This window comes from Cryptomeria japonica, chromosome 9 (assembly GCF_030272615.1).
Source record: "Cryptomeria japonica chromosome 9, Sugi_1.0, whole genome shotgun sequence".
NCBI classification, from domain to species: Eukaryota; Viridiplantae; Streptophyta; class Pinopsida; order Cupressales; family Cupressaceae; genus Cryptomeria; species Cryptomeria japonica.
In genome coordinates, this window is record NC_081413.1 from 66,780,421 (window position 1) to 66,852,509 (window position 72,089).

Below are 72,089 nucleotides of genomic sequence, written 5' to 3' on the forward strand. Positions count from 1 at the left end.
GTCCTAAAAGGAATTCAAGATTTGAAGAAAGAGTTAGAAGATCATTTAAGCCTAACCCTAGATATCAGAACAAGTATACGTACAAGAAAAAAAGAGACAAATCGTGCTACATAGCGGATGAGGAAGGCATTACTGATTCTGATGATGAACCAACAGAAGACTCTACTAGTGGTTTTGGCAATGGGAAGGAATGGGTGTTCTCGGCTATCAAGGAAGATGTTTTGGCACTGGAAGAGAATGTACCTGAAGAGAAGGCACTTGATGCTAAAATTGAAAACATGGATGAATGGGTAATAGACAATGGTTGTTCACATCATATGACTGGAGATAAAGGGAAGTTTCTATCTTTGCAAGAATTTGATGGTGGTCTGGTTAGATTTGAAGATGACAAAGCATGTATGATCAAAGGAAAAGGAACTATATCATTAGATGGTAATAACAATACTAATAATGTGTATTATGTTGAAGGTTTAAGGCATGATATTTTGAGTGTAGGACAATTGGTGGGGAAGACATTTCAATTACAGTTCAAGGATGGAAAATGAAAAATCATTAATAGATCTGGTTTAGAGATTGCAACCGATACGCAGACAAAAGGTAATATATTTCACTTGAATTCTAATGAGAAGACATATTTGATTACAAAGCTTGATGAGGGTTGGCTATGGTATAAAAGGTTGTTTCATGTTAATTTTGATTACATTTTGAAGATCAGTTCAACTAAGGTAGTTAGAGATATACCTAAGATTATGAAGCCCTATAATCTGGTATGTAAGGAATGTCAAATGGGTAAATAGGTGAGAACCTCTTTTAGGAGTATACAAGATAAATCTAATGATGTTCTTGATCTTATTCATGCTGATTTGTTTGGCCCTGCTAGAGTTAAAAGTTTTTAAGGTGATAGATATTTCATGCTAATCATTGATGATTATTCTAGAATGATGTGGGTTACTTTTCTAAAAGAAAAATATGAAGCATTTGAAAAGTTTAAAATCTTTAAGGCTAAAGTGGAAAATAAGACATGATTGAAGATTAAATGTTTGAGGTCAGATCATGGTGGAGAATTCACATCCAGTGAGTTTAATAACTTTTGTGAGAGGCATTGTATAAGAAGACAATTTTCTACTTCTCAGACACCTCAATAGAATGGAGTTGTGGAAAGGAAGAACAAAACTATCTTGGATGTTGCTAGAATAATGATGATGGAAGCTAGTCTACTTTATATCTATTAGAGAGAAGCAGTGAGTACAATAGTTTATACATTCAACAGAGTACATATGAAAGGAGAAACCGGTAAGACACCTTATGAATTATGGTTTGGCAATACACATATAGTTAAGTATTTCAGAATATTTGGTAGTAAATGCTATATTAGAAGAGATGATATCATTGAAAAATTTGATCCTAGATGTGATGAGTGCATATTTCTTGGTTATTCTAATGAAAGCAAGACATATAGATCTTATAACAAGAGATTGTAGAGAATTATGGAGAGTGCTAATGTCAAGGTGGATGAGTTGAATAGAGGTCAAAATAGAGTTTATAAGAAGGAACTCATGATAGAAATAATTATATCTAAACCGGAAGCACCTTTACCAAAACAGAGTGTTGAACTAGTTACTCCAGCAGTATCAAAAAATTCTACAGTAACTACAGAACCATGAAGAGGAACAAAGAGTCAGAAGACTCCTAGGTATGTGAGATTGAATCATTTAGAAGATCAAATCATTGGGGATAAGAACAATGGAGTAATGACAAGAAGAAGATTAGCAACTAATGAGGTATGTTTAATTTCACAAGTTGAATCAGTATCAAGAATTGAGGCATGTAAAGATGAATATTGGTTTAAAGCTACAGAAGAAAAATTAGATCAGATTAAGAAAAATAACACGTGGACTTTGGTTCCCCGGCCTAAAAATAACAATGTTATTGCAACTAAATGGGTTTTTAGGAATAAATTGAATGAGGATTCTCAAGTTATAGGAATAAGGCTAGATTGGTTTGTAAAGCATATTCTCATAAGGAAGCAATTAATTATGGTGAGACTTTTGCACCTATAGCTAGGATTGAAGCTGTGATATTATTTCTTGCCTATGCTACCCATAAGAACTACAAGGTTTATCAGATGGATGTTAAGTGTGCATTTTTTAATAGGGATCTTCATGAGGATGTCTATATTGAGAAACCTAATGGTTTTTCACTATCAGATGATACAAACATGGTTTGCAAGTTAAGGAAAGCTTTATATGGATTGAAACAAGCACCTAAAGCTTGGTGTGCTAGGTTGGATAACTATCTTTTGAAGCTTGGTTTTACTAAGGATAATGGTGACATTAATTTATATTATAAGATCACTAATGATGATATACTGATTATTGAAGTATTTGTTGATGACATGATTTTTGGAGGTGAAGATAAGTTATGCATCAAATTTTCTAAGAATATGGAGAAAGAATTTGAGATGTCTATGATTGGGGAAATGAAATTTTTCTTAGGTTTATAGATTACTCAGATTGATAAAGGTATTTTCATCTATCAAACTAAGTATGTTAGGGAATTATTCAAGAAATTTGGTTGGGGATATTTTAAACCAGTAAGTACTCTTATGGTTACAAGTGAGAAATTGAAAAGAAAATATGTTTCTGCATCGGTAAATCCTACAAGATACAAATCTATGATTAGAGGTCTTCTTTATTTGACTCAGACTAGGCCTGACACAATGAATTTTGTTTGTATTGTATCAAGATTTCAGAGTGATCATAGAGAAAATCATGAGAGTGTGGTGAAAAGGATTTTTAGATACTTACAAGGTACATACGAATATGGTTTGTAGTACCCTAAATATGATGACTTTACTTTATGTGCATATACAGATGTTGATTGGGTTGGAGATGTTGATGACTAGAAAATTACTTATGATGGAGGTTTCTTTCTTGGAAACAAGTTGGTTTCATGGATCAGCAAGAAACAATCATGTACTTATTTATCTACTACTGAAGTTGAGTATGTTGTTGCTACTACTAACTATACACAGGTTCCATGGATGAAGAAAATGTTGAAGGATATCAAAGTGCATTGCAATGGATTGATAGTTATTCGCTATGATAATTTTGTTGTTATTGACATATCGAATAATCTGGTATTTCATTCTAAGACAAAGCACATATCTATTAAGTACAACTTTTCGAAGGAAAAAGTGGAAGAAAATGAAGTTAGATTTGTTTATGTGAACACTAAAGAGCAGATTGCAAATATTTTCACTAAATCTTTGCCTAAAGAATCATTTGAGTACTTGAGAGACAGGTTAGTGGTTTTTTCCCCTCTAGCAAAAAATGGATTGATGAGGTTTGGCATCAGTCTTGTATGCATTATCAGAGATATTTTTCATTCTGGCACTGATGTGGGGTAGATACTACTCAGGGGGAGTAGTTAGCTTTGTATTTCAGGGGTTTATGTTTTTGCTTTCATATTTATGTCTAATTTTTGGCATTGATGTCAAAGGGGGAGAGATATTCATGTGAGAAAGAAAAACTTAAGTAGTTGTATACATTAGAGGGAGAGATACATGTTTAATTCAAAGCTTTACAAAGATATTATTCATAGGGGGAGTTTGGTCTTTGTTTCAGAACTTCATTGCTATATCTTTGAGTGGGAGATTGTTGGCTCTCTTCCATTGGGGGAAACTTGTTTGCCATTTCTTGGTACTTACATGTTTTTCACATCTAGTGTTGCCATCAATTCCAAAGGGGGAGACTATTCACCATTTAGATGAATTGATTATGTGTTGCATTGATGTTGTGTCATTGATGTCAACACTAGTCATTTGGATGCTTTACCGACACCCTTCTGGTCTTGGTAGGTTAAGTAGTTTCTGGTTGGTTTGGATCTAGAATGATCCGGTAGGCTCTGATATAGTTTGGTTATGGAATTGGCTTATTCATGATACTCATGTTCATATTAAGTCAATTGGTTTTGGTCTAGTGATTGGATGCTATCCTGTTAGCTTGGAAGCTTGGCTTGTGGTTCCAGAGAGGGTTTCATTGGTAGAGATTTTGATGAAGATCTTTGATTATATGCATAAGTGGTGTTGGTGTAGCTTCTAGTGGAGTTTCAATAGTTGTTAGTGATCATGTTCAAGACTTGGCAGATGGAGATCATTTATTTAGCGTATGGACCTATATTGGGTCCCGGTTTAATGAAACGTGTGGATTCGACCTCTCGATATGTTTACGGGATGTCTTATGTGTTGGATATTATTTATTTGTTCTAAGGAAGACATTTTTTGTAATTATGTATTTGGTTTATTGTTTGGTGGCCAACCTGATTGTTTATGGTTGAGGGTTTTTATATATATGATGTAAGATCCCATTGTAGATCATGTGTGGGAATGCGTGTGTTGTGCGAATAATGTAATATCATTCAAGAAAAGGATTTGGTTGATCATTAGATATCAAATTAGGTTTATGTAAGAGGATTTAGTCCTTCGGTATTGAGGTTAACCGGAAATGTACTCAGGAATAGGAGATGCTATCTTTGTAGTTCAACACTTCTCCAGATTGTAGTCTGGATTTATCTGTAGTCAGTGAGACTTTTTTTCTGATGAGAAATGCATTGTAGGCTATTAGGCTTCCTGCAAGTGCAAGCCCCTCAATTGTAATTAACATACTTACTACATAAGTATTATCTGACTATGGCTGGGCTCCCCATCGTATTTTTTACCTTTACTTGGTTTTCCATGTATAAATCTTGGTGTTATGTGGATGGTATTTATTCTCTTATTATTATTTATGCTTAATTGGTTTAACTACTATTCTAGTATTTGGTTTAAGCATTCTGGTATTAATATTTTGGGTTCCAGTATAAAAGTTTTAATTTCCTAAGGTTCCAGTAATCTGTGACAACTGATTCACCCCCCCTCTCAATTGTCTTCTAGTTATTTGAACTATCTAATATCTTTTGCATGTATACTGGTATGATACCATGCACATCGGTGACACCAAAATTCATCTACATTCCAATGAAATCCTTTGTCTGCAACTACACAACCTTTCCTTCTTCATCAATAGACTATTTTACCTATCAATTGGTTTGTCAAAGTGACAAACATATCTTTCCTTCTTTGTACCGACAACTCATCATGTCTACCCAGATGATCTGGTGCATATCTCTGATCTCATGAACCAAAGGAAACATAGAGTTTCACGAGTTCCTCTAGTGTGAGCCTTCAATCACCTACCTTCAATTCTTTTGTCTTAAATCCAAGAACTATGATGCATTCCATGCACAATAGGAGATAATCTCCACTTACTGGTGGGAGTGGATCGTTGTCATCTACATCTTGCAATTCACCAATGTGGCTTCTTTGTTTGAGCAGCATATCTTCAAACATGAACATAGGATCCAATTGAGGCACATTCACTGTCAGTCATCTCTTCAAATATTGACTACATCTTTATTTGGTGGAACTACCATTGTTTCACATCCACACAACATGTTGGTGGCCTACAAAAACTTATCCTTTGGTGTTGATGTGATTTAGGTAACTTTCTCCCTCTTCATCACAATCAACCACCCAACACCTTTATCTCTTGTTAGTGACAACTATGCACTACTAACATGTCACTTACAAATCTGCAGTCCACATCTTCAACACAAGTCAAACACTAACTTGTGTACTGGTGACTGCAATGGCCAATATGCTAGCTGACCTTCTCTCCCTTACCAGTGACCTTCTATGCTAGAGGACATTAATGACACCATTTCTAGTATTCATGAATGACAAATTTTCTTATCAATCTCCCATACCGATTGACATTAATGACAACATAATGCCAATATAAAAAACCTAGTCAATGGAAAAACCACGGTGGGGATGAACCAATAAAATAAGTATACTCCATTGGAAGTATTACAATAGGGAATGCACATGCATTTCGGCACACTTCCTAGAGCTCATTGCTCAAAATAAAAAGAAGAAGGCTTGCTACCTATACAAACAATCTTAGATCACATCTAAAAATTGTGAAGTAAGAAATAACATCTCCTTAATCCCCGATTTAGTCCCATTAAAGCACAAAATGACTTTCTTGTTCACACTTCTTCTCTTCCTTCAAAATATTTATACATTCAGTGCACATACATAATCATCCACACACTAACAACCACTACCATGGAAAAATACAAAGATATTACAATGCGGAGAAATGCAGATCAAAATACTAATACTTTGTTACTACTGAACAACTTAAAAATCAATCACAACATAGATATCCATAACTCAACCAATTCTTCATGCGGACCTCTGAAACTTGAATTGAATCAACTAAAGACAACCCTCTACAAACCCTTTAATCTATAAACTCTAACCTTCATCATGTTGAACAAACTAACTCACTAAACTTCACCATATCACTCTCATAGACAGAGAAATATGTTGACATCAATGACAACACATCTCTCAAATATCTCTCAGGATGATATTTGCAGCATACTTCCAGTAATAATATGAGAGAGGATTGTTGTAAGGTGTGCACCCTTGGTCTCCTTGTGTTGTGCAACATAGTGCTTGGGTTTGTGACATGGCTTAACAACCACTTGTGGATTCTATAAGTTCAGTGGTCAAGTATCAGGCACTAATAGGTTGATCTTTTGCTGTGACAAATCCCTCGCTTGCACTGGGAGGATTTTGTTGGAATGCATTGATACTTGCAGTAAACTGAGAGGGGGGGTGAATCAGTTTACTAACAATAAAATCAATTAATTGAATTATAAACCTTATACCAAAGGACAAAACAATGAAAGATATATCATGAAATAACAACACACATAACACCAATATTTTTATTTGGAAAACTCAAAAAGGGAAAACTACAGTGGGAAAACCTACCCACAATTAGATGAATACTCTGCAGTAGTATTATGAATAATTACAATTGGGTCTGCACTTCCAGAAAGCCGAATATCCTAGAGCATACTGTTCATCACAAAGGGAAGTCTCATTGACTTAAAAAATCATCAGACTACAATCTGGAAAGCAATGAACTGTGAAAGTAGCATCTACTAATGCCTGATACAATTCTAGTTAAACACTAATGTCTGTTTTGCAATACAAAACCTTTCCAACCTTTACTAGAATAATATGACTTTATTCACACATAATCCTTTCTCTGATAATGTAGACATAACCAACAGTAACCATCACGTACCAAATTACATGAATAAGTCACCTATAAATACAGATCGTCAACCTTATTGACAAGGTTGGCTAAATCCTAAACCCATTATTACAAAAATTACATCATAGGATGCCAGCAAACCAATATTATGATTTAAATTGCATATCATGGACCTAAATCATGTAACCAAATAATTATATCCACCGGGGATTCCGCTAAGACTAAAATCTAACATGCTTCACTTGTCGATAGAAACCCTCAGTGAAAGTTTAACTAGATCTAAATAGGACCACCATAATAGCACGCCATCCAATAGAAAGTCACCAAATGCTCAGGATATGATCAAGAAGCACCAATAACATGATAGAAACTAATACTATAAGATAGACCCAAAATCCACTAACCAATTCACCAAAACAACATACCAACAAAGCTTACCGGGAATGCTAGAAGCCAGTAAAGCCAAAAGCTAGCCAGGAAAGCCAAGAACAAGTTGGTAAAGGTAAATACCAAAAGAAATAAAAACATTATGAAACCACCAGAATATAGAAAGCATATAGCCATCATAATAAGAATCCAAAATGGATTCCAGAGATCTGATCATACCAGATAAGAATCACAGCCAAAACTTAGATGATCACCAAGACTAGCCAGGATAGATCCAACTGGGATAGTCTCCAATTGGGATACCATGTTGACATCAATGACTACACTTAACCAAATCTAGCATATTGCCAACAATATCCCCCTTTGGCATTGAAGGCAACACTGAATGTGAAAAACATCCAAGTGCCAAGGAATGCCAACAATCTCCAAAACATCATCAAAAGATCTAGCAGTTTTTCACATGAATACCTTCTCCCCCTTTGACATTGATGCCAACAGATGGATACCAAACAAAAAATACTGAACCAAACAACTAACTACTCCCTTGGAGTAGTAACACCATCTTCAAATTATGTTTGATAAGCTCATCAAATTGATGCACCTCTGCATCTCTAAATCTCTTCCAGAGGGCTGGTAACCACAAACGGATCTCTCAGATATTCAAAAGTTTCTTTAGGAAATGGTTTCATTAGAATATCTGCAATATTTTCCTTAGTAGGCACATAAACCAATAAGACTTCCTTTGCTTCAACCCTTTCCTTCAAGAAATGTGTTTTAATTTGGAATGAAATACTATATTCTTTGACATATCAATAGCAACAACATTATCATAGTGAATAACAATAGGCTCATCATAACTTACCCTTATATCCTTTAACATCGGTTTCATCCATAAAATATAAGTATAGTTGGTAGCAGCTACAACATATTCTACTTCAGCAATATGTAGAAAGAATGCACCACCAGTAGTGCTCTTCCAGTCATCCACATCTCTTGTCCAATCAGAATCTATATATGCACATAATGTGAAGTCATCATTCTTTGGATACCATAACTCAAAGTTCATTGTACCTGCCAATTATCTGAATATCCTCTTGACAATAGTATCATGAGTTTCTCTAGGATCTACCTAAAATCTAGAAGCAATACAAATAACATTCATTATATCAGATCTTGTTTGATTTGTATCTACTCAGATTCACTTTAGGTGATTCATCATCCTTTGACAATTTGCAACTAGTTATCATAGGAGTACTTTTTGGCATTTGACTGAACCAGTAAAGATTGTTGTTGATATGCAACCAATATATGATTGGTTAGTATATGTGATGAAGAGATTGAGATTCATGCTTGATGGCTAAGTTTTGTGTTGTCATTGATGGCATCAATGTTTTTGTATTCATCTAAGTCTTGGAAACCAACCGGTAAGGTATAACCGATACAGATGACAGTTTTACAAAGAACCAGTAATTAGGATCTCAATCAGTAAACTGAGACAGAGTTGCATTATGATAACTGGTACAAGAAATTCATGAAGAGGTGGATAATATGGTTTTACAGTGATGATGGTGATAGGTATTTGGTTCTATGTTCTCAACTACATTGGCAGATTCAACTGGATGAGTGAGATTTGATGTACAAAATAGACAAACTAGTAGAACACTTAACCGGTAGTGATAAACTCACTTAAATTGATAACATAACACAAGTTTTAATTTGTTATGTCGATGGCCGACATATATAAAGTGTGCAATGTAAGTTTGTCTAGATTCATTGAACCTAGGAAATTGTTCCATGATTTTAGTTGACAAAATGTAAATTTTTATAAAAAGTGTGATGAGTTATAAAGTCGGTATGTGTGTGAAGAGAGTATTCATGAGTGAATACTGTGAATGTGATCATGCGGTGTTTAGGGAAGTTCTATAATGAAGTATTATTGATGTTTTAAGGATTGGAAGTGGATCTTATCAGACATAGAAGGTGTTAATTGAATGTATTTTCACTCTTTTTTCCTAACAGTTTGTAACAGCAAAATCCCCTAACCGGGTAGGTCCTAATAGGCCTTAATTTGTAAATCCCCTAATAGGGTAGCTCTAAATCAGAGTTTCAAATCCTCTTGCAAGGTTGATCCTAATAGGTCATTGCTTTCAATAGGACTTATCATTCAAATCCCTTTGTTGGCTTGATGATGATTATCATGTATTCATCACTTGTTGTCATTGATGAAATACTCACACACACACACACACACACACACATATGATTACATTGACTACCGGTGTAACTTCATTGATTTACACTGTTAATCGATATGTTTAAGGTCTATCTCTAACCGGTACTCTGTGTCAACTAGTATGTGCCTAAGAGATAACATGTGGTTACATTAAGTCAACATAAAAATGAAGGTAAAGTTGAAGATGACGATCAAGTGGAAGATTCCAAAACAATGATTTATATATTTTGTTCCAACTAGTATTGACTATTTTAACCGGTATCCATTTTAGTGATGAGTTACCAACACCGTTTGTTTGGCAGTCATTTTTGTGATGAGTTATGTTTTATGTCTAGATACACTACACCTAGGAAATTGTGTTCCTATGGTCGACATAAGATTTGTATGTCTATTTAAAGAAATCTTATTGAATCATTGAAAAATATAGAGAACTAATATAGAAGAGGAGTTTTTTATGAGAATACTGATATGCATAAAGAGTGAAATCTTTTGTTGAAGAGTGATAAGTGTTTAGATGAAGAGAAATGTTGAATGTACTTAGAATGATTTGATCAAGCAAGTATTGTGCTACTCAAAATAGATCAAATCTTTCTTGTTGTTTTCTAATCATTACAACATAATCAAATCCCCTAACCATGTAAGCTCTAACAAGCTTCATTGTACAAATCCTCTAACAAGGTGATCCATTAGTTTGGATTCTAAAATCCTTCAACAAGGTTACTCTTAACAAGGTATAAGCTTCTAATTCAAGACTTGGCAAGGTTACTCTTAGCAAGGTTACTCTTTACAGGGTAGTACTCTTAATAGGGTATAAGCTTCTAATCAAGCTTGGGATCTCTAACAAGATTCCCTCCTAGTAGAGCACTTTGTAGACCTTAACCGGTTAGTTTTCTATTACTATGGATAGTTAGCTTGTGAGTTCTATCTCACCGTGGTTTTTACCTATTTGGGTTTTCCACATATAAACACTTATGCTATGGTGGATGTTCTACTTTATGTGGATGTTGTTATTTCATTTTGGATAGCATGTATTTCATTCAAATTATTAGTTAAGTTCATCTACAGGTTAGTGTTTAAAGTTGTGCTTGTTTTGGTGTCATTGATTCACCCCCCCCTCTCAGTACTTTTCAAGACCATCAATTGGTATTAGAGCCTAACTTATTTGAAGCCTAACCACTTAAATGGGAATCTTGAAACTACCATGGGGGACATAAGTTACTTTGGGATGGTTAGAGAGCTAGAAGCTAGCATAATAGAAATTGAATCCCTTAGGGGCAAACTGAAAGTCTCTGAAGCCAAAAGGAGAGAGTTGTCTAAAAACTACTAGAAATATATGATAATAGTTCTTCAGATGAAGCCAATATTGAAGCTTTAGTTGATGAAGTTGTAAAGGTGAATAGTGAAAAACTGATTCTAAGAAGAGAACTAGAAGGTCTCACTATCTGCATGTGTCTGGAACTGGAAGCCAGAAGAGTTGTTGAAGATCTTATCAAGGTAAGAGATCAGGAGATCATAAAGATCAAAGGGAAAAAGATACTATACATGAGGACTTGATTGTTGAAACAGAAGAAAGGGAAAACCTAAAGTTGGATCTTGAGTTGGCATCTTCTCTGAAAGAGAACCTGTCTAAACATAATGAAGATCTTGTCAAAAATCTTACTGAAGCCAATGAGAAATTGGAGAAGTTTGTCAAAAGTTCTACCATGATGGAAGAACAAATTCAATCACAGAGAATGAAGGGTGATATCTCTAGACTTGGTTTTCATACAACCGAAAAAGGTGAATCCTTCAATACAAAGAAAAAAAATGCTTCTAAAGTCAATAATACTACTAGTAAGAAGGTTTTTAAAATTGTTTTCTTTGTTTGTCACAAGCTTGGTCATACTGTAAATGTTTGTAGGAACAAATCTAACATAAATGCATGTTATAATACTAATGCTAGGTATGTGTCTAGAAAGTTTTAAGGTCATTGCTACACATGTGGAATATATGGGCATAGACATATTGAGTGTAGATATGGATCAAACAATCCTATACCACACATGCATCCTAGACCAAATGGTGATCGGATAAGGAATTTTGATAACCGGGTAAACTAGAACTGCCAAAGATCCTACGGCAACTGGTTTAGTCCATTTGAAATGGAAAAGGCAAAAAATGTTGTTTGCACCTTTTGTAATAACTTTGGTCATGTGGCTATGAACTCCAGAAAAAGAACAGGAAGAGGAAATGCAGGACCCTAGAGATCATCTGGTATAGTCTGTTACCTTGCAACAAACCAGGGCACTTGGCAAAGTTTTGCAGATCAAGGAATAGTAAACCAATCAACTCTTTCAACGATAAGAAAGGCAAGCAGAAAGTTGATGTTGAGGAAACTAGAGAGGATATGAATTGGACTTGGAAGAAGAAAAGCCAAGATTTTCCTATAGAGGAAACAATTCCTTCACCCAGTGAAGAGAATCTAGCACTGGTGACTTAAGCCTATCTAACATGGCTAAGGGGAGCATAATAGTAAAACATTTCCGGACCCCTTTGAGAAATAAGTGGGAAAGATTTTTTTTAATTTTTAATTTTGATGAATTTTTGCTGGCATGTTATCAACCGGTATTTCACTTAAGCAATACATAAAAATTAGGTTTTGTAACCTAAAAGTGTGAGCATTTATTGTGATTGGTAAAGTGTATAAAAATGAGTTTTACTCTATCATTTTTACCCTAACTCTTTTGAAAAAGAAATTTGAAGTGATTGTAGAGCATAATGAGATTGTCTTGGTGTAAATTGGTGAATTGCTTTGTGATTACAGAAATCAAGATGAATCTGATAACTCAATGATGAACCACTAGTACCAAACTGGTACTAAGAGGTAAGGGGTGAATCAATACAGACACAAATATAGTCCAAAACTAGTTTGACAACAAATACTCACAATGACTGATAAACAGAGATACCAGTAAAATAGAGTGCAACTGGTAGCATCCAGTATAGCTCAATCAGTCATGAACTGGTCACTCACTAAGCTTTTCTCTTAGCTCAATACCACATTATCATAATATTCACATGCATGAAGTAGTAGACTTTACCATCAAATATTCACAACAATGAGTTCAATATTTTTTATAGATAGGCATAAAACATAGAAACATTCATGTGCATAATAGATAAAACAAAGCATCACAAGACAAACGCATTTCACATGACACACATATTTTTCACATGGAAACCCAATTGGGAAAAACCACAGTGGGGATGAATACCCACAAGCTACTTTTTGAACTCTTTAGAAATCAGCTTTGTTAGGAGCCTTGTTCGAATAAGAACATTACAATAGGTTCTGGTAGGAACCGATCCTATTAGAGATAACCCAGTTAAGGGATACCCGGTTAAGGGTTAAACCTGATAGGGTCACCTTGTTAGAGGATTTTAAGAACTCAATAGCTGAAAGGATCTCCTAAGCTTTTCTAGCTTCTCAGAACTCATTAGCTTCGAGTTACCCAGTTAAGGGATTTTCAGCAAGCCAGTTAAGACCACCCGATTTAAGGGATTTTGAATCAAGCTAGTTAAGGCTACCCTGTTAGGGGATTTTACAACTGTTGAAGTGGTTAGAGATCAATAGGTATTACAATGATATGTTAACAACACTTAATACTAATACAGATCCATTTAGGCTCATCTTTTCCTTCTACACATACACTTTGCAGGTATCTCTTCTCTCCTATGGTCTGGCAAGAATATTGTATCAGTTTCATTAGATACACACTCACAACTTTTGCCAGCAACTTCAGATAGAAACCTAACATCGACCTTATAGGGAAAATATACGTCGGTAGCAAAAACCTTAAACCCTAAACCTATTAGGCTGAGCAATTCAAACAGTTTGATCCTGACCATTGAAACATACTGCATTAAATGCACTAGTCTTGGGTCGATCTCAAGACATTCTCCATCATCCATTATCCACCATTTTCATGGCAGCTGATAACCCATCACACGTTATCACCATTTGATAGACTTTGCAAATTCCTGAGGTAGATAGGAATAGTTTTCTTTATGCAAGATCCTTCACGTGCACAGAGCTTACGTGGCAACACAATCTATCCTCCCTCATACTGCTAACTCATCACACAAAGATCACCGATTGAGTCACATAGACTTGAGATACTCCAGCCAGAAACCCTGAAGTGGAAACTACCTTACCAATCGGTAGTCATATAGTGCTTCCATGTGCCGGTTCCCATAACTGCATGCCGATTCACTTTGAACAAATGTGCTGCTTCACTTTGGCATATACCAGTTCACACATATGCCGGTACCTCTTTCTTCACTTATCTCATGTGCTGGTTCACACTATGTCTCATATTGACATTGATGACAACATACAATATCATTATGTCTTCATGCTAGTTTACATAAGGCTCATGCCGATTCACATAATGCTCATGCTGGTTCACATAATGCCAACAATCTCCCCCTTTGGCATTGATGGCAACATACAAAAGATATCTTCTCTGCTTCACATCTTCTCCCCATTTGCTGCAGATATCTTTTCACTTCACTTGTTCTCCCCGTTTGACAATAATGCCAAAGTGGAGGTACAATCATCACTGTTTCCTCATGCTGCTCCTCCTGAGGAGTAGCATCCTTAAACACACCAATCAACCAAAGATTTGTCTATCCAGTACCTGATTGATGTGGAACAACCACTTTTAGTTCACCTCTTGAAGGGGCAATACCCCTAATTCACCTCTCAAAATGCACAAATGTTGTCTTTGGGAGAGGCTTGGTGAATATGTCTACTAACTACTCCTTACTGGACACATGCTCTAGTGCAATCTCTTTATTCTGAAGCTTCTCCCTCAAGAAATGATACTTAAGCTCAAAATGCTTGGTTCTAGAATGTAAAACCGGATTCTTTGATATATTGATAGCACTTGTGTTATCATAGAATATACTTACCAGTTCAGATATAGGGATCTTGAAGCCTTCCAGTACATGCTTCATCCAGATTGTCTAAGTGCGGTTCATGAAAGCTGCAACATACTCCGATTTTGTTGTAGACTGAGAGATGCAATTCTAATTTTTACTCATCCATGAGACCAGTCTACCACTAAGAAAGAATGCACCACCGGTTGTGCTCTTTTGATCATCCACATTACCGGCCCAATCAACATCTGTGAATACTTTCAGATTGAAATTATTGTTGTATGGGTACCACAATCCATAGTCAATTGTTCCCTTCAGATACCTAAGAATCTGCTTGACTGCACTCAAGTGAGATTCTCTTGGACTCTTTTCGAACCTTTCAGTGATGCCAACTGCATGTGCAATATCCAGTCTGCTATGCACTACATAATGCAACTTACCAATCATTGATCGATATTCCTTCTCATCAACTAGTGCAGAATCATCTTCCTTTGTCAATTTGCAACTGGTCACCATCGATGTACCAACCAGTTTGCTATTTTCCATACCAAAAGTCTTCAACACCTCTTTGACATATTTGGACTAAGTGATGAAGATTCCATCTTTCATCTGCTGGATCTGCAGTCCAATGAAGAACTTGATCTCCCCTATGAATGACATTTCAAACTCTTTCTTCATCTCATTAGCAAACTCATGACTCATCTTGTCATCTCCACCAAAGATGATGTCATCAACAAAAACTTCACAGATCAGGATTTGATCTTCTTCAGACTTCAAGTAGATATTGCTATCTTCACTTGTTCTCTCAAATCCAATCTTCACAAGATGGGAATGTAGGTGTTCATACCATGCCCTAGGTGCTTGCTTTAGACCATATAATGCTTTGTGTAGCCTACATACCATGTCACTATCTTTAGATAGGGTAAACCCATCTGGTTGCTCAATATATACCTCCTCTTCAAGTACACCATTTAGGAATGCAGATTTTACATCCATTTGATATACCTTGAATCTCTTAAAAGCTGCATATGTAAGGAGCATATGAATTCCTTCCAATTTGGCTATAGGAGCAAAGGTTTCCCCATAGTCTTCACCTTCTTCTTGAGCATATCCTTTGCATACCAGTCTGGCTTTATTCCTAATCATTGTGCCATCCTCATTCAACTTATTTCTGAACACCCATTTGGTGCCAATGACATTTTTATGCTCTGGTTTGGGTACCAAGGACCATGTACCATTTTTCTCTATTTGTTCAAGTTCTTAGACCATTGCCTTGATCCAATCTTCATCATTATGAGCCTCTTTGAATGATTTAGGCTCAAATTCACAAATCATACATAAGTTTTCTCTGATCTTTCTTCTGGTAAGGATTCTTGCATCCTTATCACCTATGATCTGCTTGGGATCATGATTTAGCTTGATATACCGAGGAATGGTCTTAATTGGTTCTTCTTGCTTTTCTTCTTCATCCTTATCTTCATTAGTATCAACATTCACCAGTTCAGGAACACTGTTACTGGTGCTCGGTTGACTGACAATTGGTTCCCAGAAGGTTGCAATAGGTTCATTTACAACTTGCTCACTGTCGATTTTCTCAGTCTTCTTAGAGGATTAGTCAACTCTTACATTGATGCTTTCCATAATTCTCTAAGTCCTATTGTTGTAGCACTTGAAAGCTTTACTCTTGGTGGAATATCCTAGAAATATTCTTTGATCACATTTAGCCTCAAATTTGCCCTGATGTTCACTCCTCTTGATGTAACATTTGCTACCAAAGACCTTAAAATAGTTTACCACAGGGGTCTTACTGGTCCAATACTCATAAGGAGTTTTGTCCTTCCCTTTTTTGATGAGTACCTGGTTCATAGTGTAAACTGCAGTGCTCACCGCTTCTCTCCAAAAGGTGTGAGCAACCTTTCTTTGGATCAACATAGTTCTAGCTACTTCAACCACAGTCCGGTTATTCCTTTCTGCTAGGCCATTCTCCTATGGAGTCCGGCGGGCAGATAGCTATCTCTTGATGCCAAATTCTTCACAGTACTTGTTGAATTCACTGGAAGTGAATTCCCCTCCTTGATCAGTTTTGAGACACTTGATCCTTTTACTGCTTTCCTTTTCCACTAATGCTCTGAAAGCTTTGAATTTACCAAAAGGTTCAGACTTGTCCTTCAAGAATGTGAACCACATCATTCTTGAGCAGTCATCAGTGAGAATCATGAAGTACCTATCACCCTGCACACTTCTAGTTTTCATAGGACCACATAAATCAGTATGCACAAGATCAAGCAAGTTGTCAGCAGTGAAATATTTACCTTTAAAAGTTGAGGAAGACATTTTCCCCAATTGACATTCTCTACACAAGGTATTATCCTGTTTGCTTAGCACCGGCAACCCTCTAACTACCTTGATCTTACTAGCCTTCACAATGTTGTCAAAGTTCACATGGCAGAATCTCCTATGCCATATCCAGCTATCATCAAGCTTAGCCATAAGACATGTACTTATATTAGCATTTAGATGAAATAGGTTACCTTTAGTCTGCATGCCGGTGGCTACCAATTTACCATCTTTACCTTTGAATCTGCAAAATCCATTCTTGAATTGCAGAGTGAGTCCACTGTCATTTAACTGGGCAACACTTAAAAGGTTGTGTCTGAGACCATCAACCCAATACACATTGTCAGCACTACTCTTTCCATTCAAGGAGATGGACCCTCTGCCTTTGACCATGCATGGTGCATCATTGCCATAGCGAACCACACCACCATCATACTCTTCTAATGATAGAAACTTGCTCTGGTCACTAGTCATATGGTGAGAGTAGCCACTATCAATGATCCACTCATTGGAATCATCAAACTGGGAGACAAGAGCCTTCTTGTCTGTCACATCTTCCTTTACAACAATGAACACAATGTCTTCATTCTCTTTATCTTCTGATTCTTCATCTATGACACCTTCATCAACTACCACAAAACAATTTCTCTGGTTTCCTCCTTTGAATTTCTTGAACCTTTCTGGTTTGTCCTTGTTGTCACTATTAGGACAGTTCATAGAAATATGTCCTATCTAGTTGCAGGAGAAACATTTTAAAGGTAGATTACCTTTGTATTTACCAATTCCTTTTGGGAATCTCCTAGCTAGAAGAGCTTCAAATTCCATCAAAAACTCTTCATCCTTCATTTCTCTATTCTGACTAGGTTCCCCAGTAGTGCAAGCCTCTTTTCCTTTTCTGGATGGTATAGTAGAAGCTTTAAAAGCTAATTCTGACTTTTGAACACTACAATCGAAGCTATTCAGCTCATAGGCTGTAAACTTGGCTATGATGGAGTTGAAGGATCCCTTAGACTTGTCTATTGATCTCAGCTCCTGAATAGCAGCAACCCTTATTACATAGACCGACAATAGGGATCTCAAGACTTTACTTACCACAGTGGAATCTTCTATTTTGCCACCTGCACTCTTTATTTCTCCAACAACTATTTTGATTCTTATTCCATACTGCTGAATGGTATCTCCTTCAACCATCCTCATGTCTTCAAACTTTCTTGTCAAGCTCTCTTCCTTGGCCTATTTTACATGCTCATCACCACCATAGATATTTTCAAGAGCATCCAATACTTCTTTGGGATTTGCCTTGTCCTGAACATCAATAAACTCAATGTCAGATAAACTACTGATGAGGGCTTCCATGACCTGCCCACTTTATTGTATCTCTCTCTTTTGGTCATCGGTGAGAGTACCTGTAGGAACAACATATACATTTTCAACATAACTCTAGTGTTGACCACCCATGTTTTTGATGAATATCTTCATCATGTCTTTCCATATACCAAAGTTTTCCCTATTGAACTTTGGACCTTCCCTCTTCATCATTTGGCTAGGATCTTTTCCTCAAGTGGTTAAGCTTACAACACAGAGGACCTAGAGTGCTCTGATACCAATTGATAACTCAATGATGAACCACTAGTACCAAACCGATACTGAGAGGGGGGGCTGAATCAATACAGACACAAAAACAGTCCAAAACTAGTTTGACAACAAACACTCACAATGACTGATAAATAGAGATACCAGTAAAACAGAGTGCAACCAGTAGCATCCAGTATAGCTCAATCAGTCATGAACCGGTCACTCTCTAAGATTTTCTCTTAGCTCAATACCACATTATCATAATATTTACATGCATGAACTAGTAGACTTTACCATCAAATCTTCACAACAGTGAGTTCAATATGTTTTATAGATAGGCATAAAACATAGAAACTTTCATGTGCATAATAGATAAAACAAAGTATCACAAGACAAAAGCATTTCACATGACACACATATTTTTCACGTGGAAACCCAATTGGGAAAAACCACAGTGGGGATGAATACCCACAAGCTACTTTTTGAACTCTTTAGAAGTCCACTCTATTAGGAGCCTTGTCCAGTTAAGAACATTACAATAGGTTCTGGTAGGAACCGATCCTGTTAGAGATCACCCAATTAAGGGTTAAACTCGGTAGGGTCACCTTGTTAGAGGATTTTAAGAGCTCAATAGCTGAAAGGATCTCCTAAGCTTTTCTAGCTTCTCAGAACTCATTAGCTTCGAGATACTCAGTTAAGGGATTTTCAGCAAGCCGGTTAAGACCACCTGATTTAAGGGATTTTGAATCAAGCTAGTTAAGGCTACCCTGTTAGGGGATTTTACAACTGTTGAAGTGGTTAGAGATCAATTGGTATTACAATGATCTCTTAACAGCACTTAATACTAATACAGATCCGTTTAGGCTCATCTTTTCCTTCTGCACATACACTTTGCAGGCATCTCTTCTCTCCTATGGTCTGGCAAGAATCTTGTATCACTTTTGTTGGATACACACTCACAACTTTTGCCAGCAACTTTAGATAGAAACCTAACATCGACCTTATAGGGAACATATAGGTCATTAGCAAAAACCTTAAACCCTAAACCTGTTAGGTTGAGCAATTCAAATGGTTCGATCCTGACTATTGAAACATACTACATTAAATGCACTAGTCTTGAGTCGATCTCAAGACATTCTCCATTGTCCATTATCCACCATTTTCATGGCGGGTGATAACCCATCACGCGTTATCACCATTTGATAGACTTTGCACATTCTTGAGGTAGATAGGAATAGTCTTCTTTATGCAAGATCCTTCACGTGCACAGAGCTTACGTGGCAACACAATCTATCCTCCATCATATTGCTAACTCATCACACAAAGATCACTGATTGAGTCACATAGACTTGAGATACTCCAACTGAAAACACGGAAGTGGAAGTTGCCTTACCAACTGGTAGTCATATAGTTCTTCCATGTGCTGGTTCCCATAACTACATGCTGGTTCACTTTGAACAAATGTGCCGCTTCACTTTGGCATATACTGGTTCACACATATGCTGGTACCTCTTTCTTCACTTATCTCATGTGCCAGTTCACACTATGTCTCATATTGACATCAATGACAACATACAATATCATTATGTCTTCATGCCAGTTTACATAAGGCTCATGTTTGTTCACATAATGCTCATGCTAGTTCACATAATGTGAATAGAATCGAAAGTTGTAGAGAGGCGAACTGGTGTGCATTTGAACATTTCAACCAAAAAAATGGAGTGACATGCAAGATACAAGGTATTTCTTTGTATACTACTTTGAAATTTGAGGAAGCTCTAAGGGCAAATGAAATTATGTCTTATAATGTATTATCACAAGTCTTGAGTGGTGTTGTGGTCAAAGGTGACTTGTCTAGCTATATAGATTGTAAAATAGAAGATTTAGGAACTCTACACATCTATACTCAGCTGAAGTCACTTTGTGATAAGAATGGAAAAAATGAAGCAAAATATGCTAGGGTTTTTTAAAAAGGGTTTCATAATGCTGAATATTTTCTTGAAGAATTTGAGGATGAACACATAAGAATCATCTTGAGTTGAGTTGATAGAGAGAATATGTATTTGGAAAGAACCCATACGATAACTAAGGAGGCTATTAAGGCTGTAACGGGTTATTGCTCAACCGGTGAAATTCCTGTGCTGAGAAGAATTTCAAAGGACATTGTGTTCAAGCTAATAGATTCTACATCTGATAAGTGTGCTTTCTCTATCAACACTATTATAGACCCTATGTTGAAACTTGTAGCAATGGTGATAGGCTACTGGGTATTCTACTCTAGTAGACTTAACAATGTTCCATCTGCAACAATTCACACAACACATAGAATGATTGTTGATAATGTAGACTATGATATTTGTGAAGCTATCAGAGACCAATTATTTTAAAATTTGAAATCCATTAAGAAGAATAATACACAAAATTTCAAATATGGTCAGTTGTTAGCTGGGATATTTTTCTACTTTCAGAACTTCCTACCAGGTATTGGTGATATTGAATGGTCCAAGGAACAACCAGTCAACGCACAGATCAAGAACAACATTAAGGCTGTGCAGAATACTTTTTCAGCTGCCACGAATAAGTATTTTAATGAATTCCAGAAAAAGATGAGCATGGGAGTGCGGTTACTTGAAGATGTGGTAAAACACTTTGCAAAAGACATAATCTCTGTTGGTATTTTGGTATGGTCTTGTCAATTATGTCAACACCTACTGAAAACTAGCACTTTGGAGATCCAGCAACATTCACCAGTAAGCAACTATTGCACAGTTACTAGTACATGGTTCACCAGTAGGATATAATGTTCACCGATACCTAGAATGATGTCAAAGACACTTGGTAATGTCGAAGACATCATATGGACACTTTGTTTTGAAGAATTAATCATTGGTATATTTATATTTGCATATTTTCTTTTACCAGCAAATAGGTCTAGGTTATCTAGGGTTACACCGATAGGTTTATTTTTTCCAGATCAGCATCGCACGCTATGGAGATGATTTATTACTGTTGTAAATGCATTAAGATAACATGTTCAATCAATTATTGCATCAGATATTATATTCTATGTAAAATGTTTTTATTGTAATATCTTGTAGAGCCGACCTACTAAAATTGGTCTTAGGGTATGGTATAAATGTAAGATCTTATTTGTAAGATCAAATGTGGAATGTGAAAAAGAGTTGTGTGAAGGTATATGCGAGATTAAGAAGAGATATAGACAAAGACATCATTTGAAGGTGAAGTTAGGTTTTTGTAGAAGCATATTAGCATTACACTGGTACTGAACCAAGCATATGGAGATGCTATTTTGTGTAGTACATTCTTATTGGATTTAACCATCGAAGTATAGTCAGTGTGACTCCCATTTTGTGTTTGAGCAGTGAGCTCTAGACTGTTAGCCTTTCTGCATGCGCAGACCCCATTTATGTACACTTACTATCTGCAGTAGTATCATTTGATTATGGGCAAGTTTTCCGACCATGGTTTTTCCCCTTATAGGGTTTCCACGTGAAAATATTGGTGTTATGTGTTGTGGATGACTTTATGTTTATGTTTCATGCATTAATACTTACCGCTATAGAAATTTACTGTTAACACTGCCTACCGGCACACTTAACTGGTTTACCGGTATTAAGCATTAAGTTGGTTAATTGATTTTTGGTTTGAATTTATTTGACAACTAATTCACCCCCCCTCTCAGTTGACTCTGGGACCTAACAATTGGTATTAGAGATTAGTCATCTTTTTGCAGAAGTTTAACAACTTGAGGAGATCCACTGTCTACTAATTACATCAGGAAGGACAGTCCTAAACTTGATGGAACCAACTATGGGATATGGAAGATCAGGATGGAAACACATCTGAATTGCATCGGTAAAGACATCTGGGAAGTTACAAAGAATGGTTATACTACTATTGTAGCTGGTCGGACTACTCCAACTACCTGAGCCAAAGATGAAGAGAATGATTGCAAATCAAGACAAGCACTTTTGAGTGCATTATCAGATCAACAAATCATGGGATTATCAGATAGGTCTACTACTAAAGCTATTTGGGATCATTTGGAAACATTGAATGAAGGAGATTCCATAGTCAAAATTGCAAAACATGAAAGCTTTCGAGTCAAGTATGAACATCTGAAAATGGAAGAAGATGAAAGAATTTCTACTTTTATGGAAAGAGTAAATGAAATTGTTTTGGGTATTAAATGTTGTGGATTCCCTTTAACATCCTTAAAATAATATGATTTAACCTTGGTGCAGGAGAGACATCAAAGATAAGGAAATTCTCAAGACAACATATGACAAGGTTTGATTAAACCTTCTACACTTCGGGCTTACTCAAAGCCCAAGCGGGTATACCTTTGTGAATTGAATTCACACTTTCAAACATAAACCCACAGTAAACCAGTCCAGAAAACCAGTGGATCTATTCACCTTGAAATCAACTGAAAACAAATAATGGAAGTTATACTTAAATTCAGTATTTTGATCAACAAAACATGCAATAAACAACTTCAATCAATACCAGTGCCTTATCCAAGGTCACAAAGTCATCTAAACTCAAATAAGACTTCTCAAACAAAACATCTTTATGCTGCCCATTGGCTTGGTTTCTATTAATCCTTGTATATGCCTGAAACCTACAAGAATTTACGCATCCCAAATTAAGCTATGATCATCAAAATTCAAAGTCTCTTCCAAAAGAGTTTACCAGTATGAGTGATCCCCGCATCTTTAATTTCCCTCCTAAAAAGAAAAGCTAACGAACACTTCTACTAAAATTGCTTTGCAATTCCATTCAAACAGAACAACCTTGGATTATTCAGAATGAAAATAGTAAACAAATTTGCAAACACACTTGAAGACAACACAGAGCTTTACTAAAAATTGATGGTCTGTATATTGATATTTGGTTCAAGAAATATTACAAGAAATTTTGATTCTCCATTCAACTTAGAAAAGCTCAGATAAATTTCTGCAGCATTTTCTTACAATTCTTTGCGATCTCCTTTTTCCTCTAGTCCTGGTATCGATTTATAACAACATGGATGCACAAAGATTTGGACTTCTCGAGGAGAATTTGTTACAATCATTTCTTTCAAAATAAAGAGGTTACAAGATTTTTGCAAAAATAGTTACAAGATCTTTCCAGCCTCTGCAGTTTCTTCAACAAGCTATTTAGTTGCAACCTCTTCTACCTTTTTAGGGGTGCTCTCCAACCGTTCCATATCATGGGTGGCATATTTAGTTGTCCACTCACCATACACCTCTTCTGTCGGCCATGAGAAATTAATCACTTTATCTTTAGTCTTAGTCAACCTTTTCCAAGAATTTCTCATTTTGTTGACTTCTGAATTGAGAAAACCATAATGTGACTTAATTTTCTCTATCTCTTGAATTGTCAAAACAAAGAAAGAAGCATCATCTAAATCAATAATTCCTTTAACTCTTGCTGATAATTTAGCTTCTATTTCTTTAAGCCACATTTGTTTGTCCTTTAACTGATCCAGGCTAGCAAAAACTCCTTGGAGCAACTCAAAAACTTGGTCAGTGTATTCCTTCTTGCATAGACTAACCTTCCTATCCACATTATCCACCTCTGCTGCTAATTGTATTAAGATTTTAGCGACATCAGAAGTGGATTTAATAATGGGATTGGCCCTTGCTTCATCGTAGGATACACACATAAACTCTAAATCTTGCTCCCTAGGCCTCTATCTGTCAAAAATAGGTGTCAAAATGGCCTTGTTTCTCCTGAGCTCATTCCATATTTCCATAATTTTACCTACATTGTTGTAGAGCAATGAGGCATTTATTGTATCTGCAAAACAGGAAATTGTAGCCCTTACTTTCTCCTCATATTTCTTTGCATATAACGCCTGAGCCTGTTTCAAATTTTCTAATTCTTGGGGAGTGATTTCAATCACTTGAGAGTTGGAGGGTGCTGGAGATGGTGGAAACTCAATGATAGGGCTGGTAGGTGGAGGTCTTGCAGGAGAAGAGGAGATCATCAGTGTTGAAGACTCACCTTGATGGTATTGTCCAGTCAACTAGCTCTACAATTTGGCAATGATGTTATCCTTACCTCTTACCTCCTCCTTGGCATTGTTATAAGCCTTGAAAACTATTTCCAACTTAATTTGGAGGGCCTCTTTCACTTTGGCTTCCTTCTCTGCTACTGCAACCCTAAATTTTGCAGTCTTTAACATAGTGCTAGCAGCCTCCACCACCCCTGTACTCTGCACTCTCTTCACCATCATTCCATCAAGGTAACTCGACCCTAGGGTGTCTTTGCTTTCCTTACTCTCATTTCTCTTGAGAGACCACATGATGAGTGCATCGTTATCCTTATTGAAAGTAACCCCCTCCATAGGTTTAGTCTCTTTTCTTACTGAATCTAATACTAGGGCATCTGGAATATCCCATTCGGGTAAGATAAGCACTCCAACTTGTGCTACCATATCTCTTCCCTGCTCAGGGGTGATGGTTTTGAATTCATCCATCATCTCTTGCTTTCTTTCCTCTTCCACCAGGGCTAGATCTTTATTGGGCTGCTCAGCCTTTCTTATTTTACATCTAGCATTATATCTATCTATGTGCTATTTCCATATAAACTGCATAAATGATTTTGATGTGACAAAATTTTTATGAGCTAGAAAGGCACTATTTGCCTGCTTTATCTTAGGATTCCACTTGGCCTTTAAGTTTAGTGGAGGTGATATCCATTTCAGCAACAATGGGTTCTTCTGGCATCCCTTCCTCCACTTCATCATAAGTGTATGCAATTTCCCCTACACTACCCAACTATAGGAGTTGCTCGGCTGCTGCTTGCTCATTTCCTATATGGATAGGGGATTGGGATGCGGAATACAAAGGTGTATTTAATTGTACTTCTTTCCCCACCCTTTGCTTCTTTGGGCTCTCTTGGATGTCAATGACATCTTGTATCTTCCTCTTTCCTTTGGAGGTAGAGGGCTCCCCTGTTGTAGGCACCAGCACACTATAACTAGATTTCTTATGCAGTGTGTAATCACTAGGAGGGATTGCTTTGCTGGAAGATGACCTACTTAGGATCATTCTTGCCTTCTCAGGGTTGCTCTTGAGTACAGCTTCCCTCTTCTCCTTCAGTGTCTGCATCACATCTTCAAAACAGACAATCAAAAACTTTATTTTCTCTTCCAGTGGGAAAAAGCTAGACAATGGGTCATAGCTGGCATCAAACTGATGCACAAACTCCAAGGCTTTCTTATAAGCCACCCACTTCTCTTTCCTTAGCTCCTGCTCATCTAAATCAAACTCATTTTTGATGAGGTCTTTAGGAAACTAGAATTGATGAGGCCTACCTCTGCATGCTACCTTCTTCCTAAACATACCTTTGAAGAAGTCTTCTGGATCAGCACACCTGGACACTGCAGTGGACAAATGATAAGGCTTGAGGAAATCCTCAAAGCAATTCTAGCCTCCTTTTGTTATTACAAATTGGTGAGCTATGGTAGCTGTAGGGAAAATAGTCCCTTTACCCCTGCCTATTAATTCTACCTCTTATAAGCCACCAATTTGTCTAAGGATCTCTGCAATTCCCACTTTGAGAGGGACCTGGTAAGGTAGCAAAAATGGGGTGCCCCTGAAACCAAAAACTCTGAAAACTGTGGAGACTGGATACAATTAAATGTCACCCCAGTTATGAACAATTTTTATGTTCTCTACGAATTCTTTTGGTCTTATGAATTCCAGAAGAACTTTGGGGATTCTTGGGTTCTCAGAGTAGAGGAGAGTCCTTATCTCTGATGCAAAATATTTATCAAACTTAAAAAAATAGGCATCCTCTCTATCCCATGACAACACAGTACTCCATTATTCTACCGGCATTTTTTCTCCTTCCTTCTCCTTAACAAGGTCTAGTCCACTGGCAATGTAATCACCACCTTTGAAGAGAAAAAGATGCATCAGGAGTGAGTACCATCCGAAAGGCCTATCCACCTTTCCATTCTTGATTCCTATTAACCCTCCATGAATAGCATCAGCAATATAAGAGGCATAATCAAATGTGATTGCAAGAGAAGGATTCAAAATCTGAGCAATCATTAACAAGTAATGATTTAGCATATTTGCTTCAGCATCTTCTCCCAAAACTTGGCAAAGTGCCCAATACATTCCTTTAGCCCTCAGGGTGAACATACTTAATGAAAAGGGCTCCTATGTGTTGGGTCCTACAACTGTTAACCCTCCTATTTTTACAAAAAATTCCTTGAGAGGCCCATTCCTGAGATGACTCCTCTGAGTGCCGTAAATTTGGGCTAATGATGTGAAATTTATAGGTTCTAGAAAATTGGTGAACTCATTAAGCCCAAAAGTTATCCTGAACTCTTCAGCATTAATCTCAACAAAGGTTTTCCCATTCACATCCTGAATGCTTCTTGTGACTGGATCATAGTTGAATGCAATTTGGGTCAGCAAATCTGTGTCCATAAATACCCCTGTGACAACTAATTTCCTGACATCTAATTCCCAGATATAGTTTTGTGGGGTAGGATAATTTCTCATTCCAAATCCAACTTTGAACAACCCCAATCTAGACAATCCAACCTGTGGGTCTCTCAACCAGTTACCCTTGTCATATAATCCTTCTCCTATCTTTAAACAAGGAGCTTTGGGTACTAATTCTTTTGCCTATGAAGCTTGATTAGTTGACAACGTCAACTATTCTAAAAAATCATCACGGACACTCCTCTCTGAATAGTTAACTTTACCAGAAAATTCTCTTTTAGGAGCAATTTTGAAAGCGTAAGAAATGAATATCACTCCTAAACAATTCTGTGATGAATCAATTATCTTATTTAAAACACTACACAGGAATTGCTACACAAGAATATGAGAGAACCTATTCTTCGCTTGAAGGAATTTACTCTGTAACTGAACAGACTTGCTATGTACCTGAAGAAAATAACTCTGCATCTGCTCTTCTACAAAATCCTTTAAAAGATATCTTCACCCGGTTGATAGGAAATCAAATTTTGTACTCTGGGCCTTAACTACAACATTGATTCCGCATGCTTCGGTCATCCCTTCAAAATTGAATTCATACAAGAATTCATATTTTCGCTCCAACAGGTCACAACATTCGTGCAAGTGTTTCATTCTACTCTTTCACAACTTCGCGAAGCATAACTATCGGGCATCTTAGTCCTGCGAAATAGTGTCGACCGTCCGATCAAAAGAAACTTGATCTAGCATTAGATTAACTAACAACTTTGGCTCTGCGTTGGGTCCCACTTCTCTATTGGCTATATAATACCACATGGCACCCAACCATTGGCCTTGAAATTTCCTTCGCAGTCGACTTAACGCTGGCCGTGTGTCTTTCCTTTATACCGCTGGTTCCACCTTGGCGGGCCCACACTTTCTTCTTAGACCACATGTCATCATGAAACGTGGATGGCTCTCATGCACTCTTGCTATTTTGCGGGGTATAAATAACGAGCATCTTACCCTTACAAAATAGTGCGGGCCGTCAGATCATCTCTTAAGCTAATCAACTTTTAATCCTCTGAAAAGGCTCTCAGGAGGGGTGGGCCCACTGACTCACTATGAACACCTGGCGCCTAGTCACTTTTGGAGCTGACTTGTCACTTTGTTATACGCCGAAAGGAAACCACAGGGTTCCAATAAGTTATTGATAGCTGTACCCACTTGGTCATCTCCATCTGTGACCTGACTCACCTCTGGGGCCTGCCTTTGAGCCTTTAATCCTGACCCGCTGACTGTTGTGACTTGTGCCACATGCCGCCATTTTACTCACTATCAACAACTAGCTGGACTGTCTATGTGGCATGCCATGTGGTTTTCACAACTTCGCTGGTTTTAAACTACATGCAACTTTGCCTAGCAAAATAACATGAGCCGTGGATCCATCCGCGAGATGCGCACTAGTTATTGGGCCTGACAATTTTAGGATAAAAACATACGAGGCATAAATTTTTTGATTAATTAACATAACCGCCTAGGCAAACAACAAGGGGGGACACCTCCTACGACCCTGTGACCCATTACTTAAGTGAATAAAGTAATGAAAGATTAGAAACTAGAGGGTTTAAAACAAACACAAGAGGATCTAAAATCAAAAACCCTCAAACCCTTGAGGTCTAGAACAAAGCTGAAGCATTTGGAACTACACCCTATTCAAAACTTCAACAACTCATAGCCAATCATGGGAAAAGAAAAACCCATTTTTAATCAGTGATAACAGCGGCTCTGACTGAGGATGGTTAATTGCAAGGTCAACACAAGAAAACTCAAAAACTCTGGAGAAACAGACCAAAACACAGACCAAAATAGAGAAGCAGGAAAGGAACAAAATATGTACAAACAAAAGACCTACCATGCATGGACATTAAGAGAAATAATGCTTCAGGAATTGTCCATGCACTGGAAATTCCTGTATTTCATTATCCATATTCTTCAAGAAATATGAATCCTTAGCATTTAAGTCACAAACCACAAAAGGGCCAATCCATAGTGATTCAAATTTCTTATGCTTTCCCTTATCCTGTCCTTTTGCATTCCACTGAAGAACCATGTCATCAATTCAAAACTTCCTTAGTGATGTCCTTTTATCAAAAAGATACTTTGACTGCAACTGGATCTTCTAATTTTTCTTATGGGCAGAAATCCTAAGCTCCTCCATTTCTACAATTTGGATCATTCTATTTTCCATTGGTTCAGATACCTCCATGTCCTCATTCTGCAAAAACTTATACACTGGAAGAAGGTTATTTACCGGTAGTCTGGCTTGGGCACCATAAACTAATTCTAAAGGTGGCATTCCAAAGGATTTCTTAACTTTCATTCTATCTACTCACAGAGCTAACTTCAACTTTTGATCCCAAGATCTTTTAGTGTCTTCGAGGATTTTCTTGATGATATTCAACAGGCTTTTATTGCTAGATTCTGCTTGTCCATTCCCCTGAGGGTGATAAGGTGAAGAATATGACATGAGTATACCATGACTAGTACAAAAACCTACAAACTCTTCTAATCTGAAACACATGGCATTATCCATCACAAATTTTGCAGGTGTTCCAAATCTAGTTACAATATTATTCATCAGGAAATCAATGACAACTTTACTAGTAGCTCTTCTTGTAGGGATGGCTTCTATCCATTTGGTGAAATAATCAGTGGCCACTATGATCCATCCATGACCTCTCCCTGACTTCTCAACAATTTCTCCAATAAAATCAATCCCCCACTAAACAAAAGGAGCTTCTACAGAGACTGGATTTAGGGGTAAGGCTCCTTCATACTTGAGCTTGGATGAGAATCTCTGACATGGGTCACATCTCTGAACATATGCATGGGTATCTTTAAATAAGGTGGGCATATAATACCTAGCCCGTATTATCTTACCAGCAATAGTCTTAGTAGAATAGTGACCTCCATATACTCCATCATGCATTTCAGTCAACACCTATTTAGCTTGAAATTCATCCAAACAGATTAGTAACTCTCCATCTCTTTTTCTCAAGAAAAGATCACCCCGAATGAGCACATATTTTTGGGACTTGAGTTTCAGAGTTCTTTTCTGATTGTATGTCATTTCTTCTGGGAGTGTATCACCTCTCAAAACTTGAATTATCTCTGTGTACTAGGGTTGCTTCTCAATACTAGTGACCAAAGCATCTCTAACCTCAACATTGTGTATTTCTACATTCATGAGATTTGACTCAGTCATGAGCTTAGCCAAACCTAAACCTCTCACCAATTTGGTGATCTTTATCTCCAAGTTGAATTCCTGAATTCTATTAATCCACCTGCATCTCTTTCCAGTAACCTCAGACTGAGATGAAATATCTTTAACTGCAGCATGTGGGACATAGGAAATGATATTTGCATTCACTAAATATGGGCTAAAAGCCTTAACAGCTTTAACTAGGGCATAAGCTTGTTTTTCCATGGTTTCATATTTTAGTTCTGCTGCCTGCAAAGATTTACTATAGAAGGCTATGGGATGTTCATATCCTTCATTATCCTTTTGTAGTAATATTGCAGCCACCATATGATATGAAGCAAACGAAAACAAAGAAAAAGTCTTACTATAATCAAGAGATTTCAACACTGGTGCCTCCTGGATTGCCTTCTTAATCTCAGTAAAAGCTTTTGAAGCTTCTTGATCCCAATGAAACTTTGTGTCCTTCTTAAGCAATTTGACAATAGGCTTCACTATCTCTGCAAAGTTTGCAATGAATCTCCTGACAAAATTTACTTTACCTAGAAAGGATTGAATACCTTTCACATTTTTAGGTTCAGACACCCTATTGATTGCTTCAATTCTCTCAGGGTCTATTCTCACCCCCTCCTTAGAGACTATGTGTCCTAGTAACTTTCCTTCAGTGACCCCAAAATGACATTTCTTGGGATTCAGTGACACACCAAACTCCAAGGCTTTATTGAACACCTTCTCTAGATGCCCACAATGATCATCAGCTTTCTTAGAGAAACAAGTTAAATCATCTTGATAAACCACCATGATGATGTTTATGAATTCTTTGAAAGCTACATCCATAGCTCTCTAAAATGTAGCTCCTGCATTTTTTAATCCAAATGGCATTCTCACATATACATAAGTTCCCCATGGAGTAGTGAAAGCTATTTTAAACTGTTTAGACTCCTTTACCAACACTTGATTATATCCTGAGAAACCATCCATCATGGATAAAAGATCACATCCTGTCACTCTTTGTAGCATGGCTTCCATATTTGGGGATGAGTAATTATCTTTCAAGGAAGCAACATTTAGATTCCTAAAATCTACACACAATCTGATGTCTCCATTCTTCTTCCTTACTGGGACCAAATTGGAGACCCATGAAGAATGCCTTATTGGTTTGATAATCCCCCCTTCTCTCAATTTGGTCAACTCTTGTTGCATTTTAGTTTATAACAAGGGATTGATAGGCCTCTGTTTCTATTTGAAATGCTTAGCATCTGGAAGTAAAGGAACTTCATGCTGAAAAAGATCTTGTCTATACGCCTTGAGGTCTTCATAAGACCAAGCAAAGACATGTTTATACCTTTTCAATAAATTAATAAGGTTAGTCCTGACATGAGGGGGTAGTTTTTTTCTAATATATACCAACTTAGGGGATGATTCTATCCCTAGGTTTACCTCCTCTAACTCTTCCAGCTTGGTGGTAGACTGCTGATGTAAATGACTATCATTATAACTAAACATGCCCTCCAGCTCTACCAGCCCTTTAGGTATTTCTTTGGTTTCCAACTGGACAACATCATTTCCAAACACTGTCTCTCTATTGTCTACCAATTCCACTAATGCATTACAATCAATCTTTTGTCCATCATAATCATCAACACATTGAATAAACCTAAGAATGTCTTCATCGTCAGCCAAAACTTGTCAATTGTACACATTATCAGGAATAGCAGGCCTAGATTTTATTTCCACAGTGGAAATACCAGTTAGCGTTGCATCATCATTTTTCAAAGCAACATTAGCTAGGAAATCTGTCATAATATTTTTTGCTCGCTCTATCCAATTAATAGAAAATGCATCAAAATGCTCAATAACATCCCAAACAGCATGCTTATACTACTTCAATCTATCATTTTTGGATGCATATTTAGATCTCACCTGAGAGACAACCAATTTTGAATCCCCCATTACTTTCAATAGTTGGATTCCATGCCTTTTTGCAACCTCAAGTCCTAGTAACAGGGATTCATACTCTACAGTATTATTTGTGCACTAGAATGTCAATAAAAATGAGTATTTAAAAGTTATACCTGACGGGGACACAAAAAGAACCCCTACTCGAGATCCTTCTTTGGAGCAATCTCCATCAAAATACATCTGCCACAACCCATACTGCTGTGCTTGTAGCTCGACTACAATTGGGTCAGTATTCTTCAATTGAGGTGAAATTGGTTGAAGTCTAATATTATCTAAATCTACATCAATAATACAATTAAGCATACTAGGGTCTACATTTTCAATTACCCTAGGAGCTCGTGGCTCTCTGTATAATTTGACCTGATTACCACCAATAGGAATGGTAGCATAAGATAAGTCTAGTTGAACATTTCCCCCTACTGTTGCTGCCCATTGTCAGGAAAGTAACATACCATAGTGGGGTTTAGTGTCAGTAACAATAACATCCATTTTGTAAGTGGCTTCAAGAAATGCTGCTATTTTTACTTCTACATCTTTCATTGTACCTATCACAGGTACTTCTCTATTATCCATGGCATAGTATTTCCCATACACAGTGGTTACTGATAACCCTAATTCTTTCATAACACCATAGGGCATTACATTAGCAGTAGCTCCTGAATCTATCATGCAGTTTTTAATCAACCGGATATTAACTAACAAAGTAACATAGAAGGGATCTACCTAAGAAGGCTCCTGAGTGATAGTGGTTCCAACATTAACCCCTGGGGTTTGGAACTCTTGATCCTTTCCAACTTTAGCTAAACTAGTGGGTAATACTGCGTCACTATCAGATATACTAGAGAATAAAGACAAAGCTGCATCCTTATGTTCTTTAATCTTTAGCAATTCTACTAATGGAACAGTGACTTTCATTTGAGTTAAAGCTTGGACCATATCAAATGTAGAATTATTGCATTTTTTAGTATTAACCCTAAATTTTTCTATTTTGAATTGACTTGCCCTTTTCACTGTCTCTGCTCCTTGTACATCACCAACATTTTTATCATCTATGCCTTTAGGTACATCTTTAACTTGTTCCTCTTTTTCTTCACCAACCTTAGGAAACGTAGTAGCACTGCTTGATGCCCCCTTTTTTGTGACTTCTTTTACAAACATAGAACCCGACTCACCTTGATCAGTGTCTCTCTTGGTGCTTCTCAAATTATAGTTATGTTTTACTTTGGCAATTGCAGCCTTAGTGAGATTTCTAACTTCTTCCTCACTAGGCCTCCTAAGATGAACCTCTTCATCTTCAATTGTTACCACATTCAATGTAGGATGCCAACCTAATGCTAATTGTCCTTGCACTAGCTTTTCACTATCCAACACATCACTGTATTCACTTTGCACGAATTCCTCATCACTTTCTATGATGGTTTCAAACATATTAATGTCAGGCTCTATTTCTGGTCTCATAGATTCTTCCAGAGCTTGAACCACTACACACTAATGAGGAGAATGTGGTCCATTACAAGTAATACACCAGGGAGTATTTTCTATATTGTGAACAGTTTTCCCTTTCAAAGGATCCGATGTGTCTTGACTTTGGGCAATTTTGGGCTTCTCAATTTGGGGTTTACCATCCTTCCAATTGGTATTATATGGCATATCATGTAATCTAGGAGGCCTATCTTGCTAGTTATAATGAGGCTTATCATTTTTGTTGACCTTGGCAGTAAAATCTTTCATAGCAGTAACCAATTTCTCTATTTTATCATCCTCTTTAGCAACTTTATTAGGTTACTGTTTGGTTTCTTGCCATAATCTACCATCAATCCTTCTTCCTAATTTTCCAGATGCTTTTACGTTACTTTCTACATTTATGGCAATTCTAAAAGCATCTCTCAGGTTATGGGGATTTTTATCTCTCAAGATATAGGCCATTTTGGAATCAAATGTATTGTAATATGTATTAAGACACATGTTATCATCTAGCCTCATCACTAGATACAATCTGTGCATGGCTTTCTGGAATATGGCATTGAAATCAGTGACCATTTCATTTTCAGATTTTCTAATGTTGTTGAACTCATTTAGCATGAAACTCACATTAGTCTTGTCACCATACTGCTCTTGAAAGCAATTTTTAAAATCTTCCCATGAACCTATGCTATTTACTAGAAGACCTCTGTACCAATCTTTTGCATCATCAACCAGGGATTGAACAAACAGTTTCATAATAACATCTTCATCTACTATCTCATAATCGTTTATTAGATCACCAAAAGATTTCAGATGTTCCTCAGCACTAATTGCATTGTTCCCAGCAAATTTATGGAGTCTGTCTCTTAACTCAGTGGGAACATGATTTGGATATCCTGAGATCCCATCAAAGAACAATTGCCTATATTGTTCTAGATTGATTGGCCTTCTTTGAAAAGGGGTAATAGCACTATTATTTCCCATGGTCATTTTAGCTTTTGGGATTGGAGATTAAGGTGCCTGGGTGTACTATTTATTCATGGGTATTTGGCTTACTGAGGCAATATTAGCATGTACTATAGGTTGAGTATTAAGCTGAGGAAAGGAAATGTGTTAGGGATTAGGCTTGCTAAGATCTTCTGATGGGAATGTAATAGGAGGAGCCTTTAAGTAATTAATCTTTCTTTTTACTTCTTGATTTGCTGCTTCTAACCCAGCCTTTTCCAGTTCCATTTGGAGGTCTTCCTTTGCCTTCCTCATCCTTTCCATCTCTCTCTCATGTGCTAGAATCCTATGAGAGATCTCTTCTGCGGTTTTAGATTCTACTCCATCATCTACCCATTTTTGTTTTCCTTTATCTAGATTGGCTTTAGGAAACTGGGGGTCATTAAATACTTCCCTAGTTGGCTGGGCTACTGACTTACAAGATTGTTTAGTTTTGGGGATTAGAATTTCTCTAATCACAGGGCCTTCCTCGTCACTCTTTTCTTTCTCTTTAGCAAGAACCTCAAGATCAGCTATCTGTCTAAGAAGCGTATCTCTTTCCATTAGTTTGGCTTTAACTTCCTTCTCCTTATTTGCCTCCTTTTGGGCTCTTAAGGATATTAAATGATGGACTCTTCTATTTAAGTCTTCAATCTCTTGAGACACTTTATCCTCATCAGGGAAGTTTTCTTCAGGGTCTGATGCATTAACTTGATCTATGTCAATCAGACTAATGTTCCCATCAATTTTCCTAGGAACAGAGTGCCTAATTGCATTTGAACTGGTTCTATCTTTTGCAAAAACACTAGCATGAGATAGATCTTGATTTAAAATAGGTGCATCATTAATATTTCCAAACAATCCCGAATGGAAACCTAAAATATCATGCTCTGAATCTCTAGAAGATGAATTAGACTTTGGATAGATAGGTCGATCAGGCATCTTACCAGTATTAGTGTTTTTATACACCCAAGTAGAATTTGATGGCTCATGCAACACAGATCTCTTCTGGCCTCTCCATGACTGTTCTGGCAAACCTTCTTGCAAAGTTTCATGAGGATGTTTCTTCATGAATGATCTTGTGTTTTTTGTTCCTTGCATCTCGCTTGTCTTCCTTTTAGAAAAATTTGTATATCACAAGGACTGGTTCAAAAGTAATAGAGTCGCCACCCACAAAACTATGGGAATAATTAAAACAAGCAGTCTTATCAACAAACACACAACAATTTTCTATACAAGCCTCAGCACAAATCTGTGTTTATATCTTTATTGTAGCTTTCCCCAGTAGAGTCGCCACTTTTGTTGTCTTCAAAATCTGATTCCCTTTAACATCCTTAAAATAATATGATTTAAGCTTGGTGCAAAAGAGACATCAAAGATAAGGAAATTCTCAAGACAACATTTGACAAGGTTTGATTAAAGCTTCTACACTTCGGGCTTACTTAGAGCACAGGTGGGTATACCTTTGCGAATTGAATTCACACTTTCAAACATAAACCCACAGTAAACTAGTCCAGAAAACCAGTGGATCTATCCACCTTGAAATCAACTGAAAACAAATAATGGAAGTTATACTTAAATTTAGTATTTTGATCAACAAAACATGCAATAAATAACTTCAATCAATACCAGTGCCTTATCCAAGGTCACAAAATCATCTAAACTCAAATAAGACTTCTCAAACAAAACATCTTTATGCTTCCCATTGGCTTGGTTTCTATTAATCCTTGTATATGCCTGACACCTACAAGAATTTATGCATCCTAAATTAAGCTATGATCATCAAAATTCAAAATCTCTTCCAAAAGAGTATACCGGTATGAGTGATTCCTGCATCTTTAATTTCCCTCCTAAAGAGAAAAGCTAACGAACACTTCTACTAAAATTGCTTTGCAATTCCATTCAAACAGAACAACCCTGGATTATTTAGACTGAAAATAGTAAACAAATTTGCAAACACACTTGAAGAAAACACAGAGCTTTACTCAAAACCGATGGTCTGTATATTGATATTTGGTTCAAGAAATGTTACAAGAAATTTTGATTCTCCATTAAACTTAGAAAAGCTCAGATAAATTTCTGCAGTGTTTTCTTACAATTCTTTGTGATCTCCCTTTTCCTCTAGTCCTGTTATCCATTTATAACAACATGGATGCACAAAGTTTCAGACTTCTCGAGGAGAATTTGTTACAATCATTTCTTTCAAAATAAAGAGGTTACAAGCTTTTCGCAAAAATAGTTACAAGCTCTTTCCAGCCTCTGCAGTTTCTTCAACAAGTTGTTCAGTTGCAACCTCTTCTACCTTTTCAGGGGCACTCTCCAACCATTCCATATCATGGGTGGCATATTTAGTTGTCCACTCACCATACACCTCTTCTGTCAGCCATGAGAAATTAATCACTTTATCTTTAGTCTTAGTCAACCTTTTCCAAGAATTTCTCATTTTGTTGACTTCCGAATTGAGAAAACCATAATATGACTTAATTTTCTCTATCTCTTGAATTGTCAAAACAAAGAAAGAAGCATCATCTAAATCAATAATTCCTTTAACTCTTGCTGATAATTTAGCTTCTATTTCTTTACGCCACATTTGTTTGTCCTTTAACTGATCCGGGCTAGCAAAAACTCCTGGGAGCAACTCAAAAACATGGTCAGTGCATTCCTTCTTGCACAGATTAACCTTCCTATCCTCATTATCCACCTCTGCTGCTAATTGTATTAAGATCTTAGCGACATCAGAAGTGGATTTAATGATGGGATTGGCCCTTGCTTCATCGCAGGATACACACATAAACTCTAAATCTTGCTCCCTAGGCCTCCATTTGTCAAAAATAGGCGTCAAAATGGCCACGTCTATCCTGAGCTCATTCCATATTTCCATAATTTTACCTACATTGTTGTAGAGCAATGAGGCATTTATTGTATCTGCAAAACTAAAAATTGTAGCCTTACTTTCTCCTCATATTTCTTTGCATATAAGGCTTGAGCCTGTTTCAAATTTTCTAATTCTTGGGGAGTGATTTCAATCACTTGAGAGCTGGAGGGTGCTGGAGATGGTGGAAACTCAATGATAGGTCTGGTAGGTGGAGGTCTTGCAGGAGAAGAGGAGATCATTAGTGTTGATGACTCACCTTGATGGTATTGTCCAGTCAACTAGCTATGCAATTTGGCAATGATGCTATCCTTACCTCTTACTTCTCCTTGGCATTGTTATAAGCCTTCAAAACTGTTTCCAACTTAATTTGGAGGGCCTCTTTCTATTTGGCTTCCTTGTCTACTACTGCAACACTAAATTTTGCAGTCTCTAACACAGTGCAAGCAGCCTCCACCACCCTTGTACTCTACACTCTCTTCACCATCATTCCACCAAGGTAACTCAACCTTGGGGTGTCTTTTCTTTTCTTACTCTGATTTCTCTTGAGAGACCACATGACAAGTGCAGCATTATTCATATTGAAAGTAACCCCCTCCATAGGTTTAGTCTCTTTTCTGACTGCATCTAATAACAGGCCATCTACAATATCCCATTCGGGTAAGATAAGCACTCCAGCTTGTGCTACCATATCTCTTCCCTGCTCAAGGGTGATGGTTTTGAATTCTTCCATCATCTCTTTCTTTATTTCCTCTTCCACCAGGGCTGGATCTTTATTGGGCTGCTCAGCCTTTCTTGTTTCACATCTAGCATTATATCTATCAATGTGCTATTTCCATATAAACTGCATAAATGCTTCTGATGTGACAAAATTGTTATCAGCTAGAAAGGCACTACTTGCCTACTCTATCTCAGGATCCCACTCCTGGCCTTTAAGTTCAATGGAGGTGATATCCTTTTCAGCAGCAATGGGTTCTTCAGGCATCCCTTCCTCCACTTCATCATAAGTGTATGCAATTTCCCCTAGACTACCCAACTGTAGGAGTTGCTCGGTTGCTGCTTGCTCATTTCCTATATGGATAGGGGTTTGGGATGGAGAATACAAAGGTGTATCTGATTGTACTTTTTTCCCCACCCTTTGCTTCTTTGGGCTCTCTTGGATGTCAGTGACATCTTGTATCTTCCTCTTTCCTTTGGAGGTAGAGGGCTCCCCTGTCGTAGCCACCAGCACACTATAACAAGATTTCTTATGCAGTGTGTAATCACCAGAAGGGATTACTTTGCTAGAAGCTGACCTACTTAGGATCATTCTTTCCTTCTCAGGGTTGCTCTTGATTACAGCTTCCCTCTTCTCCTTCAGTGTCTACATCACATCTTCAAAACAGACAATCAAAAACTTTATTTTCTCTTCCAGTGGGAAAAAGCTACACAATGGGTCATAGCTGGCATCAAACTAATGCACAAAATCCAAGGCTTTTTGATAAGCCACCCACTTCTCTTTCCTTAGCTCCTACTCATCTAAATCAAACTCATTTCTAATGAGGTCTTTAGGAAACTGGAATTGACGAGGCCTACCTCTGCATGGTACCTTCTTCCTAAACATACCATTGAAGAAGTCTTCTGGATCAGCACACCTGGACACTGCAGTGGACAAATGATAAGGCTTGAGGAAATCCTCAAAGCAATTCCAGCCTCCTTTTGTTATTACAAATTGGTGAGCTAGGGTAGCTACAGGAAAAATAGCCCCTTTACCCCTGCCTGTTAATTCTGCCTCTTGTAAGCCACCAATTTGTCTAAGGATATCTGCGATTCCCACTTTGAGAGGGACCTGGTAAGGTAGCGAAAATGGGGTGCCCCTGAAACCAAAAACTTTGACAAGTGTGGAGACTGGATACAAGTAAATGTCACCCCAGTTATGAACAATTTTTATCTTCTTTGCAAATTCTTTTGGTCTTATGAATTCTAGAAGAACTTTGGGGATTCTTGGGTTCTCAGAGCAGAGGAGAGTCCGTATCTTTGATGCAAAATATTTATCAAACTTAAAAAAACTGGCATCCTCTCTATCCCATGACAACACAGTACTCCATAATTGTACCGGCATTTTTTCTCCTTCCTTCTCCTTAACAAGGTCCAGTCCACTGGAAAAGTAATCACCACCTTTGAAGAGGAAAAGATGCATCAGGAGTGAGTACCATCCAAAAGGCCTATCCACCTTTCCATTCTTGATTCCTATTAACCCTCCACGAATAGCATCAGCAATATAAGAGGCATAATCAAATGTGATTGCAAGAGAAGGATTCAAAATCTGAGCGATCATTAACAAGTAATGATTCAGCATATTTGCTTTAGTATCTTCTCCCAAAACTTGGCAAAGTGCCCAATACATTCATTTAGCCCTCAAGGTGAACATACTTAATGAAAAGGGCTCCTATGTGTTGGGTCCTACAACTGTTAACCCTCCTATTTTTACAAAAAATTCCTTGAGAGGCCCATTCCTGAGATGACTCCTCTGAGCACCGTAAATATGGGCTAATGATGTGAAATTTATAGGTTCTAGAAAATTGGTGAACTCATTAAGCCCAAAAGTTGTCCTGAACTCTTCAGCATTAATCTCAACAAAGGTTTTCCCATTCACATCCCGAATGCTTCTTGTGACTGGATCATAGTTGAATGCAATTTGGGTCAGCAAATCTGTGTCCATAAATACCCCTGTGACAACTAATTTCCTGACATCTAATTCCCAGATATAGTTTTGTGGGGTCGGAGAATTTCTCATTCCGAATCCAACTTTAAACAACCCCAATCCAGACAATCCAACCTATGGGTCTCTCAACCAGTTACCCTTGTCATATAATCCTTGTCCTATCTTTAAACGAGGAGCTTTGGGTACTAATTCTTTTTCCTTTGAAGCCTGATTAGTTGACAACGTCAACTATTCTAAAAAATCATCACAGACACTCCTCTTTGAATAGTTAACTTTACCAGAAAATTCTCTTTTAGGAGCCATTTTGAAAGTATAAGAAATGAATACCACTCCTAAACAATTCTGTGATGAATCAATTATCTTATTTAAAACACTACACAGGAATTGCTACACAAGAATATGAGGGAACCTATTCTTCGCTTGAAGGAATTTGCTCTGCAACTGAACCGACTTGCTCTGTACCTAAAGAAAATAACTCTGCATCTGCTCTTCTGCAAAATCGTTTAAAAGATATCTTCACCCGGTTGATAAGAAATCAAATTTTGTACTCTGGGCCTTAACTACAACATTGATTCCGCATGCTTCAGCCATCCCTTCAAAATTGAATTCATACAAGAATTCATATTTTTCGCTCCAACAGGTCACAACGTTCCTGCAAGTGTTTCATTCTACTCTTTCATAACTTCACGAAGCATAACTATCGGGCAGCTTAGTCCTGCAAAATAGCGCCGACCGTCCGATCAAAAGAAACTTGATCTAGCATTAGATTAACAAACAACTTTGGCTCCACGCTGGGTCCCACTTCTCTATTGGCTATATAATACCACATGGCACCCAAACATTGGCCTTGAAATTTCCTTCCCAGTCTACTTAACGCTGGCCGTGTGTCTTTCCTTTATACCGCTGGTTCCACCTTAGCGGGCCCACACTTTCTTCTTAGACCACATGTCATCATGACACGTGGATGGCTCTCGTGCACTCTTGCTATTTTGCGGGGTATAAATAATGAGCATCTTACCCTTACAAAATAGTGCAGGCCGTCAGATCATCTCTTAAGCTAATCGGCTTTTAATCCTCTGAAAAGGCTCTCAGGAGGGGTCGGCCCGCTGACTCACTATGAACACCTGGCGCCCAATCACTTTCGGAGCTGACTTGTCACTTTGTTATACATTGAAAGGAAACCACGGGGTTCCAGTAAGTTATTGACAGTTGTACCCGCCAATTCATCTCCATCTGTGACCTGACTCACCTCTAGGGCCCACCTTTTAGCCTTTAATCCTAACCCGCTGACTGTTGTGACTTGTGCCACGTGCCGCCATTTTACTCGCTATCAACAACTAGCTAGACCATCTATGTGGCATGCCATGTGGTTTTCGCAACTTTGCTGGTTTTAAACTATGCGCAAGTTTGCCTAGCGAAATAACGGGAGCTGTGGATCCATCCATGAGATACGCACTAGTTACTGGGCCTGACAACTTTAGGAGAAAAACATATGAGGCATAAATTTTTTGATTAATTAACATAACCGCCTAGGCAAACAACAAGGGGGGACACCTCCTACGACCCCGCAACCCATTACTTAAGTGAATAAAGTAACGAAATATTAGAAACCAGAGGATTTAAAACAAACACAAGAGGATCTAAAATCAAAAACCCTTAAACCCTTGAGGTCTAGAACAAAGCTGAAGCATTTGGAACTACACCCTATTCAAAACTTCAACAACTCTTAGCCAATCATGGGAAAAGAAAAGCCCATTTTTAGTTAGTGATAACACCTTGAGTGAGGATGAAATTTTTTCAAAAATCTTAAGAGGTTTGCCACCGGCATGTAACATGAAGGTCACTACTATAAATGAGTTGAGAACAATGACTAATACATCAATAACTAGGGATACATTGATTGGAAAACTTTCAGCCTTTGAAATTGAGGAATTTGATCCTGTTGCTACTATAAAGATAGATTTGGCCTTTAAAGCATCAACATCATCTGCTCCATCATTTGACAAATCAGACTGGAAAGCCTTTTATGCAAGAGAACTTGAAGAAACTAGGAAGGAGAATGAAGAGCTTGAAGAACTTGAAGCACTATTTGCAAGAAAAATGCCAAAAGGTCCAATTGGAAGTAAGTATGAAGGTAAAGCACCCTTTAAATGTTTTAACTGCAATAAGAGTGGTCATTTGGCTTTGAGATGCCCTGATAGACATGCTAGACTAAGAGAAGAACCTAGAAGAACATACAAGCCTAATCCTGAATATTAGAGATACAGATTTAAGAAGAACAAAGACAAATCTTGTTACATTGCTGATGAAGGTGTGACTGATGATTCTAATGAGGATCCAACAGATAATGGATGGGTTTTTATTGCTATAACAAAAGATCAAACGACACCTACTGCTCAACTAGTAGAACAAGCCCTAGTAGCTAAAGTTGAAGTAAAGGATGAATGGATCATTGAATCAGGATGCTCACATCACATGATAGGAGACAAAGGTAAATTCTTGAACTTTCAAGAATACAATGGAGGTTTAGTAAGATTTGTAGATAACAAAGCCTGTTCAATCAAAGGTAAGGGCTCAATATCTCTTGATGGTAAGCATAACATTGACAATGTGTACTATGTTGAAGGATTAAAGCATAATCTTTTAAGTGTTGGTCAATTAGTTGAGAAAGGATTCTAGTCACAATTTAAAAATGGGAAATGCAAAATCATGAATAGAACTGGTTTGGAAATTGCTACCAGTAATCAGACTAGAGGTAATATCTTTCATTTGAATAATAGTGAAAAGGTATGCTTAATTGCACATATAGATGAAAGTTAGTTATGGAATAAGAGACCATGTCATGTAAACTTTGATTGCATGGTAAAAATCAGTACTTCTAAGGCAGTTAGAGATCTACCTAAAATTGTGAAACCTCAGAATACAATTTGTAAGGAATGTCAATTTGGAAAACAAGTTAGAGCTAGTTTCAAAACTATTCCTGAAAAATCCAATAATGCTCTTGATTTAATTCACACTGATTTATGTGGACTAGCCAGAACTAAAAGCTTACAAGGTGATAGATATTTCATCCTAATTATTGATGACTATTCTAGAATGTGTTGGGTTAATTTTCTCAAAGAAAAATTAGAAGCACTTGGGAAGTTCAAATAGTTCAAAGCAATGGTTGAGAATGAAACTGGTAACAAAATCAAATGTTTAAGATCAGATCAAGGAGGAGAATTCACATCTAAGGACTTTAATACATTCTATGAAGTGAAAGGAATGAAAAGATAGTTATCAACACCTTGGACACCACAACAAAATGGAGTTGTTGAAAGGAAAAATAGAACTATCTTGGATGTAGCTAGAAGTATGTTATCTGAAGCAAATCTACCACATGTGTATTGGAGAGAGGCAGTAAGCATTGATATCTATACATTCAACAAAGTTCACATCAAAGGTGAAACCGGTAAGACCCCTCATGAACTATGGTTTGGTAATACTCGTACTCTTAAGTATTTCAGAATTTTTGTAAGTAAATGTTATATTAGAAGAGATGAGTATATCAGCAAATTTGATCCTAGAAGTGTTGAAAGAATATTTCTTTGTTATTCATCTAAGAGCAAGGCATATAGATGTTTTAATAAGAGATTGCAGAAAATTGTTGAGAGCAAAAATGTAAAGATTGATGAACAATTCAGACGAACTTCAAGGTATATAGACTCTGAACCGGCAATAGAAATTGCGACAAATGAACCTACACTGAATCCACCGGTATAGAATGAAGATCCAGTTACCCTGGTATCATCAGAGGATTCCACAGTAATTGAAGAACAACAACAAACTAAGACACCTCGGTATGTAAGATTGAATCATTCTAAAGATCAGATAATTGGAAACAAATTTAAAGGAGTTATGACAAGAGGAAGATTGACAAATGAAGAGGTATGTCTTATTTCTCAAATTGAACCATCATCTATCAATGAGGCATGTGAAGGTAAATTTTGGATTAAAGCTATGGAAGGAGAATTAGGACAAATTGAGAAAAATAATACTTGGACATTAGTTCCCCCGCCTAAAGATAAAAATGTAATTGGAACCAAATGGGTATTTAGAAACAAACTTAATGAAGATGGTAAGGTTGTCAGAAATAAAGCAAGACTAGTGTGTAAGGGATATTCTCAGAAAGAAGGAGTTGATTACAATGAAACCTTTGCACCGGTAGCCAGAATTGAGGCAGTCAAATTATTCTTGGCTTTTGCAGCTCAGAAGGACTACAAAGTTTATCAAATAGATATTAAATGTGCATTTTTGAATGGAGATCTTGAAGAGGAAGTCTATATTGAAAACCTGATGGATTTTCTTTGACAAATGAGAATGATATGGTTTGCAGGTTAAGAGAAGCTCTCTATGGATTAAAACAAGCCCCAAGAGATTAATATGCAAGGTTGGATAAGTATCTTTTAAAGATTAATTTTACTAAGGAAATGCAGATAGCAATTTATATTACTAAGTAACTAATGATGACATCTTTATTATTGAAGTATTTGTTGATGATATAATCTTTGGAGGAGAAGATGGATTATGTAAGGAATTTTCTATTAAAATGTAGCAAGAATTTGAAATGTCTATGATTGGAGAAATAAAATTCCTTTTAGGATTACAGATTTCACAAACTGATAAAGGTATATTTTTGAGTCAATCCAAGTACTTGAAAGAATTACTAAAGAAATTTGGGTTGGAGAACTCTAAACCAGTAAGCACGCCTATGACTACAAATGACAAATTATCTCAAAGGGATGAATCTACAACTATTCATCCAATTAGATACAAATCTATGATAGGAGGTTTACTGTATTTGACACAAACCAGGCCTGATATTATGAATTCTGTATGTATTGTTTCTAGATTTCAAAGTAATCCTAGGGAAAATCATGAATCAGCAGTAAAAAGGATTTTCTGGTACTTACAAGGCACAACAAATCTTGGATTATGGTATCCTAAAGATGAAAATTTTGACCTATGTGCATACATAGATGCAAATTGGGTAGGAGATGTGGATGATAGAAAAAGCACCACTAGAGGAGCATTCTTTCTTGGAAAGAGATTAGTTTCTTGGCTGAGTAAGAAACATAGTTGTACATCTTGATCAACAGCAAAATCAGAATATGTTCCAGCAATAACTAATTGTACACAGGTACTATGGCTTAAGCAAATGTTGAAAGATATAAAGATAAAATGCAAGGAACCTATTACTGAATATTGTGATAAGACTACAACAATTGATATATACAAGAATCTAGTATTACATTCTAAAACAAAATAGGTTTCTATCAAACTCAATTTTATAAGGGAAAAATTTGAAGAAAAAGAGATAAAACTAGTTTATGTGAATACTAAAGAACAACTTGCAGATATTTTCACCAAACCTTTGCCTAAGGTGACTTTTGAATATCACAGAGATCAGCTTGGAGTCATAACACCACCAGTAGAGACTTAGACAGCTGATGATTGTCATCAACCGACAGAATTGAAAGACAAATCTTTTTACTTTGGTGTTTGACGAGGAAGCTACTTCTTAGGGGGAGTACTTGGTATTTTGTATGAACTTGATTTTTGTAACTTTGGCATTTGATGTCAAAGGGGGATAGATATCTATGGAAAAACACATTATCTTTTGAGGAGAGATAGAGATTAATCTTTGGATAAATACATGTTGCTCCCAGGGGGAGAAATTGTTGTTTAAAGGAGATTGTTGGTTTTTGGTATTTGGCATTTCTGTTTTGGCACTTTGATGGTTTTTCCATCTTGTGTTGCCATCAATGCTAAAGGGGGAGATTGTTGGTATTTTGGTATGGTTTTGTCATTGATGTAAACACCTACTAAAAAATAGCACTTTGGAGATCTAGCAACATTCATCGACAAGCAACTATTGCACAGTTACTGGTATATGGTTCACCGATAGGATATAATGTTCACTGACACTTGGAATGACATGAAAGACACTTGGTAATGTCGAAGACATCATATGGACACTTTATTTTGAAGAATTAATCATTGGTATATTTATATTTGCATATTTGCTTTTACCGGCAAATAGGTCCAGGTTATCTAGGGTTAAACCGATAGGTTTATTTTTTCCAAATCAGCATGGCATGCTATGGAGATGATTAATTACTGTTGTAAATGCATTAAGATGACATGTTCAATAGATTATTGCATCGGATATTATATTGTATGTAAAATGTTTTTATTGTAATATCTTGTAGAGCCGAACTACTAAAATTGGTCTTAGGGTATGGTATAAATGTAAGATCTTACTTGTAAGATCAAATGTGGAATGCGAAAAAGAGTTGTGTGAAGTTATATGCGAGATTAAGTAGAGGTATAGACGAAGACATCATTTGAAGGTGAAGTTAGGTTTTTGTAGAAGCATAACAGCATTACACAGGTACTGAATCAAGCATATGGAGATGCTATTTTGTGCAGTACATTCTTATTGGATCTAACCATCCAACAATAGTCAATGTGACTCCCATTTTGTGTTTGAGCAGTGAGCTCTAGTTTGTTGGCCTTTTTGCATGTGCAGACCCCATTTATGTACACTTACTATCTGCAGTAGTATCATCTGATTATGGGTAAGGTTTCCCATCATGGTTTTTCCCCTTACAGGGTTTCCACGTACAAATATTGGTGTTATGTGTTATGGATGACTTTATGTTTATGTTTCATGCATTAATACTTACCGGTATGGCAATTTACTATTAACACTATCTACCAACACACTTAACTGGTTTACTGGTATTAAGCATTAAGTTGGTTAATTGATTTTTGGTTTGAATTTATTTGACAACTGATTCAGCCCCCCCCTCTCAATTGTCTCTGGGACTTAACAATTGGTATCAGAGCTTAGCCCTCTTTTTGCAGAAGTTTAACAACTTGAGGAGATCCAATGTCTACTAATTACATCAGGAAGGATAGTCCTAACCTTGATGGAACCAACTATGTGATATGGAAGATCAGGATGGAAACACATCTGAATTGCATCGGTAAAGACATCTGGGAAGTTGCAAAGAATGGTTATACTGCTGCTGTAGTTGGTCAGACTGCTCCAACTACCTTAGCCAAAGATGAAAAGAATGATTGCAAAGCAAGTGAAGCACTTTTGAGTGCATTATCAGATCAACAAATCATGGGATTATAAGATAGGTCTACTGCTAAAGCTATTTGGGATCATTTGGAAATACTAAATGAAGGAGATTCCACTGTCAAAACTGCAAAACTTGAAAGCTTCTGAGTCAAGTATGAACATCTGAAAATGTAAGAAGATGAAAGGATTTCTCCTTTTATGGAAAGAGAAAATGAAATTGTTTATGGTAAGATTTGGAGATGACAAAGCCTGTTCAATAAAATATAAGGGCTCAATATCTCTTGATGGTAAGCAAAACACTGACAATGTCTACTATGTTGAAGGATTAAGGCATAATCTTTTAAATGTTGGTCAATTAGTTGAGAAAGGATTTCAGTTACAATTTAAAAATGGAAAATGCAAAATCATGAATAGAACTGGTTTGGAAATTGCAACGGGTAATCAGACTAGAGGTAATATCTTTCATTTGAATAACAGTGAAAAGACATGCTTAATTGCACATATAGATGAAAGTTGGTTATGGCATAAGAGACTATGTCATGTAAACTTTGATTGCATGGTAAAAATCAGTACTTCTATGGCAGTTAGAGATCTACATAAAATTGTGAAACCTCAAAATACAATTTGTAAGGAATGTCAATTTGGAAAACAAGTTAGAGCTAGTTTCAAAAGTATTCCAGAAAAATCCAATAATGCTCTTGATTTAATTCACATTGATTTATGTGGTCCAGCCAGAACTAAAAGCTTACAAGGTGATAGATATTTCATGCTAATTATTGATGATTATTCTAGAATGTGTTGGGTTAATTTTCTCAGAGAAAAATCAGAAGCACTTGGGAAGTTAGAACTATTCAAAGCAATGGTTGAGAACGAAATCGGTAAGCAAGTCAAATGTTTAAGACCAAACTAAGGAGGAGAATTCACATCTAAACACTTTAATACATTCTGTGATGTGAATGGAATCAAAAGATAGTTATCAGCACCTCAGACAACACAACAGAAATGAGTTGTTGAAAGGAAAAATAGAACTATCTTGGATGCAGCAAGAAGTATGTTATTAGAAGCAAATCTACCACATGTGTATTGGAGAGAGGTAGTTAGCACTGTTGTCTATACATTCAATAAAGTTCACATCAAAGGTGAAACCGGTAAGACCCCTCATGAACTATGGTTTGGTAATACTCCTACTCTTAAGTATTTCAGAATTTTTGGAAGTAAATGTTATATTAGAAGAGATGAGTATATTGGCAAATTTGATCCTAGAAGTGATGAAGGAATATTTCTTGGTTATTCATCTAAGAGATAGGCATATAGATGTTTTAATAAGAGATTGTAGAAAATTGTTGAGAGTACAAATGTAAAGATTGATGAACAATTCAGAGGAACTTCAAGGTATATAGACTCTAAACCCACAACAGAAATTGTGACAAATGAACCTACATTGAATCCACCAGTACAAAATGAAGATCCAATTACCCCGGTATCTTCAGAGGATTCCATAGTAACTGAAGAACAACAACAAACAAAGACACCTCAGTATGTAAGATTGAATCATTCTGAAGATCAGATAATTGGAAACAAATTTAAAGGAGTTATGACAAGAGGAAGATTGGCAAATGAAGAGGTATGTCTTATTTCTCAAATTGAACCATCATCTATCAATGAGACATGTGAGGATAAATTTTGGATTAAAGCTATGGAAGGAGAATTAGGACAAATTGAGAAAAATAATACTTGAAAATTAGTTCCCTGGCCTAAAGATAAAAATGTAATTGGAACCAAATGAGTATTTAGAAACATACTTATTGAAGATGGTAAGGTTGTTAGAAATAAAGCAAGACTAGTGTGTAAGCGATATTCTCAGAAAGAAGGAGTTGATTACAATGAAACCTTTGCACCGATAGCCAGAATTGAGGCAGTCAGATTTTTCTTGGCTTTTGTAGCTCACAAGGACTACAAAGTTTATCAAATGGATATTAAATGTGCATTTTTGAATGGAGATCTTGAAGAGGAAGTCTATATTGAATAACCTAATGGATTTTGTTTGACAGATGACAATGATATGGTTTGCAGGTGAAGAAAAGCTTTGTATAGATTAAAATAAGCCCCAAGAGCATGGTATGCAAGGTTGGACAAGTATCTTTTAAAGATTGCTTTTACTAAAGGAAATGTAGATAGCAATTTATATTACAAAGTAACTAATGATGACATATTGATTATTGAAGTATTTGTTGATGATATAATATTTGGAGGAGAAGATGGATTATGTAAGGAATTTTCTATTAAAATGTAGCAAGAATTTGAAATGTCTATGATTGGAGAGATAAAATTCTTTTTAGGATTATAGATTTCACAAACTGATAAAGGTATATTTCTGAGTCAATCCAAGTACTTGAAAGAATTACTAAATAAATTTGGGATGGAGAACTCTAAACCGGTAAGTACACCTATGACTACAAATGACAAATTATCTCAAAGGGATGAATCTACACCTATTAATCCAACTAGATACAAATCTATGATAGGAGGTTTACTATATTTGACACAAACCAGGCCTGATATTATGAATGTAGTATGTATTGTTTCTAGACTTTAAAGTAATCCTAGGGAAAATCATGAATGAGGAGTAAAAAGGATTTTCCGATACTTATAGGGCACAACAAATCTTGGATTATGGTATCCTAAAGATGAAAATTTTGACCTATGTGCATACACAGATGCAAATTGGCTAGGAGATGTGGATGATAGAAAAAGCACCACTGGAGGAGCATTCTTTCTTGGAAAGAGATTAGTTTCTTGGTTGAGTAAGAAATAGAGTTGTACACCTTTATCAACTGCAGAATTAGAATATGTTGTAGCACCAACTAACTGTACACAGGTACTATGGCTTAAGAAAATTTTGAAAGATATAAAGGTAAAATGCAAGGAACCTATTACTATATATTGTGATAAAACCACATCATTTGATATATTTAAGAATCCAGTATTACATTCTAAAACAAAATATGTTTCTATTAAACTCTATTTTCTAAGGGAAAAAGTTGAAGAAAAAGAGATAAAACTGGTTTATGTGAATACTAAAGAACAACTTGCAGATATTTTCACCAAACCTTTGCCTAAGGAGACTTTTGAATATCTCATAGATCAGCTTCGATTCATACCACCACCGGTAGAGACTTAGACAGTTGATGATTGTCATCAACTGGTAGAATTGCAAGACAAATATTTTTACTCTGGTCTTTGATGAGGAAGCTACTTCTCAAGGGGAGTAGTTGGTATTTTGTATGAACTTGATTTTTGTAACTTTGGAATTTGATGTCAAAGGGGGAGTGATATCTATGGAAAAACATATTACCTTTTGAGGAGAGATAGAGATTAATCTTTGGATAAACACATGTTGCTCCCAGGGGGAGAAATTGTTGTTTAAAGGAGATTATTGGTTTTTGGTATTTGGCATTTCTGTTTTGGCACTTTGATTGTTTTTCCATCTTGGGTTGCCATCAATACTAAAGGGGGAGATTGTTGGTATTTTGGTATGGTTTTGTCATTGATGTCAACACCTACTAAAAACTAGCACTTTGGAGGTCCAACAACATTCACCGGCAAGCAAGTAACTATTGCACAGTTACTGGTATATGGTTCACCAGCAGGATATAATGTTCACCGGTACCTGGAATGATATGAAAGACACTTGGTAATGTCAAAGACATTGTATGGACACTTTGTTTTGAAAAATTAATCATTGGTATATTCATATTTGCATATTTGCTTTTACCAGCAAATAGGTCCAGGTTATCTAGGGTTACACCAGTAGGTTTATCTTTTCCAGATTAGCATGGCACGCTATGGAGATGATTTATTATTGTTGTAAATGCATTAAGCTGGCATGTTCAATCGGTTATTGCATCGGATATTATATTGTATGTAAAATATTTTTATTGTAATATCTTGTAGAGTCGACCTACTAAAATTGGTCTTAGGGTATGGTATAAATGTAAGATCTTATTTGTAAGATCAAATGTGGAATGCAAAAAAGAGTTGTGTGAAGGTATATGCAAGATTAAGTAGAGGTATAGATGGAGACATCATTTTAAGGTGAAGTTAGGTTTTGTAGAAGCATCTTAGCATTACACCGGTATTGAATCAAGCATATGGAGATGCTATTTTGTGCAGTACATTCTTATTGAATTTAACCATCCAACTGTAGTCAGTGTGACTCCCATTTTGTGTTTGAGCAGTGAGCTCTAGGCTGTTGGCCTTTCTGCATGTGCAGACCCCATTTATGTGCACTTACTATCTGCAGTAGTATCATCTGATTGTGGGTAAGGTTTCCCACCATGGTTTTTCCCCTTACAGGGTTTCCACATACAAATATTGGTGTTATGTGTTGTGGATGGATTTATGTTTATGTTTCATGCATTAATACTTACCGATATAGCAATTTACTATTAACACTGTCTACCGGCACACTTAATTGGTTTACCCATATTAAGCATTAAGTTGGTTAATTGATTTTTGGTTTGAATTTATTTGACAACTGATTCACCCCCCCCCCCCCCCTCTTAGTTGTCTTTGGCACCTAACAATCTCCATGGTTACCACTGACTTCTTCTTGATGCAAGCAATTGAACCTAGAGAAGAAGAGATGGAAGATATAAGGTACAAGGTTAATCATGATTTACTAGTCAGTTATGCTAATACCTTGTTAGCATCACCCAAAGATAAAAAGAAGGCAAAATTGGACATCTTGGTAGTCCAAGCTACACCAACTGAATCCAGTACTGCACCTATAGCTAAAGTGAAAGGAAAGCAAAGAAAATCTAATTAACAATATCCAGTGAAAAAGACCACAAGGGTGACTCAGAGTGTCCTAACCAGGGAGGAACGGACACCTAAAGTATAGGAAAGAAGGAGAATGCACCAAAGAAGAGAAATAGGAAACTGATTTTGCAACCAGAGTCTGAGGGTATAGATTTTGAAGAGGAACCAAAGAAGGAAAACTCAACCGATAGAACACCTAAGAAGGTAAAGGTAGTGCCAAAGGCAACTACACCTATATATATTGCTACCTACAAACCTGACACAATCTTTGAGAGGACAATGAAGTCATTGGGAAGAAACATGTTTGACAATGTCAAAGAACATTTTGATTCTTTTATTGAAGATGAGAAGAAGCAAGTACTCCAGCAAGTAATAACTTATTTGGGTCATTACAATAGATTTCCACATGATTTGGAGAAAGATATTTCAATCCCTTTGTATAATACTTTGTTAGATAAATGGGAAGAAGCCATTCAATTAGAAAAGAAGATTATTGGTGAAATACTTGTACAGTATTTTGTACACTATCATTAAAATGAAATTAGTGCTTTAACTGAGGAATACAAAGCATATTTTGATTTTAAAATGAGGAGATTGAAGCTCCTTAATGGAAAAAAGATAGTTATTGAGTCTGAGACTCATCCGCTAGCTTGTATAATCTGACAAAGGGAAGAAGTCATCCACTATAGCAAAAAGGATGATACTACTGATGATGTTCCTCGATTAGAATTGGATGAAGAGGAAATTGTTCAAGTTGATGTAGTTTATCCAACCAAGAAGAAGGATGATTCCATTATTCTTATTGATGAAAATGTTCAAGACACAATAGACCTATCTAGAGACATCACTACACCAGATATGGATCCTCCTACAATCACAGAAGTGCAGATTACATCAGTTGATCAATCGGGTACTCAACTAAAAGTGGTCAGTGAACCGGCAACTGAACAAATGCAGAAACCCCAATCTCCACCAGTCATTGAGACTACTCAAAAGGAGTCTATAGAGGAAGCTGTTACTCAACAAACTAAAGATACAACATAAAAAAACACAGAAAGCATCATCATTAAGAGTATACCCCCTGAACCGACAAAACAAGAACTACTTGATGATGATGAAGAAGAATATTTAAGTATCTCAGGACCTATTGACATGAACACCTTGAGTGCATCAGAAATGATGAAGATTGCTAATTTTACGCAGTCTTGAGCACACAAGAAGTGACTCAAGGAGCAAAGGATTGAAGCAGAGACAATCCAGAATGCAATATAAATTTTGTCTAGTTTACTACCAGAAACATCTGTCACACATCTTCCCACTCCTATCAGAAAACTTTGTAAGTTAGTTTCAAATGCATCTGATCAAATCAAATCACTTGAAGATTCTGCTCAAATATCTGTTGAGAAGAGCCACAAGTAGGCATGTAGAGATAAACTAGCTAAGCACATTGAAAATGGCAACATGGCTTTATCTCATAATGGAAGTCTATTAAAGAAAGATATTGAATCTAGAGGGAAGTATCTTGGCTCTACCTCCAATGTTACTTTCTTTTATTCTGATATTTCTAAGAATCAAGTTGAAATTGAGCAGGAAATAGAAAGGTTATGCAAGGCATATGTCCCAATCTAGGACTCCATTCATGCCTTTAACTGGTCTATAGATGATTTACATGATAGAATAAACATGAATGATAATGAGAGGGCTAAGATATTTCAATCTCTAAGAGAGCTCAAGATTCAGCTCACCTCACAGGTCAACATTCTTTAGAAAGCCTACTCCAGTGCATAAGTTATTCTTGCTACTCTTGAAACCTGCACGCTAGACTCAATGGAAGAATTCTATTCCCAATTGCTATCAACCTCTGAGTATATGGATACCATATTAAAATCATGGGAGAATGCTTTATCCCAGATGAAGGAGAATTTCAAGAATATTTTTGTGAGAATAGCCAATGCATGAACTTGTTTAAAATTGTAATATACGATGAACACTTTAATACAGATTTTCTATATATATGTATATATTTTACTTTATCATTTTGGCATTGCTGTCAAAGGGGGAGTAATAATATGTATGTGTGTTTTTGAAAATTTTGTATTTATGCATGCATTAAGGGGAAGTATTGCATTAAAGGGAAATATATGATGAAGTTGATTAGAAGCTTATACCTTGTTAAGAGTAACCTTGCTAGAGGATTTTAGAATCCAAACTAATGGATCACCTTGTTAGAGGATTTGTACAATGAAACTTGTTAGAGCTTACCTAGTTATGGGATTTGATTATGTTGTAATGATTAGAAAACAACAAGAAAGATTTGATCTATTCTGAGTAGCACAAGACTTGCTTGATCAGATCATTCTAAGTACATTCAACATTGCTCTTCATCTAAACACTTATCGCTCTTCAACAAAAGATTTCACTCTTTATACATATCATTATTCTCATTAAAAACTCCTCTTCTATATTAGTTCTCTATATTTTTTAATGATTCACTAAGATGTCTTTAAATAGACATACAAATCTTATGTCAGCCATAGGAACACAATTTCCTAGGTGTAGTGTATCTAGACATAAAAACATAACATCACAAAAATGACCACCAAACAAACGATGATGGTAACTCATCACAAAAATGGATACTGGTTAAAATAGTCAATACCAGTTGGAACAAAATATGTGAACCGTTGTCATGGAATCTTCTGGGATCTCTAACAAGATTTGCTCCTAGCAGAGCACTTTGTAAGACCTTAACTGGTTAGTTTTCTAGTATAGCAGATAGTTAACTTGTGAGTTCCATCTCACCGTGGTTTTTACCTATTTGGGTTTTGCACATATAAACACTTGTGTTATGGTGGATGTTCTACTTTATGTGGATGTTGTTATTTCATTTTGGATAGCATGTATTTCATTCAAATTCTTAGTTAAGTTCATCTACCGGTTAGTGTTTAAAGCTATCCTTGTTTTGGTGTCACTGATTCACCACCCCCCCCCCCCCCCTCTCAGTGCTTTTCAAGACCATTACCCTTAATCGGGTGACTCTTAACCAGGTCTTCTCTTAACAGGGCATAGTTGCAAGACCTTAACTGATCAAGATTTCTAATCTGTAGATAGTGAATTGTGTGGGTACCAACTCCCACTATGGTTTTTTCCCTTTTGGGTTTTCCACATATAATCTATTGTGTTATGTGGAATTTATTTTATTGGGCATTATCTTATGTGGTGATATTTCTTATATGCTTGATAAATTTTAAGTTGCTAAAGTTGGTGATCAGATTTATATTGTTTTTACTTGCACTGCTTCAACCCCCCCCCTCTCAGTGCCTTGTAAGTTCATCAATTGGTATCAAAGAAAACCTTCTTTGAGGCCTAATTGCTTGAGAAGGATTCTTAAGGTAAATATGGTGCACATGAGTTATAGAGAGACATCTCTTAAACTTGTTGAAACTAAGGATGCCCTTGAAACATTGAGAGGAAAGTATAAAAATTCACTTTCTAAAAGGAAAGAGCTTACTGAGCAACTGTTGGAAGTCGCTGAAGGCAACTCTTTTGATGAAGCAAACATAGATGCATTGGCTAAAGAAGTGGATAAACTAAATCATGCAAAAAATAACTCGAGGAGAGAGCTTGAATCCCTAACTATCCAGATGAGTCAATAACTTTAAGCAAGGAGGAAAGCTTAGGACAAGATCAAAGAGAAAGATGTTGGTATTATGGATGACTTTGTCATGTGTTGCACTAGTTTTTTCATTGATGTCAACACTTGTCTTCTTAGATGTTTACACTATGGTCACCGATATGGCTAGTGGCTTGTGCACAACCAACGGTATGTATTCACTAGCAGGTTATATTGTTCACTAGCAGCGATTATAACTTGGAGATCATTTGGTTATGTCGAAGACATGGATTAGAAGTTTGGTTTTGGTGTTTTTCTTATTGATCTAATTGGATTGATAGATTTGCCTTTACCGAGAGACAAGTCTAGGTTATGGATCGATACATGTTATCTATTCCAGATCAGCATGACATGTCATGGAGATTGTTTATTGATTGGTAAATGTATTGAGCTGACATGTTGTATCGCATCAAGACTTATTTGTAATTGATTTAAATGTAATATCTTTAGTGAGTAGACCTATTTATTTGGTCTTCAATTTTATATAAATGATTATAAGATCTTATTGAAGATTGTAATAATGAGTGTATTCAAATATTGCAGAACAAAATAAGCAGATGCTTGTGTGAATCACATAGACATTATTTGAAGGTTGAAGGAAGGTTATGAAGGTGTTTTGACAATCATGTTCAGAGCTTAACCGGTACTGAATCCAACATTTCAGATGCTATTTTGAGTAGTATATTATCATTGGATTTAAGCATCCAATTGTGTAGTCAGCGTGACTCCTAATTTGTGATTAAGCAGTGAGATCTAGGTAGTTGGCCTTTCTGCATGTGCAGACCCTATTTGTATACACATACTATCTGCGGTAGTATGATATGATTGTGGGTAAGGTTTCCCACCATATTTTTTTACCTTACCCTATTTCCATATCAAAATCTATGTGTTATGTGTTGTGGATGTTGTTTCTCTTTATGTTTCATTAAGTTAATCCAGTACTACTATATTTGTTAATCTGTTGTACCGACACTTAAGTTTAAATTGGAATAACAAACATTTGGAATATAATTTATTGACAACTGGTTCACAACTAATTTATACCCCCCCCCTCTCATTTGTCCTTCCCAGGACCTAACAATTGGTATCAGAGTTAAGTTCTCATTTCGCAGAAGCCTAACAGCTTCAGGAGATCCTATGGCAACAAATATTTTTAGGAAGGACAGTCTGAAGCTTGATGGAACTAACTATGAAATATGGAAGATTAGAATGGAAACACATATGAACTACATTGGAAGAGATATATGGGATGTTAAAAAGAATGGCTATGTTGCTCCTATTTTGAATCAACCTCATCCACAAACATTGGCAAAGGACATGGACAATGATTGCAAAGCAAGAGAAGCACTTCTGAGCGCATTATCAGATCAACAAATCATGGGATTATCAGATCGATCTACTACTAAAGCTATCTGGGATAAACTAGAAACACTGAATGAAGGAGATACCATTGTCAAAATTTTAAAACTAGAATGTTACCGAGTCAGGTATGAAAATTTGAAAATGGAAGAAGATGAATTAATTTCTGCATTTATGGAAAGAGTTAATGAAATTGTTTTAGGAATACAATATTGTGGAGGATCCTTAAGTGAATATGAAATTGTGTCTAAAGTTTTTAGAGCATTGCCGTCAGCTTACAAAATGAAAGTAACTGCTATTAATGAAATGAGAATAATGCCTAATACTTCAGTTTCTAGAGATACTTTGGTTGGAAAACTTTCAGCATTTGAACTTGAGGAATTTGGTCTTGTTGCTACTGTAAAGACTGGTTTAGCTTTCAAATCATCATCATCATCATCAACATCATAATCATCTAACAAAACTGATTGGAAAGCACTTTATGCAAAAGAACTTGAAGATATGAGGAGAGAAAATGAAGAACTTGAAGAACTTGAAGCACTCTTTGCAAGGAAAATGCCTAAAGGTCTAGCAGGAAGTAAGTATGAAGGTAAAGCACCTTTCAAATGTTTTAATTGCAATAAAGTTAGTCATATGGCATCCAGATGTTCTGATAGACATGCAAGACTAAGGGAGGAAGCAAAAAGATCATATAAGCCTAACCCTGAATATCGGAGATATAGATTCAAGAAAAACAAAGATAAGTCATGTTACTATGCAGATGAAGGTGTTGCAGATGATGCAGATGAATATCCAATAGATAATGGATAAGATTTTGTTGCAATAAAGGAAGATGAACCGACACCTATTGTCAAACCACTAGAGTAGGCATTGGTAGAAAAAAATGAAGAAAAAGATGAATGGATTATAGATTCTGGATGCTCACATCATATGACTGGTGATAAAAGAAAATTCTTATCTTTTCAACAAATTCATGGAGGTCTAGTAAGGTTTGGAGATGATAAAGCTTGTTTGATCAAAGGAAAAGGCACTATATCTTTGGATGCTAAGCATAATAATGACAATGTTTATTATGTAGAAGGTTTAAAGCATAATCTTTTGAGTGTTGGTCAGTTAGTGGAAAAAGGATTTTAGTTATAATTCAAGAATGACAAATACAAAATCATAAACAAAACTGGATTGGAGATTGCAACTAGTAATCAGACTAATGGTATTATCTTTCACTTGAATACCAGTGATAAAACATGTTTGATTGCACACATTGATGAAAGTTAGTTATGGCATAAATGACTTTGTCATGTGAATTTTGATTGCATTGTAAAGATCAGTTCAACTAAGGTAGTAAGGGATTTAACTAAGATTGTGAAACCTCACAATCTAGTATGTAAGGAATGTCCAATGGGAAAGCAAGTTAGGACAACATTCAAGAGCATTACTAAGAAATCAAATAATATTCTTGATTTAATTCATACTGATTTATGTGGTCGAGCAAGAACAAGAAGTCTACAAGGAGATAGATACTTTATGCTAATAATTGATGATTATTCTAGAATGTGTTGGGTTACTTTTCTCAAGGAGAAATCAGAAGCTTTTGGAAGATTCAAGATATTCAAGGCAATGGTAGAGAATGAAACCGACAAGAAAATCAAATGTTTAAGATCAGATCAAGGAGGAGAATTTACATCTAGAGAGTTTAATGCATTCTATGAAGTGAGTGGAATCAAAAGACAACTATCAACACCCTGGACACCCGAGCATAATGGAGTTGTGGAAAGGAAGAACAAAATTATTTTGGATGCACCAAGAAAAATGTTAATGGAAGCAAATCTACCTCATGTGTACTAGAGAGAAGTAGTAAATACAATGGTTTATACTTTCAATAGAGTTCACATCAAAAGTGAAACCAGTAAGACCCCTTATGAACTATGGTTTGGTCATATTCCTACTCTTAAGTATTTCAGAATATTTGGAAGAAAATATTATATTAGAAGAGATGAGTATATTGGAAAGTTTTATCCTAGAAGTGATGAAGGAATATTTCTTGGTTATTCATCTAAAAGAAAGGCATAAAGATGTTACAATAAAAGGTTACAAAAAATCATTGAGAGTAATAATGTGAAGATAGATGAACACTTTAGAGGAGATTCAAGATCTATAGAACTGATAGTTGAAATGATTATAGATCAACTGGCACAGACTGTAGTGGTACAAAATGAAGACCCAATCACACTGACATCATCAAAAAACTCAATTGTGACTGAAGAACAACAACTTGTGAATGTTAATCAGAACAAACCCAGGTATCTAAGATTGAATCATTCAGAGAACTATATAATTGGAAAAAAGAATCAAGGTGTTATGAATAGAGGAAGACTGGCAAATGAAGAGGTATGTTTAATTTCTCAAGTTGAACCAGCATCTATTATTGAAGCATGTAAGAATGAACATTGGATAAAAGAAATGGAAGATGAATTAGAACAAATTGAAAAGAACAACACTTGGACATTGGTTCCCCAACCTAAAGACAAAAATGTAATTGGAACTAAATGGGTATATAGGAATAAAATTAATGAAGATAGAGAAGTAATCAGAAACAAAGCAAGATTAGTTTGTAAAGGTTATTCATAAAAAAAAGGGATTTATTATAATGAAACCTTTGCAATGGTAGCCAAAATTGAGGTAGTTAGACTATTTCTTGCATTTCCAGCTTATAAGAACTATAATGTTTATCAAATGGATGTAAAATATGCATTTTTAAATGGAGATCTTGAGGAGGAAGTTTACATTGAACAAACTGATGGATTTTCTTTGACAGATAATAAGGATATGGTTTGTAGTTTAAGGAAAGCTTTATATGGATTAAAGCAAGCTCCTAGAGCTTGGTATGCAAGATTTGATAAATATCTTTTGAAGCTTGGTTACACAAAAGGTAATACTGACAATAATTTATATTACAAAGTTACCAATGATGATATTTTGGTTATTGAAGTCTTTGTAGATGATATCAATTTTGGAGGTGAAGATGGATTATATAAGGAATTTGCTAATCAGATGCAAAAAGAATTTGAAATGTCTATGATTGGACAGATAAAATTATTTTTAGGTTTGCAGATTTCATAAATAGACAAAGGTATATTCATATGCCAAACAAAGTACTTCAAGGAACTTTTGAAGAAATTTGGTATAGAAAATTCCAAACTGGTAAGTACTCCTATGACTACAACTAATAAATTGACATTGAAGGATGATTCAGCTCCTATTAATCTGACATGATACAAATCTATGATTTGAGGTTTACTGTATTTGACACAAAAAAGACTTGATATAATGAATGCAATATGTATTATTTCAATATTTCAAAGCAATCCTAAAGAAAATCATGAATCAATAGTTAAAAGGATTTTCGGGTACCTACAAGGCACAAAAAATCTTGGTTTATGGTATCCTAAAGATGAAAATTTTGATTTATGTGCATACACCAATGCAAACTGGTTAGGAGATGTAGATGATAGAAAGAGTACCACTGGCGGAGCATTCTTTCTTGGTAGCAGACTGATTTCATGGATAAGTAAGAAGCAAACTTGTACATCATTATCAACAACAGAATCAGAATATGTTGCAACAACAACTAATTGTACTCAAGTATTATGGATTAAGAAAATGTTGAAGGAAATAAAGGTAAAATGTAAAGAACTAGTAATCATTTATTGTGATAATTCAATAGAAATTGATATATCAAAGAATCTGGTATTTCACTCTAAGACAAAGCATGTTTCTATTAAGTATAATTTTCTGAAAGAGAATGTTGAAGCAAATGAAGTGAAATTGGTTTATGTGAATAATAAAGAGAAAATTACAAATATCTTTACAAAGCCTTTTCCTAAGGAAACATTTGAATATCTCAAAGAACAACTTGGGGATATTTCCCCACCGATAGAGACTTACATGTTGAATATTGGCATCAAATTGATAGGAACTAACAAAAAAATCTTTTTCTGACTTAATTGCTTTGGCATTTGATGTCAAAGAGGGACAAATATCTATGAAAAAAAATTATTTCTTGGGAGAGATTATTCATTAAGGGAGAGATTTACTCTTTGGATATATGTATTTTGGTTTTGGTTTTGGTTTCTATTACAGAACTTTATATTGATCTATCTTTGGGAGATTGATTGGTTTACTAGTTTTGGCATTCTATTTTTGGCACTTAGATGATTTTCCATCTAGTGTTTCCATCAATGCCAAAGGGAGAGATTGTTTGTATTATGGATGACTTTGTCATGTGTTGCATTGGTTTTTTCATTGATGTCAACACTTGTCTTCTTGGAGGTTTATATTTTGTTCACCGGTATGCTTAGTGGCTTATGCACAGTCACCGGTATGTGCTCACCAATAGGCTATATTGTTCATAGGTAGCGATGTTAACTTGGAGATCTATTGGTTATGTCAAAGACATGGATTGAAAATTCAGTTTTGGTGTTTTGCTTATTGGTCAAATCGGGTTGATAGATTTACCTTTACTGGCAGATAGGTCTAGGTTATGGACCAGTACATGTTATCTATTCTAGATCGGCATGACACGTCATGGAGATTGTTTATTCATTGGTAAATGTATTGAGACGACATATTGTATCACATCAAGACTTATTTGTAATTGATTTAAATGTAATATCTTTAGTGAGCCAACCTATTTATTTGGTCTTAAGTTATGTATAAATGATTGTAAGATCTTATTGAAGGTTGTAATGATGAGTGTATTCAAATATTGAAGACCAAAAATAAGCAGATCCTTATGTGAATCACACAAACATTATTTGAAGGTTGAAGGAAGGTTATGAAGGTGTTTTGATAGTCATGTTCAAAGTTTAACTAATACTAAATCCAGCATTGTAGATACTATTTTGAGAAGTACATTATCATTGGATTTAACCATCCAATTGTGTAGTTAGTGTGACTCTTAATTTGTGATTGAGCAGTGAGCTCTAGGCAGTTGGCCTTTCTGCATGTGCATACCCCATTTGTATGTTAGTACCCAGGAGGCAACTGAGAGGGGGGGTGAATAAGTTGACTATGAATTTCAACCCAAATACAACTTAAACAAACTTATACTTAATACTGGTAAACCAAACTTAATGTCGGTTGACAGATTAGCAGTTAATATTAATACTGGTGGGGCTTAATGTATAAAACAGAAAGAGAAACAACATCCATAACACATAACATAGAGATTTGTATGTGGAAACCCTGTAAGGGGAAAAACCATGGTGGGAAACCTTACCCACAATCAGATGATACTACTGCACATAGTATGTGTATATAAATGGGGTTTGCACATGAAGAAAGACCAATCGCCTAGAGCTCACTGCTCAATCACAAAATAGGAGTCACACTGACTACAATTGGATGGTTAAGTCCAATGATAATGTACTACTCAAAGTAGCATCTTCAACATTGGATTCAGTACTAGATAAGCTCTAATAATCACCTTCAAACCTTCCTTGAACCTTTTCTATGGTCTTCTCATATGATCTTCAATATTCGCACATACCATGTTACAATGCCATAACCATATACCATTACTTGTCCACTTTCTCTACTACTCCATCTATCTCATTAATTGAGATCTTACATATATACCAAGAACTAAGACCAAATGTGTAGGTTGGCTTAATAAGTGATGTTGTACAAAACTGACAAGTTAGATTAAAACCTGTGGTATTATAACACATAAAAACAACAAAAAATAGGATTAATGGTAGTGTAATTCAACCAAAGATTAACTTAAGCAGGCATATCAAAAGAGATACTAAGATCATGCTAACATATTTAACAAATAAAACAAATATAAGAAGGCATCTCCAAATGCCTCCTCTCATGTTCTTAGTTCCTTCTCCTTCATTCCTCTCCTCTCCAAGTTCCAAATTAGTGTAGCTCTCAACAACTTTTTGCACTATGGATGCTTATGGAGGTTCAATATTGTAGATGATTACTCTAAATGCTATGCAAATGTAGATAAAGCTAATATTAGATGCTATAATGCTGAAATGATTTATCTTAAACCAAAATAACAATTATATGACTTGATTATGCTAAATGCTCTCTAGAATTCACTATGGCTTAAATGCATACAAGTTTTTAGGATTTTGACTATGAATGCTAAATGTTTGAGGATTTGAAAATGAGGAATGTGAGCTCTATTTATAGGCAAAATGGAGCAATGGATGATTGAGATTGAGTAATCTCAACAAGGGTCAGGATTGAATAATATTAAATCTATGTGAGGGCTTTCAACCCAATCCCAGGATGACAAGTGTCAATATGAGATAGGTTGAGAGGAGAGGGAATAAGCATTAAATGCTTGACATGACTTGTGAGTCAACTTGGGGGTTAGGGTCAAGGTTCGGTTGAGTGAATAAATTCTTTATTCAAAGAACAAAGCTTTTATCCAATGGATAAACTCTTGTGCAAAGGCAAAAGGGATAACCATGGTCAAAGCAATAAATGCTTGAGGAGACCCATGAGTGTAACTTGAAATAACCATAAATGGTTATGTAAGAGCCATAAGTGGTTTGGAAGACTTTGGAGGTTAAATTATTGAACACACAAAGCATTTAATGCTTTTCAAAGACTTTGGAGTCTTTGAGAAGTGACTTAAAGTTGCTTAAGAATGTGACAATAATTAGGGGATGGATTAGGCTAATTAGGAAGGGGTTAGAAGAATCTAGAAGGGGGTTTAGGAAGACAAGTGGATTTGGTGGGTGAGGGAAAATAGGATTTTATTAAAATAAAATTCATTTATTTCAATAAATGTGTACAACTTGCATTTGTAGGAAAATGCAAGTGGGGGGGATTTATGATTTAAATAAATGTTTTATTTAATTTATTTAAAAGAGGAAAGAGGATTACATTGAATAAATAATATTTATTCATTTAATTGATTGTGAGTTTGGTTTAATGAATTAATTAAAATAAATTAAATAATTTATTTAATTAATAGGAGAATGTTTTGAAGATGAATTAATTAAATATTAATTTAATTAACTGATGGCTTAGTGGATTTTTAATCAAATAAATAGCGAATATTCATTTAATTAAAATGGACAGATTTATGTGACTACATTTGCCCATCTTTGAGACGGTGTGGTTTATCGTTGTTGGTATTTTGGTATGGTTTTGTCATTGATGTCAACACCTACTGAATACACCTACTTCGGAGATCCAGCAACATTCACCGACAAGCAAGTAAACTGTGCAACAGTTACTGGTATATGGTTCACCGACGGGATATATTGTCCACCGGTACCTGGAATGATATGGAAGACACTTGGTAATGTTGACGACATCGTGTGGACACCTTGTTTTGAAGAAATAATCATTGGTACATTCATATTCATATTTGCTTTTACCGGCAAATAGGTCCAGGTTATCTAGGGTTACACTAACAGGTTTATCTTTTCCAGGTTAGCATGGCACGCTATGGAGATGATTTATTATTGTTGCAAATGCATTAAGCCAACATGTTCAATCAGTTATTGCACCGGATATTGTATTGTTTGTAAAATATTTTTATTGTAATATCTTGCAGAGCCAACCTACTAAAATTGGTCTTAGGGTATGGTATAAATGTAAGATCTTATTTGTAAGATCAAGTGTGGAACGCGAAAAAAGAATTAAGTAAAGGTATATGTGAAATCAAACAGGGATATACATGAAGACATCATTTGAAGGTGAAGTTATGTTTTTGTAGAAGCATATTAACATTACATCGGTACTAAATCCATCATATGAAGATGTTGTTTTGTATAGTACATTCTTATTGGATTTAACCATCCAACTGTAGTCAATGTGACTCCCATTTTGTGATGGAGCAGTGAGCTCTAGGCTATTGACCTTTCTGCATGTGCAAACCCCATTTATGTACACTTACTATCTACAGTAGTATCATCTGATTGTGGGTAAGGTTTCCCACCGTGGTTTTTCCCCTTACAGGGTTTCCACGTACAAATATTGTTGTCATGTGTTGTGGATGACTTTATGTTTATGTTTCATGCATTAATCCTCACCAGTATAGCAATTTACTATTAACATTGTCTACCGGTATTAAGTATTAAGTTGGTTAATAAGTTTTTGGTTTGAATTTATTTGACAACCGATTCACTTCCCCCCTATCAGTTGTCTCCAGGACCTAACAACTGGTATCAGAGCATAGTCCTCTTTTGCAGAAGTTTAACAACTTGAGGAGATCCAATGTCTACTAATTATTTCAGGAAGGATAGTCCTAAACTTGATGGAACCAACTATGGTCAGAATGGAGACACATCTAAATTGCATTGGTAAAGACATCTGGGAAGTTACTAAGAATGGTTATACTGCTACTGTAGCTGGTTAGACTGCTCCAACTACCTTAGCTAAAGATGAAGACAATGATTCTAAAGCAAGAGAAGCACTTTTGAGTGCATTATCAAATAGGTCTACTGCTAAAGCTATTTGGGATCACTTGGAAACACTGAATGAAGGAGATTCCATAGTCAAAATTGCAAACTTGAAAGCTTCTGAGTCAGATATGAACATCTGAAAATGGAAGAAGATGAAAGGATTTCTTCTTTTATGGAAAGAGTAAATGAAATTGTTTTGGGTATTAAATGCTGTGGAGGAACCTTGAGTGAGGATGAAATTATTTCAAAAATCTTAAGAGGTTTCCCACCAGCATATAAAATGAAGGTTACTACTATAAATGAATTGAGAACAATGCCTAATACATCAGTAACTAAGGATACACTGATTGGAAAACTTTAAACTTTTGAAATTGAGGAATTTGGTCCTGTTGCTACTATAAAGACTAATTTGGCCTTTAAAGCATCAACATCATCTGCTCCATCATTTGACAAATCAGATTGGAGATCCTTTTATGCAAGAGAACTTGAAGAATCTAGAAGGGAAAACGAAGAGCTCGAAGAGATTGAAGCACTATTTGCAAGGAAAATGCCAAAAGGTCCAATTGGAAGTAAGTATTAAGGTAAAGCACCCTTTAAATATTTTAACTACAATAAGATTAGTCATATGGCTTCAAGATGCCCTAATAAACATGCTCGAATAAGAGAAGAAGCTAGAAGAACATACAAGCCTAATCTTGAATATCAGAGATATAGATTTAAGAAGAACAAAGATAAATCTTGTTACATTGCTGATGAAGGTGTGACTGATGATTCTGATGAGGATCCAGCAGACAATGGATGGGTTTTTGTTGCTATAACAAAAGATCAACTGGCACCTACTGCTCAATCGGTAGAACAAGCCCTAGCAGATAAAGTTAAATCAAAGGATGAATGGATTATTGACTTAGGATGCTCACATCATATGACTGGAGACAAAGGTAAATTCTTGAACTTTCAAGAATACAATGAAGGTTTAGTAAGATTTGGAGATGACAAATCCTGTTCAATCAAAGGTAAGGGTTCAATATCTCTTGATGGTAAACATAACACTGACAATGTCTACTATGTTGAAGGATTAAAGCATAATCTTTTAAGTGTTGGTAAACTAGTTGAGAAGGGATTTCAATTACAATTTAAAAATGGAAAATGCAAAATCATGAATAGAACTGATTTGGAAATTGCAACTGGTAATCAGACTAGAGGCAATATCTTTCATTTAAATAATAGTGAAAAGGAATGATTAATTGCACATCTAGATGAAAGTTGGTTATGGCATAAGAGACTATGTCGTGTAAATTTTGATTTCATAATAAAAATTAGTACTTCTAAGGCAGTTAGAGATCTACCTAAAATTGTGAAACCTCAGAATACAATTTGTAAGAAATGTCAATTTGGAAAACAAGTTAGAGCTAGTTTCAAAAGTATTCCTAAAAAATCCAATAATGCTCTTGATTTAATTCACACTTATTTGTGTGGTCCAGCTAGAACTAGAAGCTTACAAGGTGATAGATATTTCATACTAATTATTGATGATTATTCTAGAATGTGTTGGGTTACTTTTCTCAAAGAGAAATCTGAAGCAGTGGGAAAGTTCAAACTATTCAAAACAATGGTTGAAAATGACACTGGTAAGAAAATCAAATGTTTAAGATCAGATCAAGGAGGAGAATTCACATCTAAGGCCTTTAATACATTCTGTGAAGTGAATGGAATCAAAAGACCTTTATCAGTACCTCGGACACCACAGTAGAATGGAGTTGTTGAAAGGAAAAATAGAACTATCTTGGATGCAGCTAGAAGTATGTTATCTGAAGCAAATCTACCACATGTGTATTAGAGAGAGGCAATAAGCATTGTTGTGTATACATTCAACAAAGTTCACATCAAAGGTGAAACCAGTAAGAGCCCTCATGAACTATGGTTTGGTAATACTCCTACTCTTAAGTATTTTAGAATTTTTGGAAGTAAATGTTATATTAGAAGAGATGAGTATATTGGCAAATTTGATCCTAGAAGTGATGAAGGAATATTTCTCAGTTATTCATCTAAGAGAAAGGCATATAGATGTTTTAATAAAAGATTGCAGGAAATTGTTGAGAGTACAAATGTAAAGATTGATGAACAATTCAGAAGAACTTCAAGGTATATAGACTCTGAACTGACAATAGAAATTCTGACAAATGAACCTATATGGAATCCACCAGTATAGAATGAAGATCCAGTTACCCTGGTATCATCAGAAGATTCCACAATAATTGAAGAACAACAACAAACTAAGACACCCCGGTATGTAAGATTGAATCATTCTGAAGATTAGATAATTGGAAACAAATTCAAAGCAGTTATGACAAGAGGAAGATTGGCAAATGAAGGGGTATGACTTATTTCTCAAATTGAACCATCATCTATCAATAAGGCATGTGAAGATAAATTTTGGATTAAAGCTATGGAAGAAGAATTAGGACAAATTGAGAAGAATAATACTTGGACATTAGTTCCCCGGCCTAAAGATAAAAATGTAATTGGAACTAAATGGGTATGTAGAAATAAACTTAATGGAGATGGTAAGGTTGTCAGAAATAAAGCAAGACTAGTGTGTAAGGGATATTCTCAGAAAGAAGGAGTTGATTACAATGAAACCTTTGCACCAGCAGCCAGAATTGAGGCAGTTAGATTATTCTTGGCTTTTGTAGCTCACAAGGATTACAAAGTCTATCAAATGGATATTAAATGTGCATTTTTGAATCGAGATCTTGAAGAAGTATATATTGAACAACTTGATGGATTTTATTTGACAGATGACAATGATATTGTTTGCAGGTTAAGAAAAGCTCTGTATGGATTGAAACAAGCCCCAAGAGCTTGGTATGCAAGATTAGATAAGTATCTTTTGAAGACTGGTTTTACTAAAGGAAATGCAGATAGCAACTTATACTACAAAGTAACTAATGATGACATCTTGATTATTGAAGTATGTGTTGATGATATAATCTTTGGAGGAGAAGATGGATTATGTAAGGAATTTTCTCTTGAAATGCAACAAGAATTTGAAATGTCTATGATTGGAGAAATAAAATTCTTTTTAGGTTTGCAAATTTCTCAAACTGATAAAGGTATATTTTTGAGTCAATCCAAGTACTTGAAAGAATTACTAAAGAAATTTGGGATGGAGAACTCTAAACCAGTAAGCACACCTATGACTACAAATGACAAATTATCTCAAAGGGATGAATCTACACCTGTTAATCCAACTAGATACAAATCTATGATAGGAGGTTTACTGTAGTTGACACAAATCAGGCCTGATATTATGAATGCAGTATGTATTGTTTCTAGATTTTAGAGTAATCCTAGGGAAAATCATGAATCAGCAGTGAATAGGATTTTCCGGTACCTACAAGGCACAACAAATCTTTGATTATGGTATCCTAAAGATGAAAACTTTGATCTATGTGCATATACATATGCAAATTGGGCAGAAGATGTAGATGATAGAAAGAGCACCACTGGAGGAGCATTCTTTCTTGGAAAGAGATTAGTTTCTTGGTTGAGTAAGAAATAGAGTTGTACATCTTTATTAATAGTAGAATTAGAATATGTTGCAGCAACAACAAACTGTACATAGGTATTATGGCTTAAGCAAATGTTGAAAGACATAAAGGTAAAATGCAAGGAACCTATTACTATATACTATGATAACACTGTAGCGATTGATATATCTAAGAATCTGGTATTACATTCTAAAACAAAACATGTTTCTATCAAACTAAATTTTCAAAGGGAAAAAGTTGAAGAAAAGGAGATAAAACTAGTTTATTTGAATACTAAAGAACAACTTGCAGATATTTTTACAAAACCTTTGCCTAAGGAGACTTTTGAGTATCTCAGAGATCAGCTTGGAGTCATACCACCACCGGTAGAGACTTAGACAGTTGATGATTGTCATCAACTAGCAAAATTAAAAAGACAAATCTTTTATTCTGGTGTTTGACAAGGAAGCTACTTCTCAGGAGGAGTAGTTGGTATATTGAATTGGTTGGTATTTTGTATGAACTTGACTTTTTGTGACTTTGGCATTTGATGTCAAAGGGGGAGAGATATCTATGGAAAAACACATTATTTTTTTTGGTGAGAGATTTTAGGGGAGAGATTTTGAAAAATACATTTAAGGAGAAATTGGTATGAGAGATTGGTATTCTTACTCCCAGGGGGAGAAAAGGAGATTGTTGGTTTTTGTATTTGACATTTCTGTTTTGACACTTTGATGGTTTTTCCATCTTGTGTTGCCATCAATGCCAAAGGGGGAGATTGTTGGTATTTTGGTATGGTTTTGTCATTGATGTCAACACCTACTGAATACACCTACTTTGGAGATCTAGCAACATTCACCGACAAGTAAACTATGCAACAGTTACTAGTATATGGTTCACCGGCAGGATATATTGTTCACCGGTACCTAGAATGATATGGAAGAAACTTGGTAATGTCGAAGACATCGTGTGGACACCTTGTTTTGAAGAAATAATCATTGGTACATTCATATTTGCATATTTGCTTTTACCGACAAATAGGTCCAGGTTATCTAAGGTTACACCGGTAGGTTTATCTTTTCCAGATCAGCATGGCACGCTATGGAGATGATTTATTATTGTTGTAAATGCATTAAGTCGACATGTTCAATCGGTTATTGCATCGAATATTGTATTGTTTGTAAAATATTTTTATTGTAATATCTTGTAGAGCCGACCTACTAAAATTGGTCTTAGGGTATGGTATAAATGTAAGATCTTATTTGTAAGATCAAGTGTGGAATGCAAAAAAGAATTAAGTAGAGGTATATGCAAGATCAAATAGGGATATACACAAAGACATCATTTGAAGGTGAAGTTAGGTTTTTGTAGAAGCATATCAACATTACACCAATACTGAATCCAGCATATGAAGATGCTATTTTGTACAGTACATTCTTATTGGATTTAACCATCCAACTGTAGTCAGTGTGACTCCCATTTTGTGATTGAGCAGTGAGCTCTAGGCTATTGGCCTTTTTGCATGTGCAGACCCCATTTATGTACACTTACTATCTGCAGTAGTATCATCTGATTGTGGGTAAGGTTTCCCACCATGGTTTTTCCCCTTACAGGGTTTCCACATACAAATATTGGTGTCATGTGTTGTGGATGACTTTATGTTTATGTTTCATGCATTAATCCTCACCGATATATCAATTTACTGTTAACACTATCTACCGGTATTAAGCATTAAGTTGGTTAATAAGTTTTTGGTTTGAATTTATTTGACAACTGATTCACCCCCCCTCTTAGTTGTCTCCGAGACCTAATAATTGCGTCGTTTCAAAGAAAGAAAAAAAGGTGTGAAGAAATGCCCCATAATATGTAAATTTAATGGGTGGTATGCCCCCTCAAAAGATGGGTCAATTTTTTTTGAAAAATCGGGTGATTTCTCAAAAAAGAGTGAAAATTGGCAAGGTGATAGAAGAGAAGAAGTTAGCAACGCAGGTGAAAAATAGAAGAAATCGGAGATAAAATGGAGAAATGGGAGGCTCGAGAAGTTCATGGGGTCTACGGCGGTGAGCGGGGTAGAAGTTACGGTGACAATGAAGGGTTTATATGGGGAGAAAGGGGTGAAAACAAGCTCATTTGCAACCGCGACCATTGTGAATCTTGAGCTCTGACAGTGACCTTTTGGAGGAGCAAGCAGCAGTCAGGATGCCGGTACCAATAGTAGAGCACTGATTTGAGCGCATCCATCGATTCCAGCAGCCAGATGACTACAGACCAGTGGCACGCAAATTTGAAATTTGAAACTTTATGCATTTTTGACATGTTTTTAGCAGAGTCCAAGTTGAGTCAGGACAATAGCACTGAAACTATGTTGTGGCTCTTTTGTCCAATTAACAAGCACTTTTGTGTCGCAATGGCACTATTGGGCTGTTGTTTGAGTGCTTATTGATAGAAGTAGCACAATTGTATGCATGTTTGAGTGCTTTTGTTGGTGTAGTGCTATTGAGGGGTTGATTGAGCGCTTTTGATGTTAAGCAGCATTATTGTGTAGCTGTTGTGATTTTAGCGCTTTTGTAGGGTTGATTAAGCACTTTTGTTAGGGGTTGGGGGCTATTATTTCAAAGTTAGTGCTATTGTTCTCAAGATAGCATTTTTGTTGGCAAGATAATGCTTGTGTTAGGGTATTAACGCTAGTGTCTAGAAAGTAGCACTTTTGTTTGCAAGATAGTGTTTTTGTGTAGAAAAATAGATGCCCCAGTTTGTGTGAACAAAGATCTCCTGATGCCAATGATGTATGGATGG